The sequence below is a fragment of the Macrobrachium nipponense genome, chromosome 27 (genome assembly GCF_015104395.2).
Source record: "Macrobrachium nipponense isolate FS-2020 chromosome 27, ASM1510439v2, whole genome shotgun sequence".
In the NCBI taxonomy this organism is placed as follows: Eukaryota; Metazoa; Arthropoda; class Malacostraca; order Decapoda; family Palaemonidae; genus Macrobrachium; species Macrobrachium nipponense.
Window position 1 is genome coordinate 23,164,857 of NC_087216.1, and position 72,089 is coordinate 23,236,945.

Here is a 72,089-nt window from a genome sequence, read left to right on the forward strand (position 1 = left end):
TTATATATATATATATTTATATATATATATATATATATATATATATATATATATATATATATATATATAGATATATATATATATATATATTATTGTTACAGGACGTTGATCACGATAGATGCACCGATGCCCAAAAGAGTGTAGGACTTGTTCCAAAGGAGAGTGGACAATACCAAATACTGAGGTGCCCTCCACACATGGCTGCAGTTAGTATTCAGAGATTATACAATGGAAGTGCAAGAGTGTTATGTTGTCTAATTTACTAATTCTGTCACATGCACGCACATACACAAACACACATATATATACTTATACCTTGGTCTCACCCACTTTCACACCAAACAGTGACTTTCCTGCCTTATATATTCTAAGGCACTTTTCACTTCTAATTATAGTATAATATTTATTAATAATTAGTATATCTAATATATACTAATTTATATATATATAAATTTCTATATAAATGAATGTATATATAAAATATCTGTCAGTATGGAATACATTATCTAGCTTGAAAATTTTGGACTACAATGTATGATAATATGTAATATTTCACAATTACTACACTAAACCGGAATCCCCAAAATTATAGAGAAATTAAAGAGAAATACATACTTGCAATGGCATATGAATTTCATTTTCCTTCCCCTGTTCATTGGAAAATTTGATCGGGAATCGGTTTCAGAATATAGGGTGACTGATGTTTTCATAAGATTTTAATACTCTCAACTTAATTTTTCAACTGTTTGTCTGTTTTGTTTATCATTAATGTTAGTAACTAATTAAAGACCCATAATATATATATATATATTATATATATATATATATATATATATATATATATATATATATATATATATACATACGCATTAAGATACAAATGTCGCACGCCAAATGTCTGTAAATTGATCAATCAATCAATCATGAACATTGAAAAGAATTACAAGGTCTAAATAATAATTGAATAGATATGTAAAAAAATCAGATGAATTGATAGATAAACAGGAACTCTTGATCTTATAAAGACGTTTTCCTGTTTTCTTGTTCAAGAAGTTATGACATTTTCAAGAGAAATCAAATAAAATCTAGGGTTAAAAAAAAACTAGTCGATCATTAAAGAAATGAATTGTCAAAAAGGGCATGAGACATTCGCAAACACGGGAAACAGGTCGTGACTGTCAGTGAAAATAAACGAATTTTTAAAGAACCACTCTATTTTCCCACTAATGGTACTGCTGTTTCTTCATCTTTTATTTGGTTTTGTCTTAGTCTCAGGAAACTAAACTCTGTAGTAATGTAAACCCCGTTTTAGGAAGAATAATTCTCTTGCTACAATACAATGCAATACTGGATAATGAAACGCTAATTATATATATTATACATATACATATAATCTATCCTTGTTTCTTTCACGTATTCATATACTAATTACTTGAATGTCAAGTTCCACTGTATTGTTTCTTTAATCCTTAAGGCATTTCAATGAATTGTACGGCTGTTGTCGTTAATCTCAGCCTAATCACTAAAGATACCTTTTAGATTACTAGGGATTTAAAAGAAAATATCTTAAAAAAATGAAAGAAAAAATAGTATTGGATAATAGGAACTTAAACTGATAGCAGTCTAGACAAGTTCCTCGAAGACACTCTTCTCTGATATATATACAGGAACTTAAACTGATTGCATTTTAGACAAGTTCGTCTCTTATATATATATTCTCTCTTATTCTTACGGTTAAAAGCCTGATGGACACAACGGCGAGGACAAAATTCATATATTTAAGGCAATCGTTTCGCTCTGCGCATGACAACTCTCGTTTGTTCAGGTGTTCAGATTGCCAAGACAACAGGATCAAGGGGAGGTTCTGTCTCTCAGTCTCTGGGCCCGGCGTCAGTTGGTCTTCAGACACCGGAAAGGCCAGGATGTTGCTGCAGGTCTTAATTGTTGTTTCCCTTTTCCACATGGTCTTTGCGCAAACTGTAAGTGGTTTCTTTCGTTGTGTAGTTGTGGCTGAAGGATTAATTGATTTTTTATCTGTAGATTTTTTTGGGTGGGTATTATGACTTTAGTTAGGATGTGTTTACATTACACAGTCTTTGTGGAGGAAATATTATGATTTTTCGCATGAATGAATGCACTGTAATATATATATATATATATATATATTTATATATATATATATATATATATATATATATCCTTAAAATTTCTAATACGGACTGCTAATGAATCTAGATTTTTGTCTTTTTTCCAGTTTATCATCACTATGTCTCTCTTATATGCCAAATTTCCACTCCTTACTCTTATCTTTCCACCCGGTCAATGTCACTCGCTCATTTCTTTTCTACTTTTCCACTTTAGTTCTTATTTTTTGTGGGTCTGATTAGCTCATTACTTAACTCAACTCATCTCTTATTTTATTAAAGCCACTCTTCCGCCCCTTTTCTTTCTATTTCTTGTTCGAATTATGTCCAGTCTTCTTTAACTTACCTTTGTCATTTTGTTCTAACTGTATTCCCTCGTCCCCTCTTCTAATGATTTCACTCTTCTGTTATCATCTTATTCATCTTCCTCTTTTTATTGTGTTATTCAATTGCTCAACTTCCAATGCTTTCTTTATTCTATTCATTTCCTCGTCTTTTTACCTGTACAGTATTCATAAATTCTTCCAGCTGTTCAAGGCTTCATTTCTTTCTGTCTTCTGTTCCATAAATGTTCTCGCTTCCTTCCACTTTTCACTCATCTACTTCTCCTGTTACAAAACGTTATCAGTGGTTTCACGAAAGATGTGAATAATTACTTATAAAAATGAACTTTATATTAACAAAAAAAAAAAAAAAACCAACAATTTCAAATTGTAACAAATCAAGCAGAAACAGATTGGGCCAAGTGCATTACCCTTGGGTGCGTCCTTCTACAAATATCCGTAATTGTTCGTTGTCCTAGTTAGGACCCACAGGAATATATATATATATATATATATATATATATATATATATATATATATATATATATATATAAATTCAAAACTTCTTTCTTTGCAAGCAAATTAGTCAACAAATCTCACAGCGTTTTCTAAACCCTGTTGATTCAAAGAAAACGAACTTTCTTTACCCGAAACTGATGACGGCGAGGATGAGGAATTTCAGCCAATTAATGCAAGAATTGACGCGCTAATAACGTCAACATTATCTCCGGCATCTGCAAAACAGAGGTTTCTATTTGCAGGGAAATATCGCGTGAAGTCACGATTATTAAGCTTCCATCTTTTGCAACAGTGATATTATGTGAAGAAGTCACGGAAAGATTTTTTTTTATTTGTTTACATAAGGTTTACATAAGAGGGCGACGCGTTGGTTATTCTTGTGGCATGATAGGTTAAATATTCTCTGGTGTGAGTCTTATTTATATTGTTTTATTTGGTGTGCATGTTTGTTGTTTAGTTGTTTCTCTTTATTGCTTCTTGCTATTTTGTTTCTCTCATGTTGCTGGACAAGTCTTGCACGGATTAGTCCATGTGTATATTTATGCATTTTATTATTATTTATTATTATTATTATTCTATTATTATTATTATTATTATTATTATTATTATTATTATTATTATTAAAAATTCCTCATAGTAGCACGAGTCTTCAAATGGAGAAGCAAATCCAAAGTTATGTAAATGTACATAATTTAAGTTTAAAACAGAAAAGATAGCTTTCGGGATCTGTACGGTTTCCCCTTATCAGATTGATAAGGGGAACCGTACAGATTCCCGAAAGCTATCTTTTCTGTTTTAAACTTAAATATATGTACATTTACATAACTGTGGATTTGTTTCTCCATTATTATTATTATTATTATTATTATTATTATTTATTATTATTATTATTATTATATTATTATTATTATAATTATAATAATTAATAATAACTAATAATAATAATAATAATAATAATAATAATAATAATAATAATAATAATAATAATAATAATAATAATAATAATAATAATAATGGCCAGAAGACTGCTGGGCCTTGACACAGGCTGACAACCTACACATCTCTTGAAAAAGGGCCATAGGTAGGGCCTGAAAGTACTTGAGTGTTGAGGAAAATAAAATGTAACTACTTATAAGTTTACACGTTATACACAGTAATTTTGTGGGTTTCTTTTCCAACAATAATAATAATAATTGTAATAATTTCCAGTCTTTTGGAGACCCAATTCAATGAAGATAAGTTCTTTTAAGGAAGGTCATATCATTTACGAATTTATACTCATCTGGGGATTATCATTTGATTAATGAGGGTTCATTGTGATTTCTCTTCTGAAGATTTCCCCGACAACGAACAGAGGAAGATTCACCGTTGAAGATCCTGACAAGATTCTTGATACTATGCAGCCTCCGGTTTTGAGTGTACGTACGATTATAAATACCGTTTTTCTTTTCTCTCTCTCTCCATTTATTCTCTCTACCGACGCTACTTTTTTTCAATTCCGACAAAAACATAAACAAAATACACTTTTTACAATCCCGACAAAAAAATATAAACAAAAAATTTTTTTTAATCAATTCCGAGAAAATCATGAACAAAATATATATATTTCTTAATTCCGACAAAACCCCAAAAATAAGCTTCCAGTCCCATTGACCCTACCCAGAACAACGACCCTTCAAACAAGAACGACATCGACTATTACGCCGACCTGCCCAGTGCCCAAGATGCCCAAGAGGACGATGACGGCGACTCCGTCAACTTCGGGGGCATGTTGCTGGACCCCAACACTTTCAGGGCACTGTTCGTGACCAGGACACCTCTGAGCAGTGACCTGCTCTGGGTCAAGGACAAAAGCTACTTCACGCCTGAGGTGCCTTACGGCTTCACTAGCACTGGTACGTTGGTTTAGGGGCTTCCAGTTCAGTCTTCTTCTTCTTCTTCCCATTTTTTATTTGGGGTCGCCGTTTCCATCTATTTCTATCCTGCGCTTCTGCCCCATCAATTCCCTGCTCATGTAAGTCTCCTTTCACACAGTCCTTCCATCTCTTTCTTGGTCTTCCTCTTCTTCTTCCTTGAACCTCTATCCCCATAGTATGTCTCCCAGCGTGGTCCTCAACTCTCCTCAACAGGTGTCCATACCTAGGGGGCTTCCAGTTCAGTAAAAAAGGAATTCTGATGTTCAATGTTCATTTTTTTATACTAAGTGGTGTCCCTTCTTTCTGCATTTACCCTTACCTCCTCTTCCTTCTTCCTAATGAAACCATCATATTCTTTGGAAGTTTGAATTTCAAGTCAATGGCCCCCTTTAGTGGGCGTGTCCCGTATGAATAAGTTTCATCTTCTGAACAATGCTTAATTCAGCAACGGGTACAAGAATTGAACAAGATACAGATACCAGAAAACTAAAAATGAATCCTATCAATATGCTGATTAGGAAAAGGAACTAAACACTGATATAAGTAAATACTTGTAGTAATTTCATGTCTTCCTGATACATGACCTCTGCCACAGGTAAACCGCTCAAAGAACTCTTCAAGGAAGTCATGAAAGAGTGGTCAAGGGGCACCTGCCTTAAATTTCGTTCTTATGTTGAAGGTATGTGGAGAAAAAATAAATTGAAGTCAGTTTTGAACAGTTATTGACCTGTAGGTAACACGTGATGTTCAAAGTTGTTTATCTTATTATATTATGTTCGAAGTTGTTCACCCGTTTTTTATGTGATACAAAACCTTTACTCATTAGTACCATTCTTAAAAAGCTTTTAACGTTTTGATAAAGTAGTGTTCACAGCTGCAGACATAATTATATATATCTTTTGCCCATGTAAGATGTTCCAAAATATCTATCTACCTATGATGTACAATGCTGAAAGCTGTGTTTTAATCTCAATGTACGATAAAGCTGTTTACTTGTTGCCAATGTACAGCCCTAAAGCAGAATACTTTTTGTTATTGCACTCTTTGTCCATAAAAGTACTATGTTAAGTAGATTCAATCAAGCAAGTTAATGTAATAAAGCTAAAGAATTCAATTTTTACCTACCGAGAGAAGGAAGCGGGAACGAAGCTAATTTGAAAGGTGACTGGTTACGTACATATAATAATAATAATAATAATAATAATAATAATAATAATCAATAAATTATAATAATAATAATAATAATAATATAATAATAATAATAATAATAATAATAATATCTTGGAAGAGGCAAATTTGGTTAACAAGAATGGCACTGAATAATAATAATAATAATAATAATAATAATAATAATAATAATAATAATAATAATAATAATAATAAGAAAAGAGGCAACAGAATCAACCATCTGATGTTCATGGACGACATCAAGCTGTATGGTAGGAGCATCAAGGAAATAGATACCCTAATCCAGACTGTAAGGATGTATCTGGGGTGGGGACATCAGGATGGAGTTTGGAATAGAAAAATTGCGCCTTAGTCATCATACAAAAAGGCAAAGTAACGAGAACTGAAGGATAAACGCTACCAGATGGGAGCAACATCAAACACTTAGATGAGACAGGATACAAATACCTGGGAATAATGGAAGGAGGGGATATAAAAACACCAAAGATATGAGGGGACACGATCAGGAAAGAATATATGCAGACTCAAGGCGATACTCAAGTAAAACTCAACGCCGGAAATATGATAAAAGCCATAAACACATGGGCAGTGCCAGTAATCAGATACAGCGCAGGAATAGTCGAATGGACGAAGGCAGAACTCCGCAGCATAGATCAGAAAAACTAGGAAACATATGACAATACACAAAGCACTACACCCAAGAGCAAATACGGACAGACTATACATAACACGAAAGGAAGGAGGAGAGGGACTACTAAGTTATAGAGGACTGCGTCAACATCGAGAACAGAGCACTGGGGCAATATCTGAAAACCAGTGAAGACGAGTGGCTAACGAGTGCATGGGGAAGAAGGACTAATAAAAGTAGACGAAGACCAGAAATATACAGAGACAGAGAAAGACAGACAGAACAGAGGACTGGCACAACAAACCAATGCGCGGACAATACATGAGACAGACTAAAGAACTAGCCAGCGATGACAATTGGCCAATGGCTACAGAGGGGAGAGCTAAAGAAGGAAACTGAAGGAATGATAACAGCGGTCACAAGATCAGGCCCTAAGAACCAGATATGTTCAAAGAACGATAGACGGAAATAACATCTCTCCCATTATGTAGGAAGTGCAATACGAAAAATGAAAATCATAAACCACATAGCAAGCGAATGCCCGGCACTTGCACAGAACCAGTACAAAAAGAGGCATGGCATGATTCAGAGCAAAAGCCCTCCACTGGAGCCTGTGCAAGAAACAATCAGCTACCTTGCAGTAATAAGTGGTACGAGCACCAACCTGAAGGAGTGATAGAAAACGATCAGGCAAAGATCCTCTGGGACTATGGTATCAGAACGGATAGGGTGATACATGCAAACAGACCCAGACGTGACGTTGATTGACAAAGTCAAGAAGAAAGTATCACTCATTGATGTCGCATACCATGGACACCAGAGTTGAAGAGAAAGAGAGGGAAAAAATGGATAAGTATCAAGATCTGACAATAGAAATAAGAAGGATATGGGATATGCCAGTGGAAATCGTACCCATAATCATAGGAGCACTAGGCACGATCCCAAGATCCCTGAAAAGGAATCTAGAAAAACTAGAGGCTGAAGTAGCTCCAGGACTCATGCAGTGTGATCCTAGAAACGGCACACATAGTAAGAAAAGTTATGGCCTCCTAAGGAGGCAGGATGCAACCGGAACCCCACACTATAAATACCACCCCAGTCGAATTGGAGGACTGTGATAGAGCAAAAAAAAAAAAAATAAATAAAAATAATAATAATAATAATAATATACCTTGGAAGAGGCATATTTGGTTAACGAGAATGGCATTCTGATAATAATAATAATAATAATAATAATAATAATAATAATAATAATAATAATAAAGTATAAAAAAATCGAGAGAGAGAGAGAGAGAGAGAGAGATTAAATTTATATTTCCCCATGCCTCCCTCCCTCCCTCAAACTCAAGAACCCAACCCTAAATAAGTCTAAGTCAAACCACTCCCGCCCCCAACCCTTACCATTTGTAGTTACTGTTTTTTCTTTTTTAATGACGTGTAAGGAAATGAAAATAATATTTCTCGCCATTCCTTTACCGCAGGAGAAGACAGCCACATTCTGGCCTTTTCGAAAGAGAACACCTGCAGCGTTCACCTGGGTAAACAGAAAAAGCGCGTCCAGTACCTCACTGTCTCCGACGAGTGTTCGACCGTAAGCTGACTCCGACTTCGACATGAAATTTTAAGTCTTTTTGATCATACATAATGCTGGGAATGTTTAGATATAATTCCAATTTTATTATTACGAAATCACGTAAAAGCGAGACACCAAATTGAAATTGGAAGGTATTATTTAGCGATAAAAAATTGAATAAAGACGTATAGGCCAATCGCGTCTTCCTATCATTCGAACACTTTTATTTTAGTTATTAATTTATCTTTCTTTTTTTTTGTAGAAACAGGACATCTCCACGAGCTTGGGTGTCGCTCTCGGCTTCCTCTACCAGAGGCTGAGGAGCGACAGAGACGATTACATCACCATCAACTACCCGTCAGTCGACCCTCTGGGGAGATATTTCTTCGACAAAGTTAGCAACGAAAGTTATTACACTCACGGTATTCCGTTCGACTACACGTCAGTTATGCAGGAGCCTCCACTGGTATGGATATATATATATATATATATATATATATATATATATATATATATATATATACATATATATATATATATATATATATATATATATATATATATATATATATATATATATATATATATATATATATAATGTAAATAGCCACAACGTAACCTCGTCGTGATTATGTTATCGTGGGTTCGTTTCCCGCTACCGGGGTCATGATTTCTTCATATTTCTTTGAAGCTGGATCTCGAGGCTTTGTAAGTGACAAGCGTATCCAAAAAAAAAAAGAGCAAAGAATATGAGAAGTTAAGAGAGCATTGTGGCTATTACTTTACATATCTTTTTGGTGAAAATAACCAGCAGATTCCACATTTTTTTTATACATATATATTTATATATATATATATATTATATATATATATATATATTATAGTAAATATATATATATATATATGTATATATATATATATATATATATATATATATATATACTATATATATATATATTATATACATATATATATATACACAAGTCTCGCACGAACCCCAACAGATCTTCTCCAGGGACGGAACCCAACCGTGATAGCAAATGACATCCAGTACCAGGGGCTGCTCGGCCGATCCAAAGGGCACCTGTCCTTCTATGACAAGAAGTTGTCAATGTTCATACCGTTGTATTTGTGAGTATGGCCCCATTATTATTATTAATATCATTATCATTATTATTGTTATATTAGTATTATTATTGCAAGTTCTAGGAAGCTCTCGTCTATATATATATATATATATATATATATATATATATTATATATATATATATATATAGATATATATATATAGAGAGAGAGAGAGAGAGAGAGAGAGAGAGAGAGAGAGAGAGAGAGATTGAGAGAGAGAGAGAGAGAAAGGCGACGGCCAGTACGACACATCAGCGTGGAGGTGGACCATTGGAAACGTTGTAATTCATTATAATTCTTTATTCCTACATTCGCAGTAACTTTATTACATCCTCAGGAAATCTTATGCGCAGAAGGCAGAAGACGAAACGTAGGAAATAAAGATTTACAATGAATTACAACGTTTCCAATGGTTCACCTTCACGCTGATATGTAGTGTGGTATATATATATATATACTATATATATATATATATATATATATATATATATATATATATAGCAAAGTTAAAACACTGTATCGTGTTCAAATATGTTGTAGGAAGCCCACTAAAATCGGAAAAATTTTTATCCGAATTTTTTTTCCGAATTTCAGTGGGCTTCCTACAATATATATACTATATATATATATATATATATTATGTATATATATATATATATATATTATATATATACATATATTAAATTTACACCATTGAGGATTTCTGTAAATTTCAGCACGTTTCAATTTACGTTAAAAGCTGGAGATCGGATCACGCCTTGCTTAAATTAGACATACGGAATTTTGAGTGTGCTAGGTCCCCCCAGAATATTTGTTGACCTGATAAGTCCTAGAAAAAATAATAATCGCAAAAAATTTGCATATACAAAAACAGACAGTTTACAAGGACCCAGATCACCTCATTTAAACCCACCCCGGTCATACCTGTACCGCCTAATTCGGCCCACTTGCCCAATTAAAACTTCGCAAAGTTCAAGCGATGATGTAACGCATTGCTAACCCACAGCAATTCAAATCTCTCTTGTGTTTTAATTACTTACTTACATTTTTATTGTATTTATTTATTATTCTTTTCATTTACTTTATTTTATAATAACTGATCTGTTCTTTTTGTGTTTCCTTGTCCTGTACTTCATCATTGTTAGCATATTTTTTTTTTTGTTCTATCACAGTCCTCCAATTTGACTGGGTGGTATTTATAGTGTGGGGTTCCGGGTTGCATCCTGCCTCCTTAGGAGTCCATCACTTTCCTTACTATGTGCACCGTTTCTAGGATCACACTCTTCTGCATGAGTCCTGGAGCTACTTCTTCGTCTAGTTTTTCCAGATTCCTTTTCAGGGATCTTGGAGTCGTGCCTAGTGTTCCTATGATTATGGGTACGATTTCCACTGGCATATCCCATATCCTTCTTATTTCTATTTTCAGGTCTTGATACTTAGCCAATTATTATCATTATTATTATTATTATTCGGAAGGAGACCCTCTCGTAGACATGTTTTGTTAAAAATGACTGCTACTTCAGCACTATTAATCTTGTAGAGTCTTCTCTATCTTTCTAATGACGGCTTTCTCGTTGTTGCTTAGACTGGCGAGCAACGCACCAAAGGGCATGGTAAAATTCGGTTGAGTCATGATTTATTATTACTTATACAATTTTCTCTCTCTCTCTCTCTCTCTCTCTCTCTCTCTCTAACGCGACGTTTCCTCCTGATCGACAGGACATTATCAAGCGATAACTGCTGAGGGACTGAATTCCAGTGTTGTTGTTGTTGTTTAATATTAAGCTGGCTTTATGCCAGCACGGGCTTCTTGCTCTCAGAGCAGCCCGTAGGTCATTTGAATTTTTTGGATGTGGAAAGGTGAGTGATTTTTAAGGATAAGAGGTGAGCCTTTATTTATGATTCTATGGGTTATGCATGTGAGATGGTATGATTTGAAAAAAGAAAGGAAAGGTGAACGGGCAAGGTTACAAACCCCTTTAAACCCTAAGGTACCCATTAATAGAAGATAAAGATCGATAGTAGCGAGTCCTGGCGAGTCAGAGATAGCCAGTAAGGAAATCGAAAAATTTATAGTCGTAGAAAAACGGAAAAAAAGCACATAGATCTATGGAGTTCAAGTACCATATTTCACTTTACGATAATAGAAAAAAAAGCGCCGATCGTTAGTAATAGAGATTCGACGAGAGAAAAACGAAAATATATAAGTTTTAGAGAAGCAAAACAAAAATAAACAACAGATTAAGCGGTAGTTAGAGTGATAGTTGAAATATTCGGTCGTTAAACGTGAAGCGGCCGAAAACCGGAGGGGGAAAGGAAGGATAATGAGTAGTAGAAAAATATAATTACCCACTAAGCAGTAGAGCAATTAATGTGCGTGTCTTCTTCGATCAACACGGTACTCTGGTTCGAGGAGGAAATCTGGTAGTAGTACACTCTTGGATTGGTATATTCAGTATGTACTTTCTTTGCCAGGGAAGTTGAATTACTTTGTCTTGCATCTATGAAAATATCCTGTAGTAATTCAAAAAATTCTTGGCTGGTGAGAAGAACCTTGTTGGTGTATATTTCATGCATCGCTAGCTTGAAAAACGCTGTGGGTAAATCCTTTTTGACAGGCGCATCGTCGTGACGACGATGCGTCTGTCAAAAAGGATTTCCTGTCACGCCCAGGAGGGCGCCATTAGGCAGCACGCCCTTATAGTACACCACAGAAACATCACGAGAGACGACATCGTCAGGAATATTAAGATCATCGGGAGAGCACCTGACCCACGACGTCTGCGTCTCCTAGAAGCACTGCTCATCCTCAAAGAAAAGCCTCCCTTTAATACCACCCAAGAAGCGTTCCTGATACCGACGTGTGTGAGGAGGACAACCCCTCCCCCCAACGAAAGTACCAGCGCGCATGAAACGAACACCGGACATGAGAATAATACCAGGGGTGACGTCACTCAGGTAGAAGCCAATCAAGAGGCTCCCGGTGATACCCCCCACCTGAGAAGGTCTGCAAGACTCGTCAAACGCCCGCCGTATGAGTCACCTTCCCGGAACCAATGAAAACCCGACCTGCCGGAGAGGTGCTCTGACCGTACTCAAGAGCTCGCAACACCACGATAAAAGGAGATGGACTCGCCACTAGGGTTTTTTTATGGGCTGTTCTGTGAGCAAGAGCCCGTGCTGACACAAGGTCAGCTTAATCATAAACAACAACAACAACACTGGAATTCAGTCCCTCCGCAGTTATCGCTTGATAATGTCCTGTCGATCTGGAGGAAACGTCGCGTTAGAGAGAGAGAGAGAGAGAGAGAGAGAATTGTATAAGTAATAATAAATCAAATGACTCAACCGAATTTTTACCATGCCCTTTGGTGCGTTGCTTGCCAGTCTAAGCAACAACGAGAAAGCCGTCATCAGAAAGATAGAGAAGACTCTTTACAAGATTAATAGTGTTGAAGCAGCAGTAATTTTTAACAAAACATATTATTATTATTATTATTATTATTATTATTATTATTATTATTTATTATTATTATTATTATTATTATTATTCAGAAATAAACCCTACTCATATTGAACAAGCCCACCACAGGTGACCATTGACTCGAAATTCAAGCTTAGATCGCTTATTACAAATGATAAAATAACTCAACAAATAGACAAATAAATAGATTAAAATGTAAGTCAAGTATTCCTTCAGCGGTTTCTTTCAAAATAAACACCATAATCTTTGGAAGATAGAATTTCAAGTCAGTGGTTCCTGTGGTGGTGGGAATGTTCCATACGAAATAGGGTTTATCTTCTGAATAATAATAATAATAATAATAATAATAATAATAATAATAATAACTTATCCTTAGCTAGCCTGTGGTGGGCGCGTTCCACATGAATAGGGTTTATCTTCTGAATAATAATAATAATAATAATAATAATAATAATAATCCGTAATAATAATAGCCTTAGCTAGCCTGTGGTGGGCGTATTTCCATAGGAATAGGGTTCATCTTCTGAATAATAATAATAATAAATAATAATAATCAATAATAATGTAATTTTATTCAGAAAGGCTGCAGAAGGAAGTGTAGGGGCACAAAAGACCAGCTCCTGATAGACAAAATGGTAATGAGGAACAGTAGGAGAAGGAAAACCAACCTAAGCATGGCATGGATAGACTATAAGAAAGCCTTCGACATGATACCACACACATGGCTAATAGAATGCCTGAAAATATATGGGGCGGAGGGAGGAAAACACCATCAGCTTCCTCAAAAATACAATGCGCAACTGGAAATACAATACTTACAAGCTCTGGAATAAGACTAGCAGAGGTTAATATCAGGAAGAGGGATCTTCCAGGGCGACTCACTGTCCCCACTACTCTTCGTAGTAGCCATGATTCCCATGACAAAAGTACTACAGAAGATGGATGCCGGGGTACCAACTCAAGAAAAGAGGCAACAGAATCAACCATCTGATGTTCATGGACGACATCAAGCTGTATGGTAAGAGCATCAAGGAAATAGATACCCAATCCAGACTGTAAGGATTGTATCTGGGGACATCAGGATGGAGTTTGAATAGAAAAATGCGCCTAGTCAACATACAAAAGGCAAAGTAACGAGAACTGAAGGGATAAAGCTACCAGATGGGAGCAACATCAAACACATAGATGAGACAGGATACAAAATACCTGGGAATAATGGAAGGAGGAGATATCAAAACACCAAGAGATGAAGGACACGATCAGGAAAGAATATATGCAGAGACTCAAGGCTATACTCAAGTCAAAACTCAACGCCGGAAATCTGATAAAAGCCCATAAACACATGGGCAGTGCCAGTAATCAGATACAGCGCAGGAATAGTGGAATGGACGAAGGCATTAACTCCGCAGCATAGATCAGAAAACTAGGAAACATATGACAATTACACAAAGCACTACACCCAAGAGCAAATACGGACAGACTACATAACACAAAGGAAGGAGGGAGGGAGGACTACTAAGTATAGAGGACTGCGTCAACATCGAGAACAGAGCACTGGGCAATATCTGAAAATCAGTGAAGACGAGTGCTTAAAGAGTGCATGGGAAGAAAAGGACTAATAAAAGTAGACGAAGACCCAGAAATATACAGAGACAGGAGAAAGACAGACAGAACAGAGGACTGGCACAACAAACCAATGCACGGACAATACATGAGACAGACTAAGAACTAGCCAGCGATGACAATTGGCAATGGCTACCCCAGAGGGGAGAGCTAAAGAAGGAACTGAAGGAATGATAAACAGCGGGACAAGATCAGCCCTAAAGAACCAGATATGTTTAAAGAACGATAGACGGAAATAACATCTCTCCCATATGTAGGAAGTGCAATACGAAAAAATGAAACCATAAACCACATAGCAAGTGAATGTCCGGCACTTGCACAGAACCAGTACAAAAAGAGGCATGATTCAGTGGCAAAGCCCTCCACTGGAGCCTGTGCAAGAAACATCAGCTACCTTGCAGTATAAGTGGTACGAGCACCAACCTGAAGGAGTGATAGAAAAAGATCAGGCAAAGATCCTCTGGGACTATGGTATCAGAACGGATAGGGTGATACGTGCAAACAGACCAGACGTGACGTTGATTGACAAAGTCAAGAAGAAAGTATCACTCATTGATGTCGCAATACCATGGGGACACCAGAGTTGAAGAGAAAGAAAGGGAAAAACTGGATAAGTATCAAGATCTGAAATAGAAATAAGAAGTATATGGGATATGCCAGTGGAAATCGTACCCATAATCATAGGAGCACTAGGCACGATCCCAAGATCCCTGAAAAGGAATCTAGAAAAACTAGAGGCTGAAGTAGCTCCAGGACTCATGCAGAAGAGTGTGATCCTAGAAACGGCACACATAGTAAGAAAAGTGATGGACTCCTAAGGAGGCAGGATGCAACCCAGAACCCCACACTATAAATACCACCCAGTCGAATTGGAGGACTGTGATAGAGCAAAAAAAAAAAAAAAAAATAATAATAATAATAATTTATCCTTAGCTGGCCTGTGGTGGGCGCGTTCCACAGGAATAGGGTATATCTTATGAATGATTAATAATAATAATAATTTATCCTTAGCTAAGTGGCTAAACAGCTGCGGAATAACGAAGGATCCCTGCGCAAACGGCGGTTACACTGGCAGCGCCTGCGCATGCGTGTGCCCTCCCGGGACAACCGGTAAAAGTTGCCAGACAGTTCAAGGCGATTACTATCGTAAGTGACAGATTGCTTCAGTAAATGAGAAAATGCGTTTGTAAGTAAAATTTAGAGCAAGGCTAGTCTTACGAATATTTCCCTGCATGAAAAGTTCCCTACAAGTTAATAAATTTCTTTTTAGTAAGAGATGATTTATGGAACAATTAGCCCTACACATCTTTTCTTGTATGGTTTATCTATAAAATCATTTGTGGTACAATCACCCTTACACCTTACAGTTTTTTTATTTTATATTTTATCGCTAAAATGATTTATAGTACAATTAACCTCACAATTCTTTAATTTTATAATTAAAATTTATTTATAAACACGATTTTAAACTGCACAGATATTAAAAACTCATTATTTTTTAATTTTATATTTATAAAGACGATTTCATGCTGCACAGATATTAAAAATTCATTATTTTTTAAAATTTCATATTTAAATTATAATATATAAAAACGATTTCATAATTAAAAATTAATCTTAATTAAAGGTGACTTCATACTGCACAGATATTAAAAATTCTTTATTTTTTCAATTTTATATTTAATTTACAGTTTATACAGACGATTTCATACTGCACAGATATTAAAAATTCACTATTTCTAAAATTTTATATTTAGTTCATTGTTTATAAAGGCGACTTCATACTGCACAGATATTAAAAATTCATTATTTTTCTTCTCGAAGAAAAAAAGTTACCATCCTGTAACCAGATAATAACAGAGGATACACTACTGCTGTCGCCTGACCATCCCTCCAATATAAAAGCAGGTAAGCTTTAAAATTGTTTTATGATTCGTCATACATCTTTCCCGTGCGTTCGATTGGTTTGTGCCCTGACCGGCAAACACCCCCCCCCCCCCCCCACCCCCGTCACAAAAAAAAGTGTTTGTGCTGTTTTGGGTGAATTCGAAATAAGTGCTATATTGAACTAGGTCCAGGAACTATGAGGATGTGAACTCAAAGCCGAAATGACTGAAATGTGGAGTTATATAAGAATGAAAAATTGGCAGGTGATGAGAAAAGCCTTCAGAAGCAACCAAAACAAAGAATGAAATGAATTAATCATTTAACAGATAAATAAATAAACCAATAAACAAATATATAAATAAATAGATAGAAAGATAACTAATTATTGATGATTTTATATCGCCAAAAAAAGACCTCTGTTATTCTAAAGTACAGTCATTTTTTTTTTAAATTAAATACTTCCTAACCCCCTCCCCCAGCTACTGGTTTCAGTACCAATGTTCCTTCTCAAGTGCAAAGTCAACCCCTTCCTTTCTATATAGTTTTTTTTTTTTTTACTTTCATTTCATTCCAGGCACAGTTTGCGTTTACCAAATCAAGGCCGCCTCGAGGCAAATGGTTCGTCTGAATTTCACCCGGTTTCACCTCGAACAGTCTGCACCCAATTGCCTCGACGCTAGTCTGACAGTCTTCACTGCCAACGATGTTTTCTCGTGAGTGACGGAGCGAACAGTATAGTGTAAAGGGCGGGGACGGGGACGGGAGCGGGGAACGGGGGCGGGCGGGGGGCGTCTGCTGTGGGAGGTTGAACCCAACATTCTTTGGAAGCTTGAATTTCACGTCATTGGGTCCCCTATGGTGTGCAGCTTGTTCCATGTGAATAGGTTTCGTCTACTGAAATAATAATAATAATAATAATAATAATAATAATAATAATAATAATAATAATAATAATAATAATCTTCCTGATGGGGTAGGGTCCAGCTATGGGTTAAATAGCAAAAACTCAGAAATGATGGAAAGAAATGAAGAATTAAACGACAACGACGTAAATGGAACCTCTGGCAACAGAGGAGCTTCGTCCGGCAGCCAGGTATTCAGCCCAATTGAAGGGGAAGACGGTCAGGTACTTGGAGGTCGTCAACCAGCAACTGATCACCACAACGACAGTAACCAACAGCCTGAGATTGGAGCTACAGAAGCAAACCAAAGGAAGAAATGGACAAGAGAAGAAAATAAGGAAATATGGAGATGCTACATCAGAAGCAACCCGACGGAGAGAGGATATAGAAGAAGGTTGGTCAACATCTGGAATGAGAGGAATAACACCCCCCAAACAGAACAGAGGCTGGCAGACCAAGTAAGAAACATAAAGAAAAAGAACTGGCTCTCCCTAACAGAAAGAGAAGAACTGGAAAGGGAAATGTCACATGACAACGAATTACACGAAGACGAACTGAGAGACGATGCCACAGAAGACGACAGGGATGATGAGGTATCAAACAACGACACACGAAGAAACACCGACGAAGTAACAGACAGGACGGAATGGGTAGGAAAGATCAGACAATGGATGAAGCCAGATACAGAGAGAACAAAGATCCCTTCCATGAAAGCCTACAACACCAAGAAATTAAGGGAGAAAACAAGTGAGGTCAATGAAATAATGAGACTAATACACACCACCAATATCACAGACACAAATAACTTGACATATGCAGGAGCAAGATTAGTAGCAGAACTGATGGGGACATGAACACCAACAGCACCAGCACAACCAACCCAACAGAAACCAAAACAGCAACCGCCTTGGAAAAGGTGCCTGGAAAAGCAAATCATGGTGATGAGATCTGACTTGAGTAAACTGAAAGAGATGGCAGAAAAAAGGCTAAGAAGCAAGAAAACAAGGGAGGAACTGAACGATAAATACAAACTACACGAGAGGGGACTAAACAACACAATAGAAGATGTATAACAGAGGCTTAAGGCCAAAGCACATAAGATCCAACGATACATGAACAGGAATAAGGGATACCAACAGAACAAACTATTCGGAACCAACCAGAAAAGACTATACAGCCAACTAAGAGGGGAATACAACCACCAAGAAATTCCTGAAGCCGAACCAAGTAAGAGACTCTGGGAAAACATATGGAGCAATCCGGTATCATACAACAAACATGCAACATGGCTCCAGGAAGTCAAGGAAGAAGAAACAGGGAGAATAAAACAAAGATTCACTGACATCACGACAGACACAGTCAGACACCAACTAAAGAAAATGCCCAACTGGAAAGCCCCAGGTCCCGATGAAGTCCATGGATACTGGCTCAAAAACTTCAAGGCCCTACACCCAAGAATAGTAGATAAACTCCAGCATTGTATCACAAATCACCATGCGCCCAAATGGATGACCACAGGAAGAACATCCTTAGTCCAGAAAGACAAGAGTAAGGGAAATATAGCCAGTAACTACAGACCTATCACCTGCCTACCAATAATGTGGAAGTTACTAACAGGCATCATCAGCAAAAGGCTATACAACTACCTAGAGGATACAAACACCATCCCCCACCAACAGAAAGGTTGCAGAAGGAAGTGTAGGGACACAAAATACCAGCTTCTGATAGACAAAATGGTAATGAAGAACAGTAAGAGAAGGATAACCAACCTAAGCATGGCATGGATAGACTATAAGAAAGTTTTCGACATGACACCACACACATGGCTAATAGAATGCCTGAAAATATATGGGGCAGAGGAAAACACCATCAGCTTCCTCAAAAATACAATGCGCAACTGGAATATAATACTTACAAGCTCTGGAATAAGACTAGCAGAGGTTAATATCAGGAGAGGGATCTTCCAGGGCAACTCACTATCCCCACTACTCTTCGTAGTAGCCATGATTCCCATGACAAAAGTACTGCAGAGGATGGATGCTGGGTACCAACTCAAGAAAAGAGGCAACAGAATTAACCATCTGATGTTCATGGACGACATCAAGCTGTATGGTAAGAGCATCAAGGAAATAGATACCCTAAACCAGACTGTAAGGATTGTATCTGGGGACATCAGGATGGAATTTGGAATAGAAAAATGCGCCTTAGTAAACATACAAAAGGGCAAAGTAACAAGGACTGAAGGGATAAAGCTACCAGATGGGAGCAACATCAAACACATAGATGAGACGGGATACAAATACTTGCGAATAATGGAAGGAGGGGATACAAAACACCAAGAGATGAAGGACACGATCAGGAAAGAATATATGCAGAGACTCAAGGCGATACTCAAGTCAAAACTCAACGCCGGAAATATGATAAAAGCCATATACACATGGGCAGTACCAGTAATCAGATACGGTGCAGGAATAGTGGAATGGACGAAGGCAGAACTCCTCAACATAGACCAGAAAACTAGGAAACATATGACAATACACAAAGCACTACACCCAAGAGCAAATACGGACAGACTATACATAACAGGAAAGGAAGGAGGGAGAGGACTACTAAGCATAGAGGACTGCGTCAGCATCGAGAACAGAGCACTGGGGCAATATCTGAAAATCAGTGAAGACGAGTGGCTAAAGAGTGCATGGGAAGAAGGACTGATAAAAGTAGACGAAGACCCAGAAATATACAGACAGGAGAATGACAAACACAACAGAGGAATGGCACAACAAACCAATGCACAGACAATACATGAGACAGACTAAAGAACTGGCCAGCGATGACACATGGCAATGGTTACAGAGGGGAGAGTTCAAGAAGGAAACTGAAGGAATGATAACAGCGGGACAAGATCAGGCCCTAAGAACCAGATATATCCAAAGAACGATAGATGGAAATAACATCTCTCCCATATAAAGGAAGTGCAATACGAAAAATGAGACCATAAGCCACATAGCAAGCGAATGTCCGGCACTTGCACAGAACCAGTACAAAAAGAGGCATGATTCAGTGGCAAAAGCCCTCCACTGGAGCCTGTGCTAGAAACACCAGCTACCTTGCAGTAATAAGTGGTACGAGCACCAACCTGAAGCAGTGATAGAAAACGATCAGGCAAAGATCCTCTGGGACTATGGTATCAGAACAGATGGGTGATACGTGCAAACAGACCAGACAAAATTAAGAAGAAAGTATCACTCATTGATGTCGCAATACCTTGGGACACCAGAGTTGAAGAGAAAGAGAGGGAAAAAATGGATAAGTATCAAGACCTGAAAACAGAAATAAGAAGGATATGGGATATGCCAGTGGAAATTGTACCCATAATCATAAGAACACTAGGCACGATCCCAAGATCCCTGAAAAAGAATCTGGAAAAACTAGAGGCTGAAGTAGCTCCAGGACTCATGCAGAAGAGTGTGATCCTAGAAACGGCGCACATAGTAAGAAGAGTGATGGACTCCTAGGGAGGCAGGATGCAACCCGGAACCCCACACTATAAATACCACCCAGTCGAATTGGAGGACTGTGATAAAGCATAATAATAATAATAATAATAATAATAATAATAATAATAATAATAATATTTGGAAGCTTGAATTTTAAGTCAAGGGCCCCTTTGTGCTCACTCCATGTGAATAGGTTTCGTCTACTGAAATATAATAATAATAATAATAATAATAATCTTTGGAAGCTTGAATATCAAGTTAATAGCCCCTCTGGTGTGCTTGTTCCATGCGAATAACTTTCGTCTACTGAAATAATAATATTACAATAATAATAATAAACAACATCGCGTTATTTTCCAGCGTCTGCGAGTTCGCCCAAGTGACCAACACCATCGGCGATTTCGTCGGTCCCGTATCCTTCCTGCTGGACGTCAGGAACGGCGGCAGCCAAGGATTCCAAGTCGACATCAAATTCCTAACCAGCGGAACGCCGACGAAAACGAAGCTGTCTTTGGCTGGCGGGACGCGTCTCTCCTGGTCAGTGCTGACGCTCCTGCTGTGCCCTCTGGTGGCCGCCTTCCTGAAGTGAATTACCTCCCCTCTCTCTCCGTCTCTTTCTCTCTTTGATTACCTTGGTATTATCACTTCGTCGTTGGACGAGTGGTTTTCGTGCTCGGCTACCATCCGGTGGCCCGAAGTTCGATTCTCGGTTCGGCCAACGCGGAGTCAGAGGAATTTATTTCTGGTGATAGAAATTCATAGTTCGATAGAATGTGGTTCGGGTCTCACAGTGAACTTGTAGGTCCCGTTGCTAGGTGACCATTTGGTTCCTAGCCACGTGAAAATATCTAATCCTTCGGGCCAGCCCTAGGAGAGCTGTCAATCAGCTCAGTGGTCTGGTAAAACTAAGGTATACTTAACTTTAGTATTAGTATTATGTGCAGGGCGGGGATTTACGAATATGTGCCTGAGCGTTTTGACGGCTCGATTGAGTTGTATTTTTAGTTGCGCTGTCGACAGACAGATATTGAATTTTTTTTTTATCTTTTATTAGAGAAAATCATACATTATTTTACAATTTTAACAGAATTTCATTCAGAATTTTATCCGATGAGAGTATTATCATGTTTCTTGTAACAATATATAGCCAGCTTAGATTCTATACATTTTGAATTCGGAATAAAATGAGTGAAACGATTTTTTTTTTTTTTCCTGTGGAATTTGTAGTCTCGTTAGTCTAAATACTGAGGCCATTCAATATACATATGCGTATATCTATATACATGGATAAAGATGCCATTCAGTATAGTATATACATACATCTATATGCATGAATAAACATACAAATATATATAAATAAAGGCAAATGCCTCCCAGGAAAAGGGAAACACTGGCAAATACATACACACACACGGACGCATATTATATATATATATATATATATATATATATATATATATATATATATATATATATATATATATATATATATATATATATATATAATAATATATATATATATATATATATATATATATATGTGTGTGTGTGTGTGTGTGTGTGTGTTAGTGTGTGTGTGTGTGAACAAAATTAAAGCCACGAAGGAAAATTGAAATGCTGGAGATGCTAAGTACTTTCGGCTTTCGTCTTATTACCAAGAATTGTCACAGCAACTCATTCAATATCAAACATATTTATATACGTATATATATATATATATATATATATATATATATATATATATATATATATATATATAAAATGACAGATGCCCAGATTTCAGAGGTTCCTCGTGAATATTCTACGCATACGCCTTGAAGCTCCCAGCGGATCAGAAGTATAAGTATTATTGATAGTATATAACCTTACGAGAACGACAGACCAAGAGTATCACCGGTATTTCAACCAATATTTCGGGGGGCTCCAAATCCAAGGATCATAGGGAATGTCACCTCCAAGATATGGAGAAATAAATATTCTCTTTCTCTCTCTCTCTCCCTAGCTACTAAGAAAATATACACATTAGCTAAGGCATAGACTTAGTACAATTTGCCAAACCTTAAAATAGGGCGAATTAATAAAATGGGGCGTCTGTGTAACTAACTGCACTTTCTCTCTCTCTCTCTCTCTCTCTCTCTCTCTCTCTCTCTCTCTCTCTCTCTCTCTCTCTGCGAATTCACGAGTTTTGAATATGACATATTCTTCAGTCTTTCTATAAGCGTCACCCAGGAGACCCGCTTTGTATTATCAGCAAAAAAAAAAAAAAAAAAAAAATGACAATAGCGATCATTTGAAATGCCATACATCTTACAAGTGCGGCTTAATCGTCAAGGTTGGCTAGTGGGGGGGGGGGGGCGTGGTCATAGGTATCTGTCCTCCTTGGGTAGGGGTAGGGTTAGATGGAGGGGTAGGGGAAGGATGGGATGGAAGTCCCAGCCACCTGTACTGTTCTGTGAGTGCAGATAGATAGATATACAGTGCATTTTGCTTTTTCTTGATTATTGTTACTATTATTAGAAACAATCCAATTCTTTAAAGATGATATAATTTATAAGACCCCTTTCTTGTGAGTAAATCTTGACACATTGTTTAAAAAAAAACACTTGAACCTTACGGAATTCAAGTGTGCTTTAAAATATCTATCAAGATTTAGACTCAAGGAAAGGGGTTATTTCGTCTTCATTTTTACAGTCGCTTACAAATCTGCTTTATAAAATGATGAAGGTATATGAATGACTGTGAATATACATAGGATAATATTATATTTGATACATATGTTAAACTCTTCAATCAATATTATTATTATTATCATTTAGAAGATGAAACCTATTCGTCAGGAACAAGGCCTCAAAATGGGACACTGACTTGAAATTCGAGCTTCCAAAGAATATGGCGTTCATTGGAAAGAAATAACATTAATAAAACAACTTACAAAAGCAGAAACAAAGCATTAAATCCTTCAGACGTCGAAGGAAAGTAATTACGTGTGATTCCCGAGGGGTCAGGGATTAAACATTTGCGGGAGTGTTTAGATAATGTATTTTCTGCCCCTAACATTGCCTTGTGTTGTTCTGGCCGACAGTGCACTGTTGTTTGTGTGTGTGTGCTGTGTTTGTGTGTTTATTTGTCTTTACTTTATCTTTATTAATTGCTGGTCTTTTCCAAAGAATATGGTGTTCATTATAAAAATTAAGAGGGGGAAAGGGAAATACAGAAAGAAGAGATCCCATTTACTATAAAAGAAATAAAAGTTAAATTAATGCAAAGAATATGGTGTTCATTAGGAAAAATTAAGAGAAGGTAAAGGAAAATACAGAAAGAAGAGATCCCATTTATTATAAAAGAAAAAAAAATAAGTTAACAAATTGAAAAAGAGCGAAAAATGTATTAAAATGCAAGGAGAATATCATTAAGGTAGGAATGCACTGTATCTTCGCTTGAACCTCTAAAGTTGCAATTGCAAGACATCCTCTGGGAGGCTGTTCTTCACCGTCCTTATTCTTCTTCCTGTATTCATCATCAAACACCACTATTCTCATTCTTCCCTGTCTCTTCCTACCATTCTCATTCTTCTCCCTGCACCCAGCTAATGGAATTCACGACGTACAGCATCCAACCGCAACCTCATCAGCCAAGGACCGTCTACTCCTCAGCTACGGCACAACTTTAAACGGGCAAATTCGACTCACATTCGACTGCCATCTGATTGCTAGAGATATCGAGGTCGACCGTCTGTTATCGTCCCTTGATCTGACAGGAAAAGAGGTGCCGTTCCCTTCGTGTAGAACGCCTGTCTGTTTTGACAGCAAAGATCTATAGTTTTTCGTTCGTTTGGAGGAAGAGAGGGGCCATTCTCTTCATATGTCTATTTTGACGACAAAGATCTCGTTTTTCGTTAGGTTAGAATTCCGAAAAAAGGCAGAGATTTGATATACCTACAGATTGATCTAGTTACTCGTTTATTTTCACGTTTTAATTGACATATGTATGCACGTACGTATGTTACACTGAACTACTGACATTCACTGAAATCTCCGCACGATTTTTCACTGACTGGCCTTCGCCAAGCGAACTTAATCCCGACGTATTCAAGAATACCTGAATTTTGCAAGAGTGACCTTACGACGTCCACGTCTGCACAGCTCGCAATGAGAGATGCAGGAAGGAATAAAGAAAGAGAGAAAGAAAGGACCTGAGGTCTCATGCGACCGCCTGCCTCAGAACAGTGATGATTTGAGCGTCACTCTGGAAGGGTCATTCTGGAAAGAGCAATCCTGGAAAGTCACTCTGGAAGGGCCATTCTGGAAAGAGTGATTCTGGAAAGTCACTCTGGAAGGGCCATTCTGGAAAGAGCAATTCTGGAAAGTCACTCTGGAGGGGCCATTCTGGAAAGAGTAATTCTGAAAAGTCACTCTGGAAGGGTCATTCTGGAAAGAGTGATTCTGGAAAGTCACTCTGGAAGGGCCATTCTGGAAAGTCCCTCTGAGAGGGCCAGTCTGGAAAGAGTAATTCTGGAAAGCCACTCTCGAAGGGCCATTCTGGAAAGAGTAATTCTGGACAGTTTCTCTGGAAGGGGTCACGCTGGAAAGATGTTTGGAATCCAGCTGTTCGTGACACTTCTTCGCTCCGGTCTGGTCGTTTCGTTTTCAAGTATGTTTCGAACACTTTGGAGAGAGAGAGAGAGAGAGAGAGAGAGAGAGAGAGAGAGAGAGAGCCACAAGTTGAATGGCACTGGATGGCACTCTCAGTTGCTTGTTGGTTGGTTCTAATTTCAGGTTGCATGATATCACTCTGATAATTCATTTCGTTTCTTGATCTTCTTCGATGCGACGTCTGTGGGAATTTCTGCGAATTTCAATTTAACGAAGCTTTCTTGAAATTAGCCGTTTCATTCATGAAATTTTTACAAAATCGAATATTAATTAAAAAATAACTCATCAATATCGAATTCACTTTACCTGAGGAACAACTTGAACCTTAAGGTTATGATTCTTCCAATGTTAACTTAATCCGATAAAAATGGGGATATGTGTAAGTGTGTGTGTGTGTGTGTACGAACCCGAAACATTTCACCCCCAGTCTCCCAACTCCCGCAGACGACCAGTCCAAAGTCTACGGAATGCAGCTGAGCATCTACCAGCCAAGGACCATCAATTCCTACGTCAGGTACTACTTCAAGAACGAGGACAACTCGACGGAAGGTCGAGTGAGGGAACTGACGGAGTCGACCATCTGCTACCGCTTCTGGATCCTGCAGCACAGGGACATTCTCCCTTTTTTCTCCTACGCCTATTCCGATAGCAAGGACAACGCATTCCTCTTCTGTGAGTATGGGCGTTCGCGTATTGTTTCTCAGAAATAATTGCAGAAGTCCGGAAGATGAGTGGATTCTGTGGAAGTTGTGGTGTTTCTCAAATTTGTCGTTGCTGTGTGGAAATTATTCAATGAAAATGGACTTTTTTTTTTCCTCTAAGGATAAGCGAGGTCTCTCTTTTTTTCTGCATTTTCCTTTGCCGCCTCTACCTTCCTCCTAATGAACACCATATTCTTTGGAAGCTTGAGTTTCAAGTCAGTGGCTCCTGTGGGATTGTTCCATAATAATAATAATAATAATAATAATAATAATAATAATAATAATAATAATAATAATAATAATAATAATAATAATAATAATGAAAGAAATCAGTTAAAATTCCTGGAGTTTAACATATCGACCACTGAATGAAGAATTAATTTAAGTTCACTTACGATTAAAGTTTCTCTTGTGGATGGAAGTATAACTGTCCTGAAAAGCTAACAGACTACCTCAGAACCGAAGCTAAACCATTTCCTTTATTATTATTATCAGCGCAGCTGATACAGGGCTAAAGGGACAAATGGTTTTAGAACTCAAGCTAAATCATTTCTTTTATTTCTTCCCAAAACAGTTGATATGCCTGTCCATATTGACAAACGTTTTTTTATTTCTGTCCTCAAGTCCAGTCAGTCCAAGTACTGGACTTCTATTATAACGACGAGAAGGAGTATTCTGGACTGGTCCTGGACGACACTCTGGAAGTCTGGCACCACCACTGCGCTGTCTTCACTTACCCAACTTTCAAGTAAGTTGCTTCACTCACCCAACTATCGAGTAAGTTGCTTCACTCACCCAACTTTCGAGTAAGTTGCTTCATAAGTTGCTTCACTCACCCAAGTTTTGAGTAAGTTGCTTCACTCACCCAACTTTCGAGTAAGTTGCTTCACTCACCCAGCTTTCGAGTAAGCTGCTTCACTCACCCAACTTTCGAGTAAGTTGCTTCACTCACCCAACTTTCGAGTAAGTTGCTTCACTCACCCAGCTTTCGAGTAAGTTGCTTCACTCACCCAACTTTCGAGTAAGTTGCTTCACTCACCCAAGTTTTAAGTAAGTTGCTTCACTCGTCCAGCTTTCGAGTAAGTTGCTTCACTCACCCAAATTTCGAGTAAGTTGCTTCACTCACCCAACTTTCGAGTAAGTTGCTTCACTCACCCAACTTTCGAGTAAGTTGCTTCACTCACCCAACTTTTGGGTAAGTTGCTTCACTCACCCAACTTTCGAGTAAGTTGCTTCGCTCACCCAACTTTTAAGCATTAATATTGAATAGAATATCTCTTGTCACTTCTTACAAGAATATACGTGGACGGGGAATTTGGCACCGAGGGCCATCTGGGTGCCAAGTCAGCTGTTATCCCCCTAAACGGCTCCCTCTACCTGGGACACGATCAAGACGCGTACGATGGAGGGAGAGACCCTCAGCAAACCCTCACTGGATACATCTCTCAGGTAAGGGTTCTCTCTCACTCTCATAGGAATACCCTGCTTCTATCTTCATGTGATTTTTATTTATAGTACAGAGAATTTGAATGAAGATATATTACATTTGAGTTCGAAATGTCAATGGCAAATTATTAATGGTTATAAAATTCTTAAAAAATTCTCTCTTTATAAATATGCTTACATATACACAGTCACCCCTCTCTCTCTCTCTCTCTCTCTCTCTCTCTCTCTCTCTCTCTCTCTCATAGGAATACCCTGCTTCTATCTTCATGTGATGTTTGTTATACTACAGAGAATTTGAATGAAGACATATTACATTTGAGTTCGAAATGTCAATGAGAAATTATTAATTGTTATGTGATTTTTAACATTCTCTCTTTCTATGAATATGCTAACATATACACAGTCATCAATCTCTCTTTCTCTCTCCAGGTCAACATCTGGGACCACCCACTAGACGCAGAGACCATCGCCCAAATAGCGAATTGCACCTCGAACCAGAGGGGCAACGTCCTCTCCTCAGACACGACGGAGATGGAGACGTCTCAGGTCGACATCAGCATCGTCAACATCAGCCATTTCTGCAAGTCAAGCGACAAGGCCGTCATCATCCCGAAACAAACGTTCCCCGAAGACGCCGACAGGTTCTGCAAATTAGCCGACGCGCAGATGTTCGTGCCCAAGGGCCCCGAAGAAAACGACATCCTCGCGAGGGCAAGCCAGCCGTTCTCCGCCCAGTGCGAAGGGAACAGCTACCGCCTCCTGTTTCTGGGGGCTACTGACGCGGGCCACGAGGGCGTCTGGACCTCTATATCCGACGGCCAGCCCCTGCCCTACACCAACTGGTTTCCCGGGGAGCCCAACGGAGCCAATAAGGACAACTGCGCGGTGCTCCGGCGATCTGACCCCTTTTGGGCGGACACCCTCTGCAGCATGGAATTGTGTTTCTCGTGCATCAGGACTCATAAGGATTACCTGCAGCTTCGGGGACTCTGTCAGTCAGTTGAGCATCACACGCGATTCCTACTGGACGGCTACATGAATTCGAGACCTTATTTCAGAGGGTATTATGATATGATTATCTACCACAACGGCAAAAAGGAGTGGGTGCTCATGAACACCCACACCAACACCACGCTAGCCTCACTCTACTTCCTCAAGGATTCCGAGTACCCGATCGGCCGCCACGCTTGGACAATCCATTCTCCCACCTGCGACTACGTGTCCGGCAACACAGTTGTGCTGGGGTTTTCCAAATGCACCACTCACGAATACATGTGTTCCGACGGTTCGTGCGTGGACAGGTCGGTGAGGTGCAACCTACGTGACGACTGTCTGGACAGAAGCGACGAGGAGAACTGCTCCATCGTCTCCTTCAGCGACAGGTACCACAACTACAGGCCCCCACCGGGGGAGGCCTTCGGCGTCCAGCTCAAGATCGCGCCGGTGGTCGACCTCATCAGGTTTTCCAAAATCGACGACATCAACCTGGCTTTCCACATGGAAATCGAGGTGGCTCTCGCCTGGATCGACAGGAACCTGCAGTTCAAGAACATCAAGTCCGAGGAGGGTAAGAATAAGTTGAGTGCGGAGGAAGTGAAGGCCATCTGGACGCCTGAGATCGAGTTTCTCAATGTCAATGACGGACAGTTCCAGCTACTGAAGAGTGGGGTCTACGTGAGACAAGCCGGTGCCCCTGATCCTCCTGTCTTTACGGATGTCCAGATGGGTGAGAATTGTTATTAGTGTCTTTAATTCATTCTCATTCCTTCCTATTGTTAAGAGAAGGAATCGCTCTCACCCACTCCTTTTTCGTGTGTCCGTCTATATATCTACCAGTATCACGAACCTTAGAAATCGTCTATAATTTTGATTGTGCATGAATTGTATCTCGTGCTCTACTTTCAAAGTGTCTTTAAATAATTGCCCAAAGGCCACCTTGCAACGAAACGAAATTCCTTCCTAGTTTGTCCGTTGCCTTGACACCACAGCAACCTGGCCGCCAAATCTCCATTGAGAGATGCTAATTATTCAACATTCTTTTGCACAGGCACCTGTTAGAAACCACAGAACAACCAGTTACTTAATTTTCCAGTATCCTTGACACCAATTATCAACAGCGGAGCGGTTAATTACTTATTTTTCAATTACCCAGACACCATCTATCAACCCGAGAGCAGTCGCTTAGTGCAGAGGCAACAATACTACGCAAGTTTCAACTGCTTCTTCTTCCTGCTATATTACCCGTTCGACATCCAGACCTGTCAGATCATAATCAAGTTGGCCTCCGCTGATATGAATGTTATACATCTTGAGGTAAATTTCGATTTATATTCGTTTTTTGTGCCATGTTCCATTGCATTTTAGATCCACGATGTCAAAGTTTTTTATTTAAGCAATTTTTAGGGTGTCAGGTGTAATAGACTTATAAATGATGGCAAATAGTATTTTATTATCTATTTTAAAGTGGGAACATGTCTTCTATTCAGGGTCATTGAAAAGTATCCAGAAAAAAATTGACTATTACTAGCGTGATCTGATCATCTGCATAAAACTGAGCATGCGCGGTGGATATACCATTTCCAATATTTCTTTTAAGTTGAAACCTCACGATGATTATCCGAATCAACAGAAAAAATATTCCTACTTTGTTGAAACATACTTTTTGTTTATTGCCCTTGAGACTACATTTAATCTGCTTTGTTGAACTATACCTACTAATTGTCCTGTAAATCTTTGTTGAACTATACTTCCCATTAATTGTACTCAGTCGAATCACCAATGTCTTTGTTGTTATTATTATTATTTCGACAGAACGCCAGCGTTGTTTACAACGGGTTAAAGGAGCTTCCGAAATACGAAGTCCAGGGCATCGAAATAGAAGTGAAACCTAGAGCTGGCTACGGCATAATGGAGGTAAATAGTCTATAAGTTTACTCACCGTTTCCACTGGCTCTCGGGTCTTATCACGCCCACTGCCCCCTCTTACCAGACACCTCCATGGCCTGCTCCTTGGCCCTGACTGCAAATTTTCGTAGGCCTACATAGTCCCCTGCAAAGGTCTCTCTAACCGATGGTCTTCCTTCCAAAAAGATGCGTCTTCGATATTTATACCTGGGGAAGGAAGTTATACTTTAGAACTTTATTCAAACTAATGTTTATATTTTTTATTCCTACACGGCCTCATTTTCACAGCTACACACGTTTTGTTTTATAGAACCATTTAGTTGTATATCGTAAAAGCATGATTTATTTCTGATTTGAAATACAACTATTCTACTGATTACTGAAAAGGTCATATACTACTCTTCTCTTTTAATAACAACAGGATTCCTTCAATAATAATGTTTATTTCTCGGAAATAAAACATTTGATATGGTAATGCACCCAAAAATTAATTATAAGTAAATTACTTATATTTACTTTAAACTGTCTGGCTTGGATGACTTAAGATATATTCCAAATATATATTTTTTTTTGTAGGTGTTTTAGTAAGCTTTCCTTACAATAGCCTACCTACACCAGTGGCTTTCATCCTAGCTTTTTGTGCTCATGGCTCATTTTTGTCATCCCTCAATACTCATGGCCCACTACCCATCAAAATAGTGTGACGATGATAATAGAATTATTATAAACCAGTTTCACAGCACTTTATTAGTTATACCTTTCTATTGATGAAAAAATAAAAACACTGGTCTGCATCTACTGTTTATTTTGCTTTTCATTATTTCTAGATATTTAATTTTTTAAAATACCATTTTGATGTCCGTGGCATGACCCTCATCAGAGCTGCCCATGGCCCAGCAGGGGAAACAATTTACACATGCAATATCACAGTTATGGTGTAAGGTGTAGGCCATTAGTTTTCAACCTGTGGGTCATGTTGAAAACCACTGGCCTATACCTTGCACTATAACTGTGATATTTCATGAACAAATTATTCTTTATTAGTTTTCCTTAAGCTACAGCGATCTTATTTTCTATTCCATTTCACTCCGAGATAAACAGGTTGAGTTTCGTACATACAAAATTTTGCAGCAATGTTTTACATACTTATTCTGCATATAAAACTGATGACAAAAATATTTTTTTGTCTTTAATTAGAGAAAATATACAATATTTTAGTTTTAATATCTATTACATGCCGAATTTCATTAATGAAATAAGGAGAGATCACTTGCCCAGGTGAGAGAGAGGGACAATACCAAGCTAAAAGAAAATAATCTTGTGTTTCCGTTTATTTCCTCAGGTCACGTTTGCCTTGGAGAGGAGATACAGTCTGCTCGTGCTCACCGTATTTCTGCCGACGTTCCTGCTCGTGGGAATTGGATACACGACGTTCTTCATCAAATGCAAAGACTTTGACGTAAGTGATTCCAAGATTTTTCCCAATCTCAGTGTATATATATTATGCATATACATATATATTATGCATATACATATATTGTATATACATTTCTATATATATTATATATATATATATATATATATATATATGTGTGTGTGTGTGTGTGTGTGTGTGTGTGTGTGTGTGTGTGTAATTAACATACGCCAGTACACGTTTAGTCTTGGCACACTCATTTCTCATGTGACGATATACTGTCTTACATTTCCACCGTCATTTGTTTAGACAGATTGCTGACATTATTCTATAATATAAAAATCTGATACTAAGCACACTATCAAAATGGTAGGCCTATGTTATAAGGATTATACGCATATTATGCACACTAAAAAAAACACTATTAGTTCATATTTTCAAGATTAGCTACACATTATGCATAATGAAGAATGGTAGGCATATGTTATAAGGATTACGCTTATCATGAACGCTAAAAATGGTAGGCCTATGTTATAAGGAATACGCATATTATGCACACTAACAAACTGATAGGCCTATGTTATAAGGATTATGCATAATGCACACTAAACAAATGATAGACCTACGTTATAAAGTTAAGCATAATACACTAAAAAACGGTAGGCCTATGTTATAGGATTATGCACATCATGCATACTAAAAAATGGTAGGCGTATGTTACAAGGATCAACGAAAATTATGCCTAAAAAAATGGTAGACCTATGTTGTAAAACGGTAGGCCTATGTCATTAGGATCACGCATACTATGCGTACTAAAAATGGTAGGCATGCCTGATAAAGGATAATGAATATTCTGCACACTAAAAAACCGGCAGGTCTATGTCATAAGGAGCAAGCATATTAGGTATATACACACACAAAATGGTATGCCTATGTTATAAAGATGACGCATATTATGCATACTGAAAAATAGTAGGCCTATGCTATAAAGATCACGCATAATTATGCATCGTGAAAAACGGTAGGCCTATGTGACAAAGATCACGCATATTATGCATACTGAAAAACGGTAGGCCAATGTAATAAAGACCATGCATACTAAGGAATGGTAGGCCTATGTTATAAAGATCATGCATATTATGCAGTAAAACGGTATGCCGTTGTTATAAAGATGATGCATACTATGCATACTAATAAACGGTAGGCCTATGTTTAACGATCACGCATATTATGCAAACTAAAAAAAAAAACCGGTGGGCCTCTGTTATAAGAATCACGCATATCATGCGTTGAAAAAACGGTAGGCCTTTCTTTCCTGTGGCACAAATCGTTAGACAATATGATAAAGGTGATGACCTACCAGGAGTGACCAGATTGCTGGGCTTCAAGTGACAGTAGGGAACTCTAAAATCCTAATATTTAATGTTTATATGCCATGGGAAAATAACAATAATTTTGATCATTACTGTATGATCCTAGGGGAGTTACACAGTATTATTCAAGATTCTCCTGCTGATCATATTTGTATAATAGGGGACCTTAATTCTCACCCCACAAAACAATTTTTATAATGAACTTACTCGCTTCTGTCAAATCATGCTCTCCAAATTAGGGATGTAATGCTCCTCCCGCCCCTCCTCCTACTCATATGTACATAATAGAGCGGACGCAATTACAACCTCCTGGCTGGGAACCACTGCATCACATCTCCACAACTTCATGATTCTATTATGACCTGCAATATTCGCTACGATCTTGCAACGGGCTACGATCACATCCCATTACAGGTGTCATTCAGTACCCCATCCCTCCCTACCGTGAACCCACTAACTGACCGCCCTCCAGCGGTTAACTGGGAGTTTAAAAACCAACAGAAAACAGATATTTTAGGGCGACAACGGAAACCCAGGTTGCGGTCAATAATTCAAACCGGCTGACGCCTACTGTGTCCAACACAAAATGTAGAAATGACCACCACAAGAGGGATCTGAATGAATTCTATTCGAACATAATCTCCGCTATGCTTGCTTCGGGCAGGACTGCCTTTAGATTTCGTCAAGGTAATTCTCGTAATATACCTGGTTGGAATGACTTGGTTAAGGATCTGTATACATACTCACGAGAAATGTTTTTACTGTGGAGGCAAAATGGCAGCCCGAGGGAAGGACACACTGCATTACTAATGAGGCAGGCGAGAGCGCAATTCAAACTTGCTCTTAAGCACGCAGGTTAAATGAAAAACAACTAAGAGCCGATGCAATGTCTAGAAACGTAGAATCTGGTGATTACCCTCGTCTTTGGAAGATATCCAGTCCTTAAATCCCAAAACTAAAAAGCTATCACAGAGAGTAGGGGAAGCAGTCGGAGACGAGGCTATCGCAAGGATGTGGGTGATCACTTCAACAATATCCTGAATTGCATAAATGATCAGGATTCCCGAAGCGAGGTAGATAACCTCCTTAATGACAACATTCAATTTCATTTTGCAGACCGTATTACGCCAGGTAACATCAGCGATGCCATAAACAGCATACCATAATAATAAATCGCCCGGCTGTGATGGTCTTCCCGCAGAGGCTTTCAAATTCTGCCATCCGATAATTTACATTTTGCTAGCTGCCTTATTCAATCCGTGCATAATCACCAGTTTCTTCCAGATCTCCTTACTCTTAGTTCACTTGATACCATTAATCAAAAACAAGCTAAAGGATGCAGCTGACCCTGGCAACTACCGGCCAATTGCAATCACAACGATCGCATCGAAGATACTTGAGTCGGTTCTCTTGTAAGACTTCTCCCCTTTCTACACACCACTGACAATCAGTTCGGGTTTAAAGCAAACCACTTAACCGACACCTGCATCTACATACTGAAAGAATTGCTGAACTACTACCTATCATCAGCATCTCCGGTTTTCCTGTGTTTCGTAGATGTGAGAAAAGCATTTGACAGAGTAAAACTACCTGAAGCTATTCCTGAAGCTGCATAAAAGGGGCACACCCCTATATCTAATTGGCCTTTTACATTGCTGGTTCTCCACACAGCAATTCTGTGTCAAATGGGTGGGGGCAACGTATTATCGTACACTTCGGCTCCCTAAACGGGCTTCGCCAAGGGGGCATTCTCTCTCCATACCTGTTTAATACGTACACAGATGCCTTGAATGTCAAACTGAACTCACTCCCAATCGGATGCACTGTCAATGAAAACAACTATAAACAACCTCTGTTACGCCGACGATATGGTTCTGATTTCCCCATCAGTGCATGGCCTCCAACGACTCATCGACACTTGCGCCATATGCAGAGGAATTTGATATAATCTACAACGAAACCAAGACCCAGTGCATGTCGCTGCTCCCGAGATCGCTTAAGCATATTGCAGAAACACAAATTTTCCTCGGAAACCATCGGCTGGAATTTGTGCGCGAATTTCGTATTTGGGTCACATATTACCGACGACCTAAAAGATACGGCAGACATTGAACAGAGGCGTCGTAAAACTATGTGCAACTGGCAACATGATTGCAAGGAGGTTTGCCTTCTGTCACCGAGACTTGAAACTGCTGCTCTTCGTCGTACTGTTACAGTATCTATGGGTGTTCCCTCTGGACGAACTATACCCGAGAGACCATGAGACGTATCACTGTTGTGCACAATGACATTTCTGAGACGCCTCACAAACACTCCACGCTACCACTCCGCCACACGATGTTCTTAGAAAACCACCTGGACATTTAAAAATCATTGTAAGGCGAACAATGTCCAGCCTGGTAACCCGAGTGAGAAAACAGCGGCAACTCGCTCATACAAAAGCATCCTAAGGAGTGAAGCAAGAAGAAGATCTAAATTGTGGGAAAGATGGGAAAATGAGGCCTTTGTCCCCTAAAGGACTTAATCTCTGTATTAGTAAGATGTCATCTGCAGATTTTTGGCTTATTATATTATTACTGATATTTTATTTTTCATTATTTCTGTGATTACTATCAAGTTAAAGTTTTATATATATGTATATTATATGTGTATATATATATATATATATATATATATATATATATATATGTATATACATTTCAATTTATGTATTTAGCCCTCTGGACCAGACTACTGTAACCACCTAAGGTCTCTAGTGAAATTTAAGCTATATAATTTGTGCACTAACTGTTATAAACTCTCAATGTATTTTTTTTTTTCTCACCAATATTATTACTATTACCAGTATTATGTTTACTATCTTTTATGCTACCCTCAGCTATTTTGTGGATAAGTGCCGATTACTAATTTTTCCTATCATGTTGACTCATATATCTAGATTGTGTATGTTACTGTGTATTTGTATGTTCATTGTATATGGTCTTGAACCGAAATAAAGGACATTATTCTTATTAGTATTATTATTATTATTATAAAGATCAAGCATATTATGCACTAAAACAGTAGGCCTGTTATAAAGACCACGCATATTATGCTTACTACAAAAATTATGCCTATGTTATACTGACGCCAACAACGAGCTTTTCCGTCTCACTTCCTTTATGATATATCGACAGACGCGCGCGATGACGACCCTAACCACGATGCTCGTGCTGTACACGATGTTCGACCAGGTGTCCAACGACCTGCCCGACACGGCCTACATCAAGATGGTGGACCTGTGGTTCTTCTTCTGTACCTTCGTCATCTTCAGCATCTTCCTGGTGCACGTGGCAGTCGAAAGGTTACCCGACGGAGAGGAGGAGGGGGAGGGGGAGGAAGGGGGTGAGGACGCCTTCCCCATCAAGAGAGGAGATCGAGTCTCTCCGGTCGCTGCCTTCGTGAAGGTTGGGGGAAACGTCAAAATGGACAAGCAACGGTCTAAGTGAGTTGCTTTAAGTGATTGTTGGTTTGTAAAGGCTCAACAAACTTCGTTGTACATTACAGCAAAGCATGTCATATACACGTCTACTACTTGTTGCATACACGTCACAAACAGAATGTATGCAAGTCGAGCACAATGCAGGAAATGTCTCATAAACATGTCAGCAAATTATCACACATACAACACAAAGAGGTTCTTAATCACACACGCATCACAAACCGGTTCCTTATCACACATTCATCATAAACCGGTTCTTATCACACATACAACGCACCACAAACAGGGTCTTATCACATACAACACAAACAGATGCTTATCAAACACACAATCACAAACCGGGTCTTATCACACACAGCACAAACTGGTTCTTAATTACACATACATCATAAACCGGTTCTTAATCACACATACATCATAAACCGGTTCTTATCACACACATCACAAACCGGTTCTTAATCACACATACATCACAAACCGGTTCCTATCACATACAACAGAAACAGGTTTTTATCACACATACAACACAAACAGATGCTTATCACACAATCACAAACCGGTTCTTATCACACAATCAAAACAGGCTAAGTACATGTCAACAACTTATTGGTAAACCCATCCTAATTTTGATTTATGCAAATCAGCCCTTCAGTGATGCAGAACAGTGAAAAAAGGGGGGAGTTAGAGGGGTTGGACAGCAAGACCGATGAAGAAAGGAAGTGGAAACAGAGGTAAAATAAAAGGTTGGAAAGTGATTAGTAAGGCCTAACCTGTGCTTCCTAGGACTATCCAGCAGTTGCCGAAGATTCGCTTTTCATCTATTAAGGCCTCCAGCAAATTTCAAACACGTCGGCCTGTGCAGGCAAAACTGAACTTCATGTGAAGTTGTGAACAACCTGCGCAGTTTTCCTCGCCTGCGCCTGCGCGGCCAAACGGCGTTATCGTGAGCAGGCAAATTTTTATTTATTATCTTTTTTGGGGGGGGGGGGGGGGGGGGGTGGCCTCGGTTAAAAAACAGACTTGATTTTTATTTCATTGAAAGGTGTTTATACCTAAATCGATGATTATAATGGATTCACTAGTTTTGTATATTTAACATTGTCCTTTAATTTTTATTTTATTTTATTCTTCTGTATTTATGATAAGATAGGTACTGTGTAAATAATGTAGAGAATTTTTGTTATATTTTCATAATAAAAGAAAAAAAAATTTGTAGTAAACTGATACGGATGTCAGAATATTATATATTATATATATATATATATTATACTATATATATATATATATATTTCTATATATATATATGTGTGTGTGTGTGTGTGTGTGTGTATGTATGTAGTAGTATATATATATTATATATATATATATATATATATATATATATATGTATGTATGTATGTATGTATGTATGTATGTATGCATGTATGTATATATATATATATATATACATATGTATATATATATATATATATATATATATATATATATAAAACTTTGCCATTTTCCACAGAGAAAATAATTATTTTTCATAATGAAGGCTGAGAGCCACAAATTCTAACGGACAATGTCTTGTTAAGCTGAAATAAGCCTACAAAGAGGACGCCAACTTTGCTAATCGTTTCGTGTTGTGAGTTTGAAATGCATATATGAATAAAATAAATAAGTAAATAATTAAAATAACGACTACCCTCTCTTCCTTAAACAGATGGAATGGCGTCAGGGTCTTTTCTATCTGCAGGAAGTTCGTCTATCCGACCATCATTCTTCTATTCGGTATCCCATTCTGGGTGATCATCTTGACTGCTGGGAAACTGTAATTTGCCGTCTGCCTTGGAGCGAGAGAGCGTGCTGGCATAAGGCGAGCTTATAATCTTCACGCGTGTGTATTTACACAATGCAAGCATATTGCTTTTCCAATATTCTTGGTTTTGATGATATCTCCACTTATTTAAAGGCATTAAAAGCGAAGAGCGTCTTTACTTACATAAATGCAGTGAAGCCTTGGTATGAATTAGGAGCCCACAGAGTAACTGACGTGGGTTGTACAATGCATGAATAATTCATTTCATATTGGCCAAGATACGTAAGCATGAAATTGCACTTAGATACATATTCTGTGAGGTCAGTTAATGTATCCAACGCCTAATTGATAAGACACCTATTCAAGGTATATGAAATGGTTTTCTAGATACCATAAAATCGTTAGTCTACAGCATTTTAAACCGAGAGAAATGAAAAAGACTAGACCTATATATACCTATATTATTTATTTTTAATTCGTGTAACTGAAACTGCTGAATAAAAGTTACATTAAGTCAAAAGCTTTCGCGTTTCCTTTGTCCTTCGTGACTAGAAAACATTAATGTCAAAGGTTAATGATGATTGATGACCTCTTTTGATCAATTGCGTGTGAACCAAAGCCATTTTGAATAAAAGTGCTATACTTTACAACTAAATATACATATATATATTATATATATATATATATATATATATATATTATATATATATATATATATATATCAACAACTTAGGACGTGTAGCTTTAGTCAGATTGATTGCTTTGGGAAACACACAGGGAATTTAACAGTTTTAAATGTCAGTTCTTCCATTCAAACTATATCTGTTTTAACCTGCCACGAAAGAGAGAGAGAGAGTGTTGTAGTCCTCACCATTCAAACTGATCTTACTTGCACGAAAGAGAGAGAGAGAGAGAGAGAGTGTGTTGTAGCCTCACCATTCAAACTGATCTTTAGTACTAAAACATCCTTTAATAGAATATATTCCATTTATACCAGTTTGTCCCTTTTTTTGTATTAAACGAGATGCTCTGAAGAATTCAGTAAAACAGTAAAGAGGAACGGTTTAGGAAAATCTGGTAGCCAAAATTCAGACTCACATGGTGTTGAAGTAAGGGTAGGCTCCACTTTGGAGGGGTGCCGATCGTAAAAATATTTGCCAAAAATACACTAATCAAGACAGGCTAATGAATTTATCAGGCATTATTAGCACTATAATAACGCATATTCTCTGTGAGTTTTATTCATCCTACAGGGAAAATAAATGATTTTAAGAAAAAAAATGATTTTAAGAAAAAAATGTACTGAAGGTTCATTTGGTGATCGGTGAAAAACTACAGTCTTGAATAGAAAATTCGGTCTGACAGAATGTTGGTATATCCCATTGGAACATGCACATAAATTATTATCAAAATATGACAGTAAATAAGCACGTAACAAAAAAAAAAAAGAGAGCAACAACTGAAGCGAAAGCGCAGCCGATAAAATATGGAAATCGCAAATATAAAAAAAATAGTATAGTATCCCTCTAAATTGGTCGATGTCTTTCTACGTTTTCTACGAGTAGTTTCATCTCAGAAAACCATTTTAGGGGTATCTAAACAAATTTTTCAAGTTTCTTGTCCTCAGAAAAAATCGCTTTTTCGCTTTTTTCTCTGGTTTGGTTTTTTCGGGGAAGGGGGGATTGGGGTTTTTGGGTTTTCTTTGATTGTCCTACAATAATATAATTTTTAGATGTTTTAGGCTATCAAGTGACATAATAACTACAATCTCTCAGAAGGTTTTGTCCCTAAATCGAGGTTTGAATTTTTTATGAATATTTCTTCCTAACTATAGCCTTATTTTTCGGCGGGGCTTTCGCTGAACTTGCCTGTTCTATTTTGATATACTTTATGTGCATGTTCTAGGGGGATATACAAACATTCTGTCAGACCGAATTTCTATTCAAGACTGTAGTTTCTCACCGATCATCAAATAACCTTCAATACTTGGGGCCCTGAATTTCACATTTTTTTTCATAAAATCATTTATTTTCCCTGTAGGATGATAAACTCACAGAGAATATGCGTTATTATAGTGCAAATAATGCCTGATAAATTCATTAGCCTGTCTTGATTAGTGTATTTTTGGCAAATATTTTTACGATCTCTTACGATCGGCACCCCTCCAAAGTGGAGCCTACCCTAATTACTTTAGATTTCAATACTTAGGAAATACCAATTTTCACCCAAAATATCTTAATCTCTACCGAAACTATAATGCAGTTTGCTGCGATCCATTGTAAAGCACCAACTTACTAGTATCATGCATTACAATTCAATTCCTTTCCATGTAGAAGCTCCTCAAAAACACTCCTGGAAAAGTCAAGGGCGCTGTAGGCTCAAACACGCCGTTGTCTATAGCAGTTACGCTGCTGAAAAATTAAGTCGAATAAGCCTAGTGAATTTTAGTTTTGGATTAGAGTTTGAAATTTACGCCTAAGAGCAGCAAAGTACTGTAAGAAATGAACTTCCTGATATTATAAATCTTATCATTGCATTAAGTTTTCGTTCAGCAAATATAATCATATGCTTAAATCTATGCAAAACACAGTGCACTAGTAAAATAACAGTGAATAATAAGTGCAAGCCGCCCTTTTGCCATACGGCACACAAAAGTCTGCCGTAAGACAAAAGGACATCCTCCCCACTTCAGGGGCGCCGCCCCTGAAGGGGAAGGTTAAGCTTGCAAGTACTATATGGTTTGAGTATAGTAAAAAGAGGATAGCTCCTCACCTCTGAATTCTGAGTGAAAAATGTTATCAACGAAGTCCTGAGAAGTCGACAGGTCTTCTAGGCTTGATGTGAAGTTATGGACCCCATAATTCCAGTAATCTGAAAAAAATAATTTTGTAAGAATCTCAAGTGTCCTAGACCATTATATGATTATAATAATCGCAAAAGAACGTACTCAAGACATGACCATCAATATCAAACAATTTATACGGAAACAATTCAGTAATTTTTGTCAAGATCCATATTGCAAGCTGAAACAATGCTCTTTTGGCAGAGATTATTACGATTCAAATCTCGAATGAACAGTGTCTTCATATAAAGGGATTACATTTCCTTACCAACAAATAACGAAAAACTACGACAGCAGCAGCACACAGAATACCAAGACCTCCAACTTTCCACGTCTCGTTTAAACGTCCGAATGAACGGTTCCACAATCAACTGTCCACACTGCTATCCAGCTGCTATCCAGTGTTGAAGTTGTATCCGCATAAAGTTTCCGCAAGTGCTTGCTTAGTTACGTTTTTCAAGCGATGCTTGTTTACTTTTGGCCTTGTATACGAAAACATAGAAAATGAAATTCTCACCTTACCCGGTAAACTAAATTATTTAATTTTTTAATTGTGAACAATGTTTCATCCGAGTCTGTCACTGATATGTGTAATATCTGAATCGATTTGTTCGTCACTATTTGACCATATAATTGTGCACTGTTCCTCGGCATCATTATTAACATTTTGAGGCAGTGAGTCACAAATTATAACACTATTGTCTGCATTGATGTGTTCATCACTATCTGAAGATATAATCATGCACTGTTCCTCGTCATCATTATTAACATTTTGAGGCTGCGTGTCACATAATATAACACTATTGTCTTGCTCATTTTCACTGTTTTTTTTATCATCAGCTTCGTCTGAAGATGAGTAATCTTCAGGAAAAAAGACTTTTAATATGTAATCAAATGAATCCACTAATTCATTGTCGTCCTGAGTTTCACAAATTTCAACTTCAGTTTCTTCTTTGGAAAATAGCAGTTTTCTGGGAAAAAAAATTGATCTTTAGGAGTTTTGCAGAGATGCAGGTATATATAATATTAAAAGTTTCATTGTCTATGAAACGTGAGCTCCAAAGATATATTTTTGAAACTCTGGACATTACCTTTGTACATAGCAAATTAATTAAAAGCGAGAATTCTGGCACTGAAAATCCTTCGTTGCAAACACTGAGTATCGCACTTGTTTAGCGTGCTACCTACTAGCGATAAAAACTGTATGCCCATTGGAGATTGTGGAGGTAATTGATCACTTGTTTACTGCACCTATTCGTGGGATATGATGATCATGAACTTCGCACATAGGGATTTGAACGATTTATATCAATTTCGTTATACTTAAGGTACATTACTATTATATATATATATATATATATATATATATATATATATATATATATATATATATATATAATTATATATATATATATATATATATATATATAGATATATATATATATATATATATATATATATATATATATATATGTATATATACATATAAACATATATACATATACATATATATACATGTATATATACATACATATACGTATATGTATATACATACATATACATTTTTATGTATGTATACATATTATACAAATACATATACACACATATATATATAACATATATATATATATATATATATATATATATATATATATTTATATATATATATATATATATTATATATATATATATATATATATATATATATATATATATATATATATACTATTTATACTATATATATATATATATATATATATATGATATATATATGTATATATATATATATATATATATATACATATGTATATTGCTACTTTCAAAACGCATATATCCCCTCTTTGACTGTATAAAATGTTATGTATAAAATTTTGAAACATTTTTCAGATTCTTTAGCTAGCCTTAGAGTTGTAGGATGTTTAAAATGTGTGTTCAAATTTCGCATAACAATTTAAGAGTATATAATGTAGTTTGAAAAGAGAGAGAGATTATCTTTGTCCGTTCGAAGCTAACATTGTTTCAGTAACTTTTCATCGCCTTTAGATTAGAGGAACCCGAGTCTCCGTATTGTTTTTAAAAAACATGTCAATCTTAATTATCGCTCGATTTCTGTCTCGATTGGGTACGTGTCTTTGTGTAACTGGTACGTACATGAATGTATACTCGTTTCATACGCGTTCATCTTTGCCGAATGCCATGTGTAGATTTCACAGTTTGTCTGTAAAGTTGCGTCACACTCGAAGCTTCTGGAAAGAATTGCATCATCTTGGCGTGTCCCAAAACGTTTTGTGTCATCTTCACTGTCCAGCTTTCGTAATGAAGAATTATTCATTGCTTCTTAAAACCGCGTTGCATTCAGACATCTCTCTCTCTCTCTCTCTCTCTCTCCCCATCGCACGGCACTTTTGATTTTAAAGTAACGTAACGATTTCATACTTACTGAATGGTCACTTATAACTTGCAGATTTCAGATTTGATATTTCTTAAGAGTTTATTTAGTATTATTTAGTGTTTTGTGGAATCTGAACAAACATTATAACGGCGCCTATTTTTGTGAATTGTGGTGAATTTTTGAACAAGCTGCAGCAAAGAAAGAAAATTGGTATACCAAGGAGGTGAAGTGTGTTATATTTTTATTAGTTGCAACTAATAACTAATAGACAGTGGTTTGGTAAGAAACTAATAACTATTGGTTACAATGGTTTAGAGAACTAATAACCGATGGTTACGATGGTTTGTTAAAAACTACTAACTAATGGTTACAATGGTTTGAGTGGAAAGATTTACATTTTTACACATTGCAAATTTTTGTGTTTTGTGTTTGTTTCATTTGAAGTGATTTTTATGTTTTGTGCATTTATTAATTTTCTTACTGAAGTGTGTGTTTTTATTTTATATTCTGTGTGATTAATACTTTTTGCAATTTTGGTATTTTCCACATTTTTCCGTGTTTTCATTTACATTCACAATTTAATTAACTTAGTTATTTTCATTAATTAATCGATGCCATTTAATTGAATTTAACACTTGTGAATTAATTTGCATTTACTTAGAATTCTTTTCAAGTTTTATTGTTGTTTAGCGCTTGTGAATTAATTTCCAAATTTCAATTATTGCCTATCACTTTTGAATTTTGATTGAATTAATTTTCTTGAATTTTGTGGTAGATTAATTTTTATTTAATTTTACTTAATTGATTCAAGAATTAATTAAACTTTACTTTGTTTTCATGCAACAGTAATTTTCCCTGATATTGTGAATTTCACTTATAATTTTGAGATTAATAATGAATTTTTGTATTTAAAATTTTTATAAGTGTTTTCTTTATTTTACACCAGTATTTAATTATGATTATATTTAGCTTAGGTAGCTTCAATTTATTTGAAGTGACTTAGAACCAGGGAAGTACCTAGACTTCTGAAATCTGGGAAATACTTAGACTTTTAAAGTTGTTGATGGAGTGATGCCCTTTGATTAATTTAATTACTTACAAGATTACCTCACACCTGTTTCGATGACCTTGGTCTGATTTTCTGCAATACTGGTAAGTTGTTAAGGGATCACTGTTGCCTTTAGAGTATTCAGTCGTTTAGTACCTGTGATGAGGGTTCAGGTGTCTGGCTGTTGTGAGGTAACAATTAATGAATGGTAAGTGTAGTAACCAGATACTTGGCACTTTGGCACAATATATATATATATATATATATATATATATATATATATATATATATATATATTCATACATACATATATATACATTCATACATACATATCTATATACACATTTATATACATCATATTTACATATATTTAAATACATGCACTGTATATATATACATACATTATACGTCCATTTATATACATATAGTATATACATATGAGAAGTATCATTTTTTCTTTTCTTATTTGTCCCAGATATATTTACAGATAAGTTTGTAATTAGCATAACAGCATTTATGTATCAGTAAATAACTCATTAAATCATATAGGAAATAATTTCATAATATATTAACAGATTGATGTACATTAATCATATCACCGTCATATTCTGATAAGAGTCTTATCTTTTATAATATTGTATTTGAATGAGAAATTGTTTAAAAGTAAAAAAATATTGCAATTTGTATATGATAAGTTTACATGAATGCGCCATGAAGAAATTGCTGGTGAAAATGCAGATGTGGAATCCGCATCGGTATACAAACTTGGATAGCTGACGAAAATTCCGCACTTCAGCAACATTGCCTATCCCTACTAAAGGTTTCGCTTCGAGCCAAGGATGATGGCAAACGTCGGGGGGGGATTCCTTCTTCCAACGATCTTTGATCCATGAATCGCTGTTTTCAAATATTCTTTACTTGACTCACTGTAATACCCTTGAGTCACCGTAACAAAGACAGAAAGGCCTGTGGTGATGGCGAAGACGATAGTAACTTAGGAGCATAGTGTTCTGAGCAATGCTCAGTCGAGTCATAGCGGTGGTGAGGATACAAAATTCTCTCTGTTTTATATATATATATATATATATATATATATATATATATATATATATATATATATATATATACATATATATATATGCATGCCTGTGTAGTATAGAGAACATACTTAAAAACGGCCTGAAACTTTACGTACCAACTTGCTTCTCTTAGTCAAGAAAATGGCAAAACCTTTGTTATTCCTTGAGTTGAGTTTCGTGCAAGTTCTAATTATATTCGCTTTCATAATTACGGGCGTTCAATCAGCGGTCTGTAATTATCGTATATACTTTGTCGTTACTTCAGTGATCACATACCTCGCCATTTCAACGTACATATTCCTATACGATGAAGTAAGTTGGTTTATCTATGTGACGATGTTTTCATTTGAAAAATTAATGAGTAAAATTATTTTAATCATTCGGTATGGTTTAATTCGCATTTAGACCTTCCACGATACACGTTCCACGGTGCTGCCATCTACCGGTGGCTCGGAAGGGGAGACATAGATCTCGGGTAGAATGAAAATACATTTCGTAGCACTCGTCATCCTTTACGATCCATAGTTACTCACTAAAAGTAAACGTTCAGTTGAACGAATTGGGAAGGAACGTTCTAGTTTTCGCGCGTAATACTGGTGCTGTAATTCCTGGTTGTTGAACGTCTGCCGTAATTTCAGCCATATCGTGTAAGTATTCGATGAAAAGTTTTGGTACTGTGATTACATTCATATTTGTTAACGTATAGTTTTAGATTGTACATTTTAAATTATTGCTAATTGAAATTACTCTTTTTCTGTTCTTCAATGTCTCTACTTTGTTACTTATTGTCTTAATCTTTGAATAAGGATTTCCAGATTTAGATGGCGTCACTGTTTCTTTCCAGATAGGTGGATTAGAGGCGATTAAATCGTACCTGCTCGGCGCAAGAATTAGACGTAAGGAGTTGGTTGGCATAAGAATTAGACCTAAGGAGTTGGTTGGCACAAGAATTAGACCTAAGGAATTGGCTAGCAAAAGAATTAGACCTAAGGAGTTGGTTAGTACAAGAATTAGACCTAAGAAGTTGGTTTGCACAAGAATTAGACCTACAGAGATTTTCTAGGACGACAATGGTAACTTTATTTTCCACAAAATTAAAAGGTGAGGACCTTTCCTCTTTTAGTAAACTCGAACTAACTCTTGCAAGCTAATCCTCCCCCTTCAGGGGCGGCGCCCCTGAATGGGGGAGGAGCTTCTCTTGACTTACGGTTGACTTTGTCTCCCGTATGTCAAGAGTGGGACTTGCAGAAAAAAAAAAAAATACTAGCCCTTAACTACTATAATTGGTAAGAGTGAGCTTTAAGTAATCTTAACTTAAAAGTCATTTTAGGTTTTGTAGCTATGGAATGCTAAGAATTTTAAAGTTTCTGAAGCATAATAGAATTCATCTATTCGGTTCAATTAAGCTCCATAAGTATGAAGTAATCATTCTTTGAGGCTTATATTAAAACTGATTTTTTTTCGTCCGTTGAAAGCTTTCGATTTTAAAGAAAAAAATTGTACCAGATTTTTCAAGGCTAGGAGGCTTAAACGTTAATCTAAATTTTTTTCAATAATTAATAACAATTTTTTCTCATTTTACAAATTACCCCCTCACGAGCTCCACTTTTTTTTTTTTTTAACTAAACTGCTAGAAATGCCAGTCTTACGATAATCACATCTCGAGTCCTCTCGAAGGTCTTTATTTTTGAAGAGTCGAGTAGATCCAGGAAAAGTATTTGGTATGTAGGGTACTGTAGGTGTTCTTTGAATATTAAACACTGCTCGAGATTTTCGGTAACAACTGTTCTTTTCGCAGGTCTGCTGGTGTGGCCTGGAAGTCTGGAAAGTTTCCAGTTATCCTCTTTTGGGGGTACAATGGCAAATTCTAACTCATAATGTGGACTGGAAGTCTGGAAGGTTTCCAGTTATCCTCTTCAGGGAATGAAATGGCAAATTCTAACATATAATGTGGACTGGAAGTCTGGAAGGTTTCCAGTTATCCTCTTTTGGGAATGCAATGGCTGGCCCTGAATTGAAAACTGTTCTGGCTCTCGGTAAGCTGTTCTCCTAGAAATGGCCAAAGAATAGACCAGAATCTAGAATTTAGGCAAAAGGCCACTCGCTGGGACCTATGACGGAAATTAACAGCAAAAAGGTTTGGTGAAAGGTGTAATGGGAGGAACATCTCGCAGTTGCAATGAGTAGAGTGTTAGGAGAAGGTGGAAAGTAAGTTGGAAGGAAGAGAATGAGAATGGAGGTACAATAAAAGGAAGGACAGAGGTTGGATCTAGGGACCGAAGGGAAGCTTATAAAATCCTTAATCCTTAATGCCTAATGCCTTAATGGCTGAGTATAAATCTCTGAAGGATTTGATGTTAACTTGTCCAATAATTATACATGAGAAACATCTTGGTAAGAGAAGTAATAAATGAATGTGTATATAATAAATTAGAATAAAGCAGCTGCTTGGTGGTCAGAATGAGGTCAAATAGTTAAAAAGGTAGTTGCAATTTCGAGTTTTCAGATAACTATGGTGTGACAAGCTTTCCTATCCATTTTACAGGAACACAAAAATGATTTCTGTATCATTTTTTTTTTTGTATTGTGTTTTTACGTTGCATGAAACCAGTGGTTATTCAGCAACGGGACCAACGGCTTTACGTGACTTCCGAACCACGTCGAGAGTGAATTTCTATCACCAGAAATGCACATCTCTCACTCCTCAATGGAGTAGCCGAGAATCGAAGCCGCGACCACCGAGGTGAGAAGCAAACACCAAACCAACCACGCCACTGAGGCGCTTCTGTAACATTTGAATCTAGTTTCTGGTGATAGAAGTTCACTCTCGACGTGGTTCGGAAGTCACGTAAAGCCGTTGGTCCCGTTGCTGAATAACCACTGGTTCTATGCAACGTAAAAACACCATACATACAAACAATTTTAATCTGGGCCCGGTTGGCTAGTATAAGCGGCCATTACACCTTATAATGCATCAGTCTCTTTAGGGGTCTTTTAGGTATTTTAAGTGAAGAGGCTACCTACTTACTTAGGTCTATTGACTGCTGACAATCTCTTTGCAAAGATTTATATTAATTATTTATATTTAGAGAACTTTCAAAATTGCACTTGCCAGTCAAGAGACAATTAATAAGCCTGAAAATACGATTAAGGCAATGATTAGATTCTACAGTAATTTAGTAACAAGTTTTGTCGAGGTACGAAAGTTAGTGTAAGAAAATATTGTATAATCTAGTCTGACCAGAAAATTAATGCCTTAATTTAGTAGTCTGCCTATAGTTTAATGCAAGTCTAATTCTTAATGCTAATGCAAGAGGTCTATTGAAAAATAAAATATTTACGAGATGTTTATTTGCCCAAAAACTTTTGCATTTTACATTTTCATTGATACAAACCGAGAAATAAGTTGACAAAGTGACAGCGGGAGATGAAAGTTTCCTTGGAAATCACTGATACATCCTGTAGGCTGAAGTGAATGTATCTTTGTTTTCCCTGACTAGACTGATTTCCCATGAAGACCCTTATCGAATCTTCGGCCACGCCTACAAAGCTCAAATCCATTCTCATGATGTTGGTGTTGAACAGCCTACAAAAGCCCTTAACTTTACCTAACCTGAGATCATCATTGTTCAACTGCCATCCCTCTAACTGAGGTCATCTTGGTGACACATTTCTGCTGCTTCTTGGTTGGCTGTCCGTGCTTTCAAAATAATCCTGTTCTTTCTCTTTTTCTGAAGGAAATTCCCTTCGTCTGTCACTTTTCCTTGAGATATCGAAACAAAAATCGAACCCTCATCGGCTTGACTGGCAAAAGAAACTTTGACCCTAGAACTGTATAACCCTAGACGCATGGTGTGTATCAGCCAACCACTCTTTCCCTGAAATGGGAAGAAGAACGACGACTGCCTGATGGAAACAGTCAACAGTACATAGACCGATTCCCAGCCTTCATCTCTCTCACTAAACCGAACCAGACTCAAACCCAGCTTGTAACATCAAGGTTCTCTTGTCAGTCAGCCAAACTAGTCATCTCGTTGTCTTTACTGTCGTGGTGGGTAGACGTAGTAGTTGAACATGTTCTCGTAATGTTCGTGGCGGCTCGACTGGGCCTGGGGTTCGCCAGTCTTCCTGACGTAGTCCTCGCATTCTTCGAAGGTGACGGCGTTCTTCTCCACCTTCTCGCCGAAGCCTGACTTGTAAGAGGCGTAACGCTGTGGGTAGAAGGATAAGGTTATTTGGTGGTTGTGTCCATGGTAAGGATAGGTTCTCGGCCTACAATGCAACTATTAAAATTGTAAATATACTACAGGGATTTCATTGTCTGTTTTTATGTTCATCCCTGAGGGGCTGGTATACCTAATATGAATAGGACAACAGTGGTCGAATGTACTGCATTCTAAGCCCTAAACCTGCGTCTCTGGACATAAAGGATACGTAAGTGGGGCAACTTGTGGTTATGCAACAGGGAAAAGTGACGGTTGCAGAGGGTGTTGGATCAAGTATTTCGAAACTGAACCACGGATAAGTAATTGGGGCATTTTTACTTCTTTTTATTTTTTCTCTCACCTGCTGAATGCTGCGTGTGAAGCATCCATCGGCCAGTATGCGTGCTGCGTTCCTGAGAGCTCGGGCGAACGTGTCCATGGTCAAGATGGCGCCATGGAACAGGTCCCTGGGCTCGACAGATTCACGGCGAACTCGGAAACCTAAGGTGAAACCACCCAGTTGCATGCCTCCCTAGATAAGAAAGAAAAAAAGATCAGCGGGGTATGAACACACAAGTCAAGCTTAAATTGGGGCGAGGTATATAAATAGTTTCCAATGAGGATATGTATACATATGCTTAAATTAGGCAAAGGAAACTGGTTTCACTCAACTTGTAGGATAGAAATCGCTATATAGACCCACCCAAAATATCACCACACTTATACCTTTGTATTTGAAGCAGATTATCAATACCAATTATAGATATATAATATCAGGAAAGTCGAAGATTTCTATTTAAAAATGCCAACAATTTTGAGCTACGAATGAAACTTACAAGAAAAGGAAATATTGTTTCTTTGATTTCCCTTTCTCTAAACTCCTTTGTCTTACTTTTGTTTATGAAAGAGTATTTAGTTGCCAAAAAAGAATAAATATAGTTTCAAATCGAATAGATGAAGAACGTGACTAATATTCTGAGATTAGTATCCCGTTAAGAAAGAAATCTTGCAACTCCACAGCGCACTAAACAGATTATTGGCACGAAATTTATTTAACAAGGAAATTAAGTACTTTCTTAATAATGACGCATATAGATGGTGTCTGCTAGGCTTAGGAATTCTTCGAGTATCTCAATTTTGAGCTAAGATGTTAAAATGTCTGTATTAGAATGCCTCTTGACGAAGCTATATTAAAAGGATTGCAAGATCACTTAAGTAAGTGCCCTTGGTATTATTATAATTATTATAATGTTATTCTACAGAACTCTGGGAAGAGAGGCGTATGCCCTTATCACGCCCAGGCCCGTCAAAGAAAGAAAAAAAAAATGTACGAGTTTGGGGCTTAACTATGAAAGCAACTTGCACATGCATCTTAAAGGACAAATATTGTCAGGGAAATCTATATAAGAATTCCAAAGTAAAAGGGAAGAAACAGCAGTTGAACTTTGCAACCGAAGTATTACAGATTGTAATTAGTATGACTAGGAGGGGCAGCCAGTAGGGTATGACTAAGAGACCGTTAGCCTCGTTACCTGCTCGAGGACACACTTCATGACGTGAGTGGCGTCCCTCATGTTCTCTGCGCAGATGTCTGAGGTTCCGTTGACTTCGGGGAAGCTGTCGGAGGCGTCGACAGAGCCCAGCATGTTGTAAGCGGCGGCCATGTAGACGTCGTGCTCGTAGGGGCGTCCCATCATCCTGGAGAAGGCGGGTTTCACGTACAGCTTGAAGTGCTTGTCTAGACCGAAGTGGCGGAGCATGTGCATGGTGGCCATGGCGTCGGACTCGTACTGGTGGCGTCGGGGGTCGTGTGGCTTGGGTTGGATCAGGAACTGTCCCTTGTAGCCGATCTTCTCCTTGTACTGGATGGCCATCTTGTAGAGCTGAGCCATGTGGGACATGTCGCGGAAGAACTGGCGCTGGAGGACGCTCTGGTAGCCGTCGCGGGGGTTGAAGAAGACGAAGTTCTCGGCCCCCATGCGCTTGGCGGCCTCCATGCTGCGCTTGACTTGTGCGCAGGCGTAGGCGAAGACGTGAGCGTCAGGGTTGGATCCGGCGCCGTTCATGTATCGTGGGTGGGTGAAGAGGTCGGCGCTGTAGTACAGGGGCTTGATTCCGGTCTGCTTCTGCAGGTCGCAGGCCAGGGTCACCATCTCTTCCAGGTAGGCGTTGGTCTCGTCGAAGCTCTCACCTTCTGGGGCCATGTCGCGGTCGCTGATCTGCGCGAGGGGATAACACAGATAAGCTCGATCTAGGAAAATGACATTGATTTTGAATAATTCAGACATTTTCTCTTATGACATTCAGTTACAAAGGATGCCATAGATTTTGAATAGGTTGGCGTACCGAATAGTACTTGATGTTGAGCTTATGGAAGAACTCGAAGGCTGCAATCATGCGCCTCTTGAAGTTGTCAAGAGAGCGAGATCCATCTTCCCATGACCTCTGGTGAGTGGCGTCGCCGTAGTAGTCGTCTGAGCCTAGATACCTGCGGACGGAAGACGCGGCCCAGGGTAATGAGAATGCGCGCGAAGCATATGTGGATGAAATGCACCCGAGAATAGTTATAAATGACCTCTAGGATAATACCTATGAACAAAAGGGAGCCAGGGTAGACAGAATGCACACAAGGCACATATGAATGAATCGAGTACAGCAAATTCATTAAATTTACAGCTTCTTTCGTTTCCTCGATGCTTGGTAGAACTCACAATAATTGCACAAAACGATAAAGTAAATAACTAAACTGATGCTGCGTCAGTAACCTATATGTTGTGACGCCAGTTTTAGTGATCGTAAATCAATCAAATAGTGATTTGCGAAGCGACATGATATTATTGTGGTTTCACGGGCTTATTCCTTTATTATTTGTTTGACACCGGAAAGACAAACCACAGGGCGCGGAAGGAACAGCAATTCTTCTTAGTACCACTGATTTACCTTTTTTAAAATTGCAACTACCTTCCCTATTTGATCTTCATTTATAAAATCAAGGATGATAAAGAATATATATATACTGATAAAATCTTATATGGGTAACTTCAGAAAAATATTAACATTAAAATACAGATTATTTGTAAAATGTACGAGATAAAGATTTTTTTAAATTATAGTAAATTTAAGTCAACTTTGATAAAATTTTGTATGTAATACTGTTAAAATGGTAAAACATTGTATATTTGCTCTAATGAAAGTTTTAAAAAAATCTGCACTTATCTATGGATAATTGGTCTAGTTTATGCTGGCCTTAAGCCAGTGAGGGACCTTGCCCCGAGACTAGCCTGTCAGTAGCTTGTAAGAGGAAATAAGAGACTTGTAAGAGGAAATAAGAAATCCGAGCCCGTGCCTCGGATTTCTATTTGATGAAAACTTTAAAAAAAAAATCTTAGAAAATGAAATTACGGAGAAAAGAGTGAAATGCTAAGCAATACCACAATAATTTGAATGTCCTTGAGATACTTTTCTATTAGATTAATCTGTTAAATGTTATCATTATTATCGTTAGAGATTAAACCCCTTTCTCGTAATAATCAAATTTACCGGTGAATTAAGAATTAAGCTTGTGAATTAGTGTTATTATTATGCCTTTCATCTTTGTTGAATTCCTATTTTTTGTCATCTGTCATCTTTACAAATGTTGTTGACAGTTCAACTTCTTTCCCCATGTCTAGCGCGTTCCTCAGGACTCGTTTCTCTTACTTCGTCTTTCCATTTGTTTGTTAGTGACTTTTCAAGTTTTCTTCTTCTACATATATTTCTGCCATTGGTTTACCTTCTAAGTTTCTGCCGTTCTTCATCTACCAACTAATTATCGTAACTTCTTGTTTCTTGAATATCTGATATTTAAAATGATTGCAATTGCAGAGTCAAATTTGGTGTTCCTAATTAATTGTGTCTATAGATTTCTTTGTATTTATACAGATGTGGTTCACATTTAATTCTTGAAAGAATCCCCTCTTTAGTGACTCTTCTGTAGCTGAAGGTAATTATTTAATAGAGTAATATATAAGTAGCTTAAAACACACTTTATGTATGAATCTATATGCGAATCTGTTTATCTATCTAACTAGATACAGCTAGTAACCAGCAATATATTTTTATCCGTTATTAGTATTTTGCACGACGTTTTTAACAAAAATTTTACAACACGTCATCACCATAACATACCTATAACTTCGCCGATCCAAAAACACTTCCTTTTGAAATACGAGAGGGTCATTTTTTTTTTGACAAGAAACCAAAAGATCTCTCTTCGAAAACCCTACAAAAAACTCTTCATTTCAAAGGCCGAACTGGGCCATCTGCTACGAGAGAACAGTATACTGCCCTACGACACCCGAAAACGAACTCCCCAGGGGCCTTCCTTCGAAAACCCTACAAAAAAGCACTTCATTTCAAAAGCCGAACTGAGCCATTTGCTACGAGAGAACAGAATACTGCCCTGCGACACCCGAGAACTTCCCCCCTTCCCCCTCCCCGCCCAGGGGTCTCGCTCACCTGAAGGTGTTGAAGTAGCAGGCGGAGAATTTGAACCACTCCTCCATGGTCCTCCCATGGACGGTCTCCCCGGCGTTGTAGTGCCTGTAGACGAGGGTGTCTTCGGGACCGGCATCTGGCCGGTACTCGATGCGTCCTACTCCGGGGAAGTACTTGTTCATGGCTGCGTCGGTGATATATCACTCACACACACTCGAGGATGGGGGCGCTTTCTTTCTGCACACACCTGAAGGAGTGGCTGACGAAGAGGAGCTCTGGGCTGCTGCTAGGGCACCGAGGACGAAAGGCTGGCGATGCGGCTCTTTATACTCGTGGTCACGCTTTGGTGGCCCGGGCCATAGGGGTTTCGGGTGTCACCCTAAAACTTGCCGTGGCATTCCCTCCTCCCCTTTTCCCGTGTTCACTGGCCATAGACGGCGGCCATATACGCTTACATCCACGAAAAGGGCTATCTCGGTTTATACGTGATTATGCAAGACATTTACATACATATATATACATATGTGTACTATATAATAAATATATATATATATATATATATATATATATATATATAATATATATATATATATATGATATATGTGTGTGTGTGTGTGTGTATACACACAATTGATTGAATTTGACGTGGCATCAAAACGTGCATACTTTAAAAGATATTAGTATGTTTTCTGAGAATCCTTTTTTTGTTTATTTATGAAAAGTGGTTAATGATGTAATACTAACTTTATATATATATATATAATATATATTTATATATATATATATATATATATATATATATACATATATATACATAGATATAATAGTATATATATATATATATATATATATATATATGTAAAGTTAATATCACATTGTTAACCATTTTTCATAAATAACAAGAAAGGACTCTCAGAAAACATACTAATACCTTGTATAAGTATGCACGTTCTGGTGCCATTCCAAATTCAATAAATTTCCACAGAAATGAACTGAAATGGAAATTGATACTTCACTTGTTACGTATTTAAATGTCTCAGAGATGCTGTTGGTTCAGATATCTGACTCTGAGTAGAAAATTTAAGTATATCTTAGTTTAACCAAACCACTGAGCTGCTTGACCGAAGGATTAGATAATTTTGAGTCACCAGGAACCAAATGGTTACTTAGCAACGGGACCTACAGCTTATTGTGGGATCCGAACCACATCGAGAAGTGATTTTCTATTCCCAGAAATAAATTCCTCTGATTCCTTGTAGGCAGAATCGAATCCGGAGCCTGAGGTCGGTAGTCGAGCACGTAGCCGACTCGTCCAACGAGGAATTACAGACACTAGGGGTAAGTCAGAGTGTGATACCTGTCACGTACGTTTGTAACATAATTTTACAATCAATATCGTCCCTTATGGAGGCAGTGCCAACAGTGCACCTCATACGGTGCACTGTAGGTTAAGGTTCTTTGCAGCGTGACTTCAGCCCCTTTTATTCGTTTTAATGTACCTCCGTTCATATTCTCTTTCTTCCATCTTCTACTGATAATTGTTTCATAGTGCAACTGAGAGTTTTCCCACATTTTACACCTTTCAAACCATTTTGTCTCAATTTCGCTTCCTGCGCTGAAAGACCTCATAGGTCCCAGCGATTGGCCAACCTAAATTTTAAATTCCATTCCATGTCACTATATTTGCTACTGCATTAATAGTTACTAGTAGTGTTCAGGATCTCGGAAGTACTACCTTTTGCAATGGATCCAATACCGAGACTTTTACATCCTTTTGCGTTTTGTTTTTCTGCAGGAGAAGCAATGCCAAGTTCCTTCTTTGCAATCCCAGTCTTGCAGAGGCTGCAATGATATTAGTGAGAAAGCTTACTGACCATTCATATAGCTTAGAAGAAAGCTGTGTAGATTCCCTTCTGTCTTCGGGAATATAATAATGTATCATCAAAGTAAGCATAGTTTTCTTTCACTCATTCCACTGTTTATGAAAGCTACTAAGGATACAAACCCAAAAATCAAAAAATCTGTCAATACTCTGATGGGTATGGGTCTCGCAACCCCATCCCATAAATCAATACTTGGAACGGATAAAAGAAGCGGGTTAAAGGTAGAACTAGTTCTTCACCTTTAAGGGGAACAAGGCGTTATCCGACCTCCAGCTTACTCTGGGTGCGCGTTAAAATCGATGGTCATATAGAGCGTTGTTTCACCAACGAAAATGAAAATAAGTACGCCATAATTTGTTAGAAATACTTGTCAACATGCACATTAGTGGTTTTTTACATTTTCATTCTAACAAATAAATCATAAATATCTATACTTTGGATCCTAGTTTTGCATAATTTATCCAGTATCCGCTGGATAAAATAACTTTTGCATGCTGGAAATTTGTTGCATTATATGGTAATTCAGATCAGGTTTTGTTGTAAAGGACCCTTTCCTTTTTCTTTTTTTCAGTGAATTTATATTTCACTGAGCCACAACGGTTTGGTCTACTGAGTGCTAGTACTGTACTCTGTCACTAAATTAGGTACAATCCAGCACTTGATCAAGATCTTAGTGCTTGTCAAATGGTGCAGCAATTTCAAGCCTTTATATGCGTGAATAATCCTGTTTGCTCACAATTCTGCTGCATCACGCTAATACGCGTAAGTGTAAAACCCTACTTGAGTTCTTATGTGATTCTGAGAAGATACCAACTAACAGACAGATAGAGTGTAGTCGAGTCTGTAACAGTAGCTAATACGTTTCGCTCTCAAACCGTTACATCACGAAAGATAAGCCGAAAAACCAGATAAGGAGTTAACGTTAACGTCTGCTGAGTAATCAGCTGTTCAGTACATGTGTACGCTTTGGTGATGGTCTAGCCTTATACACTTGAACGAGGCTGCACGAACACAGTGTACAGCCATTGGAGAGAGTTTTCCCCAGTTTTTTAAACTTCATGTTTACGCCCCTTGCTTTGGCAGGAAGGCGTAACAAGCCAGTGTGAGACTGTAGAGAGGCGGTGTAGGCTACTGTACAGTACAGTAAGCCAAGTAACAGCGTTGACATGGCGGCTTTTCGGGGTAATGTTCCCTAAGGAACCTGCTTCTGTTGCTGCTATTTCTACAGCCTTGTCTTTTCTTTGGATGAGATCCCCCTGAACAGAAGCTTGAGCTTCAAGCTGCTCTGTCCTGGGATCAAGGGGGGCGGGTTGCCTAGGCCTAGGGTAGGACTATGGTGGGAAGGGTTGGCTGAGATTCTACAGCCTTGTCTTTTCTTTGGATGAGATCCCCCCGAACAGAAGAAGAGCTCGAGCTTCGCTGTTCTGGGATTAGGGGGAGCGGGTTGCCTATGCCTAGGGTGGGACTATCATGGACGGGTTGGCTGAGCTTCAAGCTCCCTGTCTCTCGGATTAGGGGTACCTAGGAGGAGGTAAGGGCTAGATGAGGGAAGAATGGAGGGGTAAAGGTGGCGGGGGGGGGGGGGTTGGGACTAAGCAACATTGAAAGCAGGGGGAATAACAAAAGTTAAGAGTTGGGGGAGGGGGAACTACCGGGGTGGTATTGTGGAGCGGTGGTAGGCGGGTAGAATTCCCTATAATATGACGGGAGAGTAACTCACTAACGTGTTCCGTCATAGTTTACCGCACAGAGCAGGATATCCGATAGAAGCCGGTTTGTGCTAAATGCAGACCCGAAAAAACCTGGCCTCCGAAATAGGTACTGAATAAACTAAAATAGTATTATTATTATCATCATTATTATTCGGAAGATGAACCCTTTCCATGTAGAACAAGCCCATAGATCTATGGCCATGGACTGGAAATTCAAGCTTCCGAAGAATGTACTTATAATTATTATTATCATTATTATTCAAGAGGATGAACCCTATTCATATGGAACAAGCACACCACAAGGACCATTGACTAGAAATTCAAGCTTCTAAAGAGTTTTATTATTATTATATTAATCATATTATTATTCAGAAGATAAACATTCATATGGAACAAGCCCACCACAGAGGCCACTGACTGAAAATTCAAACTTACAAAGATTATCAAGATGTTCATTTCAAAGAAATTGCTGATGGAATAATTTACTTTCATCTTTGTCTATTTATTTATTATTTTGTAGATGTTATTATTCAAATACAAGAATGTTATTTCAGTGTCCTAATAGAGAATCCTAGGCAGACATACTTACATCCAGTGCACGAATTTTAAACCAGTAGCATTATGCTTACTGAAGAGAACTGTGCAGAAAGTATATGAAAACAGCGGAATGAATGTTGAACTACGCTGTGGCTTTTCTGAAATTGCTGTTGTGAAGTGCTTCGGATTTTCAAGGGAAAACGGGAGTTATTAATTTTTTGTGAGACTGAAATACTTGTCAAATAAATAATGGTTAAAACAATATTCACGTTTAAAGGCAATAATAATAATAATAATAATAATAATAATATAATAATAATAATAATAATAATAATAATAAAAATAATGAACTAAGGAACTCCGTAATAGCAAACGAGGCTATAATATGACATTAAAAGCCACAGTATATATATATATATATATATATATATATATATATATATATGTATATATATATATATATATATATATATATATAGAGGAAACACTACTATGTCTTTTAATTGTCAATAATAATAATAATAATAATAATATAATAATATAATAATAATAATGATAAGTAAATAAATAAATAAATGAATAAACATGAAAAAAAAATAATGCCACACTTTGTGAGCACAAGTATACATATAGTATACATATATCCGTGCGAATCCAGGTAAAAAAAGTTACAAGGAAAAAAGTCACAGGTGAAAAAAGGTCACAGGTAAAAAAGTCAACAAGGCAAAAGAACATTGGTTAAAAAAACGTGTTTACAAAGGAAAAAGGTCTAGGTATAAAGGTTGCAAAAACAAGAAAAAGTCACAGGGAAAAAAGTCATAGGTAAAAGTCACCAGGAAAAAAAGTCACCATTTACTAAAAAAAGGCACTGGCCAAAAAAAAAAAGGTCACAGGGGAAAAAAGTCACCAGCAAAAAAGTCACAAGTAAAAAAAGTCACAGGTAAAACAGTCACAGGTAAACAAAAGTCTCAGGTAAAAAAAGTCACAAGGAAAAAAGTCAAAGGTAAAATAAGGTCATAGGTAAAAAAAAGTCACAAGGAAAAGAATCATAGGTAAAAAAAAATCTCAGGGAAAAAAGTCACAGGTAGAAAATGGGCCACCGTCAATAAAAAGGTCACATATAAAAAAAAGTAAGGGGTGGGTAAAAAGTCAGTAAAAAAGTAACAGTAAAAAAAAGTCACAGGTATAAAAGTAAACAGTAAAAAGTAACAGGTAAAAAAAGTAAACAGTTTAAAACAGGTAAAAAAGTAACAGGTAAAAAAAGTAACAGGTAAAAAAGTCAGGTAAAAAAAGTAACAGGTAAAAAAGTCAGGTAAAAAGTAACAGGTAAAAAAAGTCACAGGTAAAAAAAGTAACAGGTAAAAAAGTCAGGTAAAAAAAGTAACAGGTAAAAAAGTAAGGGGAAAAAAAGTCAGGTAAAAAAAGTAACAGGTAAAAAAAGTAACAGGTAAAACAGTCAGGTAAAAAAAAAGTCACAGGTAAAAAAATTCACAGGTAAAAAAAGTCACAGGTAAAAAAGTCAGGTAAAAAAAAGTCACAGGTAAAAAAGTCAGTAAAAAAAGTCACAGGTAAAAAGTCAGTAAAAAAAGTAACAGGTAAAAAAGTCAGGTAAAAAAAGTCACAGGTAAAAAAGTCACAGGTAAAAAAAGTAACAGGTAAAAAAGTCAGGTAAAAAAGTCACAGGTAAAAAAAAAAGTCAGGTAAAAAAAAGTCACAGGTAAAAAAGTCAGGTAAAAAAAGGTCACAGGTAAAAAAAGTCACAAGGAAAAAAGTCACAAGGAAAAAAAATCCTCAATAATCTTTCCTAGATAATGACTCCAAACTTCCGGCGTGATAAGTACAAGCTCGTTGGGGATTTCCGTTTAAACATAAACAAAGAAAGTGTAAATCTCAGGATCAGAGGAAAAGGTTAAGGATATGCCTTCACCCTGTAGGGAGTTCCATCAGCGCATCTCCCCTGGTGCACTGTAGGCTTCTCTAAAGGCTCTTTGCAGCGTCCCTTCTGCAACCCCTTTCATTCCTCTTACTGTGCCTCCATTCATACCATCATCTTCCATCTAGCTATCCACCCTCTCCAAACAAGTGTTACAGAGTGCAACTGCGAGATCGTCCCTTTCCTTTCCAGTGCTGAATGACCACATAGGTCCCAGCGTTTGGCATCAGGCCTAAATCTCATATTCCATTCCGATATCCCTTCAAGGCAGGTGCTGTATCATATTGATTGTACAAACTATTTATATCAGCTCATTTATTTGAATCTACTTACTTCATTTTAGAGGCTATTCTTTCATGTCTCATGCTGGTAGAACAGGCTACAAGCTTGATAGGCACGCCCATCCAAAACATAGATTCTTAGGAGTTCTGTAACAATAAGCATAATGTTCACTTGACTGAAGATGAACCTAGTACAAGGTTCGAAAGCTTTTAATATCCATTAAAAACCATATACTCACATATTATATTATTGTGGACCTGCAACCAATAAGAAGAATGCTGTTACTTGATGTAGGTTACATTCAAATTCTTCTTCTTATTTTAGTGACTAATTCTGACTTGAGGGAAGACAGATTAAGCAGGTTACCTGTGTAGTTATTTAGGATGAGCAAAATTTCTTTCTCATGTCCCAAGAACTATGAAACTTGAGAACCCATTTCTGGTCGAGTACTCAAAACACATAACAAGATGTCTAATTATCGGCGTTGTGTTCTTGGTGGCAAAGTCCTGATTCTTAACTTTCTCTAAAACCTGTCTTAACTTTTCAACTTTCATCATCCAAGTTTTTTTGATTCTACAATAGTTAAAGCAGTTGAATCTATAACACATTCCCTTTTTATAACCTCGAAGTTATACCTTTTGTGCAGAAAAATAACTTTTGTACATTGAAAATACCTTTTGCGGATGAAAAAAAATACCTTGTGTGCATCAGAAACTAATGAAACTTACCATCTTTTTTGACAGAAATTAGTTGCTTTCTTTCAATTAAAGAAAAAAAAAACTTGATTTCAACCTGACAACATAAGGTCAGTCTAATGCTTCCAGGAAATATTTTGTTGTCAGTCACCTTTTACAAGTACAAAAAGAATTACCTGTCAGTCAGTCAATCAGAAGCTGATGTTGCAGTGTTACTGGCTGCAACAGTTAAATTTAAGACATCGAAACTATAGTACAATTATAAATCAGTGTTACTGGCTGCAATAGTTCAACTCAAGACATCGAGACTATAGTACCATTATATATCAGTGTTATTGGCTGAAATAGTTCAGCTCAAGACATCGAAACTTTAGTACCATTATATCTGTGTTATTGACTGGGATAGTTCAGTGTAAGACACTGAAGCTACAGTATTTCTAAGTAATCTATACTATTTTCCATGTAATCTACAGTAATTTCTACATAATCCATAGTAACTTTACCCAAATACTGCAATTTATCGATCGGAAATAACTTATTCCGCTTACAAGTTCAAACAACCTATGGTTGATATCAGTTACATGTGTAACCTGTTTCCATGTGAACACGGCCATGAGGACTCAAAACGGTCTTGTGAGACCAGTTTCTAGTATAACTATACCATTACTCCTTTCGTGTTCAAACAAGGAATAACTCCAGCGCAGTATTTTTATCGAAAGTTATAAACAGCCTCTCCATTTTCGCGGTGGAAAGACGAGTATTTTAAAATTAAAGACATTTTAGTAAAATTGAATTCTTACCCCCTTTGAGTCATGGTTAGCTACGTGGGCTTTGTAAGCCCAGCGTACTCTGTGAGTATGCGCGCGTCGCCGCGCGCATGTAAGTTTTTTTTGTTTTATAGTGGCGTACATGTGAGCGTTTCCGTGAGGTTGCTCGAGAATCGGAGACGGACAAACTAATGTGTAAGTTTCATTCACATGAAGTGATTTTGTCCAGCTGTTTGGACATATTGGAAGAATGCTCCAGTACATAATTGGACTTTTCCGTTACACCAAATCAAGCATGTAAGCCCTTTTGTTATATTTTGCGTGCACTCTCTTGTACGTGCAAGAAGAGTGTACGTGAGCGCATCAGTATAAGGTGGTAGCCGGTTGGTGTGGCGTCCTCAGGTGTGTCGGCGGGGAGATCCTGTTTCGTAACCGGCTGGTGTGTTTCGGTCAGCGGAGCATGGCGCCATGTATATATCCATGAGACTCACCTCATGACTCCAGGGTGAGGCTTCGTCCCAGGAAGAAACTCTCTTCTTCAGGAACTCCCTCAGCAGCAGCAGCAGCAGCAGCAAGACATTTGCGCGACCTCTCTGTCTCATAACTGACGTATAGTACTAAGTCCACCATGAACAAGTACTTCCCCGGAATCGGCCGCATCGAGTACCGGCCAGATGCTGGTCCCGAAGACACCCTCGTCTACAGGCACTACAATGCCGGGGAGATCGTCCACGGGCGTACCATGGAGGAGTGGCTCAAGTTCTCCGTCTGCTACTTCAATGCCTTCAGGTTAGTCCTAAGTAACGCTTCCCCTTCCTCAGCCTACCTACCAACCGAAGCGTCGTCCCAGGTCGGTCCAGGTAGGAAGTCATCAGCCCATGTCATTCTCCCCTCGACTTAGTTTTCCCTTGTATAAAACCGGCTTGGTTGAATTTTACCGTGAAAAAAGGCCTGTCTCGTTAATCACATTAGGTCCGGTTTCTTACATCCTCTTCCTATTCTGGTATTGCTGTCGTCAGGCCGTCTAATCTAACTAAAGCGTCGTGTAAAATCATTTCTGACGGTTACCCGAAAGCCAGTGATTAATTGTTACCAAATTTCTTCACATTTCTTGTTATAATTGGAAGTGTTTCCGTTTCATAGAAATTTTTTAAAACACGTTTTAAAACTTTTATTAAAAAATGACAAAAATACAATATTTACATTATTTCAACAGTTAAAATGTTGAACACAAGAATATTAGGTCATTTTTATAGGCAAGAGTAAAACATGAAATGGAGGAAAAATTTTATCTTGTAAAGTTTTCTAATGAATATGATCTCTTTAGTAAACACCATTCATCAAGTCGACTTTTTTCCCTTTCTTTAAATAATATGGACGGCGATAATAATAAAGATATTTTCCTTGAGCACCCTGTCAATCAGTTTCTGTTGCCGATGTGACGCAATATTGGTACCTAAACAGGTGAAATCTCAAATTAGCTCATAAGGATCAAACAGACTTTCTAAATTTACCAAGAAACGAAGGGAACTTCAAAATATCTAATCGTTCAAAATCCCTTCATTATTCTGACATCTGCTTATGTTTCAATGTCTTGAATAAGACAGCAGATAGGAAATTGTGTGAAAACAGTCCAAATAAATAGTGAATATTTCACGCCAATACCTTCAAATGAAAAGTAATTACTGACCTGATTAAGGCATCGCACAGTGGGCCAGAACAGTAATTTTTTGGACAAAATTATTTTTTGCATTCACATCTAAGTATTATTTATAATTTTCTATTATAAACGTTTAGAGTATTGTATTTACAAGCATATGTAATAATATGAGTGATACGTTTACCCATTTTTTGTGCATTTGGTAAAATATAGTTAGAACTATATAACATTTATATTTGATACCTTTATTCAATTCAGAAAAACGTAAAGAATAACATTTTGGTTATACTATTATACTATAGTAATATGAATATAGAAATAAAAGCATTTAATCCATTAAAATAATCTAAAATTACAAGAAACTTTATCTCGTATTAAGACTACATGATGCAAATCAAAAGGTATTTCGGACGATTAAATTTTTACTTTCTTCAGGTAATTCAGTTTTTACAGGTCTGTACTTTTCTTAGAGAACTTACCAAGGGATCAGATGGACAAAGTAATCTTATCATTAAATCTTCATTTCTTTATTCGTGATGTTTTAATTGTGAAAGATTCCCCAAACTTCTTGAATTCTTTATCCTTTGCTTCTTGTGCCTCCTCAGATAATATGGCAATTGGTAGATTGAAGTTGCATATCACTGAAGCATATTGAATTAACAACCGATGCAAGCTTTGGGCCATGTAGTACCAGTTATATTTTTGTACATAACATTTGGCAGTACCCAAGCATAACCTTTCAAATTTATCTGCATCGATATCAAGACCAGATGACATTGTTGGTAAAATCAAATAAAGTTTATAAACAAAGGATTGATCAAGGCCAGTGATTTTGAATGCAATTTCTGCATTCTTGAAAAACCTACGAGCAGTATTCCCATCATTAGATGTATCATTCTTATAGTCTCATTTTTAGTTTCTTTTGAGAATTTCATTTATGGATGAGTAACGAGAAGTGAATTTCCAGCACCAGAAAAACACTTCTCTAACTCTTCAGTGGAACCAGCTGGGATCGATCTCAGAATCACAGGGTTGGCTTTTAAGTGCTTTGCTATTGACCCACCGATGATCTCTATCGCAAATTAGTAATTGTAGTATAAGCAGTAAAGATTTCCTTATACAATGGCTCCATGACTTTCCTAATTTACAGGTTCTAGATATTTTCCTGCCCTAAACCAAGCTAATACTTTGAACAACCTTAAAATCCAAAACTACTAGCAGCCCAACCCCTTCAACTTTTTAGGCTGGGATTTGCCACAAACCCCTTGAAAACACCCTGTAGTATTAAGCTGATGAAGAACCTACTCTTTGGCAGCCCTTGTCATCTTATGTCGTTTGGTTACTTAGACTCCCCGGTTGAATGGCACCATGATAGGGGAGGTAGCGCTTCAGTTATTATTGCCCAGAAAAGCTCGAAGTGCTGATTGGTGCAAAGAAAACAAATATTTTCCCTTTCTACACAAGTTCTAGCATAATAAAATCCATAAGAGATACGAAGCAAATGCAAGCGAACAAATTGCCGCATACCTGTTTTTGTTAAATAAAAAATATTTGAAGTACTTTTGTATATATCTGTATAACATGGATTAATTGCATGTTATGCACAATATTTGAAATGCTAAGTCCCAGAAATAACAAGTAGTAAACTTGTTGAAACTCTCTTATAAACTAATGAAACACAGACCTAATATCACAGATGGTACAAGCACACTACTCTTATGTAGACTAATCACTAGCATACTGGGAGAAGAAAATGTACTTAGCCGATTGCGTCTAAAAACCATAGCGCCAGTCTAACCCATACTCCTTAATTAATAATATAATATACGGTTCCCTTTCTAAAAACTATTCTAATTTACGTTTTTAATATATTTTTGATAAAACTAAACAATCATTTTTTTGGGTTGTTGTCCACCTCCTGGCCCACTGTGCATCGCCCAGAAAAATGAAAACAGATTACAGTAAAAAGTATGCCCTAGGAGGCAGCCATAATGCAATGCTATTTGGCTTTCCATTAGTGTTGTACATGAACAGTGAATTAATAAATATGAGAAAAGAGCACAAGTTTGACAGTCCTCCTCTGTTCCTCTCCTTTCCTTAATCTCTGATTAACCGAGGCACTTTGAACAAGTTTTTTTTGACAGGGTACCAGTGAAATGTAACTTTACCAGCAAGTTCTACTCAGATTCTCTAGCTAAAAGGTTATCTACTAATTAGTGGAGGTAGAAGTTTAAATAAATTATTACTGGATCGAGAGAATTTCTTTCACGCAGCTTTTGGAAAGTAATCCTCGCTTCTTTTTATAAAGACAGCACTGCCCTGAGAAATAAGAGCACTTTGTTTATAATTCCGTTTTCTGTGGACCGTTTTCTTTATGTCAAATTCACCTGTTGCTTCCACTTTCTTATTTTATTTTGGTATTCAGATACTCTTCTAACAACCAAGTCTTGACAGGAACAGAACTACGTAAATTCATTTACTCTTAATTTCTCGTTATACATGTTACTCTTGTATATATATATATATATATATATATATTATATATATATATATATATATATATATATATATATATTCCATGTCTACAAGATACAGTGTTCACTGCTCAAGTTGAGAAATTAACAATCAATATTTCAGAAAATTTCGATCTTTATGAGTAATTATTACATGAGTAAAAAATCAAGCATAATATTAAGGTTTATCGATCGATAAATTAGGTGATGTTTGTCCTATTGATGGGTTACATTTTCAAAGAGCAATATATTGGTAAAACGTTTACAGGTATTAGTTGATTTTACGATGATATAAATTCGGAATCTAGTCTAAGATTAATGCTTTCAGTTATAAGAACTGCTGTCCATATTTCAGTGTGTTTTAAGACTACTAGAAATAACAGAAAGTGCAATTATTCTCTGATAGCTGTTTATTCTTGTTTCCCTTAAAGCCAAAACTTAGATCTGAACCTTTCAAGTAATCTAAATGAGTATTTCAAAAATGTTGTAAATTATTTTTTCTTCAAATTATCACCAGATTCTGGGCGCCCAAAAATAAAAATGATTAGAATGGGAAGTATAATAATAATGAAAAAATTTATTAGAATCTGAGTCACCTAGAAATCGGCTGATTTTGGGTAATAGATGTAATATATATTTTTTCTAGTTAACAGAATCCAGATCTGCTAAGGATTCTTACACAAGAATTTAGGAACATTAGATAAGATCATTCTTATGAAATCACTAGAATCATAGTGACTAGATACTATTGTACTGGAATCTTTTTAAGCTAAAATCCAATTGCCCCAAAGCGTATTGCACTGGAATCTCTATACACGAGAATCCATGTACCACATCTCTGCTCATGGCCTTGGGCTAAAATAAAGAATATTATTATTATTATTTTGTCTATTACAGTCCTCCAATTCGACTGGGCGGTATTTATAGTGTGGGATTCTGGGTTGCATCCTGCCTCCTTAGGAGTCCATCACTTTTCTTACTATGTGCGCCGTTCCTAGGATCACACTCTTCTGCATGAGTCCTGGAGCTACTTCAGCCTCTAGTTTTTCCAGATTCCTTTTCAGGGATCTTGGGATCGTGCCTAGTGTTCCTACGATTATGGGTGCAATTTCCACTGACATATCCCATATCCTTCTTATTTCTATTTTCAGGTCTTGGTACTAATCCATTATTATTATTATTATTATTATTATTATTATTATTATTGTTATTATTTTATCCAAGGTATTATGGCTCTGACGATTACTATGGAGACCGAACTCACCAACACCAGTGGGAAGATGGCTCACGCTCTCTTGACAACTACAAGAGGCGGATGATGGCCGCTTTTGAGTTCTTCCACAAACTGAACATCAAGTACTATTCTGTAAGTATTCATAGATAAAATACCTGCATGGGATTATGATAGGAACTTATAAATGAGAATCAACACGAAATGGTCTTTTCTAAGCCTAGATGTCTAAGAAAGATATATCGTTGAGTTTTGTCTTGTTTTGTTAACTTTGGTGTAGTAATTCTCGTGGAAGTGTTTAGACGCATGTTGCTGTTTGTCTTCGGGGTTTATAATAGGAATTTATAAATGAGAATCAAGACGAAATTTCCTGTCTGTCTTCGTTTAGATGAGAAATAAAATATCTGCGGGGTTTATAATTGGATTTTTTAAATGAGAATATACACGAAATTGTCTTTATTAAGCTTACTACATGTCTAAGAAATATATATGGTTGGATTTTGTCTTGTTTTGTTTACGTCGGTCGTATAAATCTCGTAGATGTGATTTTAGACTCATGTCGGTTTCCGCCTTCGTTCAGGTGAGCGACCGTGACATGGCTCCCGAGGGCGACACCTTCGACGAGACCAACCGTTACTTGGACGAAATGGTGACCCTGGCCTGCGACCTGCAGAAGCAAGTGGGCATCCACCCACTCTATTACAGCGCCGACCTCTTCTCCCACCCCCGCTACATGAACGGCGCCGGCTCCAACCCCGACGCCCACGTCTTCGCCTACGCCTGCGCACAGATCAAGCGCAGCATGGAGGCCGCCAAACGCATGGGAGCCGAGAACTTCGTCTTCTTCCACCCCCGCGACGGCTACCAGAGCGTCCTGCAGAGGCAGTTCTTCAGGGACATGTCCCACATGGCCCAGCTCTACCGCATGGCCGCCCAGTACAAGGACAAGATCGGCTTCAGGGGGCAGCTCCTGATCCAGCCAAAGCCACACGACCCCCGCCGCCACCAGTACGAGTCCGACGTCATGTCGACGATGCACATGCTCCGCCACTTCGGCCTAGAGAAGCAGTACAAGCTGTACGTCAAGCCCGGGTTCTCCAGGATGATTGGACGACCCTACGAGCATGACGTCTACATGGCCTCCGCCTTCAACATGCTGGGTTGCATCGACGCCTCCGACAATTACCCAGAGTTCAACGGAACGTCAGACATCTGCGCCAGAGACATCCGCGACGCCACTTTCATCATGAAGTGCGTCCTCGAACAGGTGAGGCAAACTACTGATGTTTTATCCTAAAAAAAATACCTAAAACTGCTGTTTTAGCCTCAAAAAAGTACCTAGAACTGCAATTTTATCCTAAAATAATACATAGAACTGCTATTTTATCTTAGAAAATATCTAGAACTGTTTTTTTTATCCTAAAAATACCTAAAACTACCATTTTATCCTAAAAAATTACCTAGAACTGCTATTTTATCTTAAAAAATATCTAGAACTGTTTTTATCCTAAAAATACCTAAAACTACTATTTTATCCTAAAAAATTACCTAGAACTGCTATTTTATCCCCCCAAAACCTAGAACTGCTGTTTTATCCTAATAAAGTACCTAGAACTGGTATTTTATCCTAAAAAATACCTATAACTGCTGTTTTACCCTAAAAAGGTACCTAGAACTGCTGTGTTATCCTACAAAAATACCTAGAACTACTATTTTATAGTAAAAAAAATACCTAGAACTGCTATTTTATCCTAAAAACGTACCTAAAACTGCTGTTTTAGCCTAAAAAATACCTCAACCTCTTTTAAAAAAATAGGCTGTTAAGATGCATAAATCCAGTCCAGTTATCTATTTAATTTGAAAATATTCAGACACTGAGAAAAGCATTGATTTTTTTTTCATTTAAAGGAGAATTACCTCTCCATCGCCATAGGAAAGTGTGCATACACGCATCTATATAACGTTCACATGTTCCTTTAAACATTATGAATATAAAATTAATAAAAACGTGATTTTACTCATATAAATAAACCATTTTTGTTGGGAGAAAAATTTTATTTCTTATCCACTTAAAGTTTTTTTTTCATCTTTTATTAGAAAAATATCACATTCATTACATAATAGGTAGGATGTTACAAAATATTACAAAATTGAATGTACATACAATATTTACAGATCGCTATGGGTTAGAAAGATTTAGAAGTCAAAATCAGTGTACTTTTTGCTAAATAGATTTGCAATTTTTTTTTACATAAATTTCTTAACAATCACCTGTCATAAGACAGTTTACTTTTTACAAAGGCGCACGCTTCTTCTTTTGCTTAAGATTGAGTATGTGTGAATGCCTACACCGCTTACTTTCTATTTATTTATTTATTCATTTGCGTTCGTAGAGTGGCCTTCAGCAGGGCGGTCTCACCCTCGGAGGCCGAGTCCGCAGGGAATCAGTGGAGCCCCGCGACATGTTCCACGGGTTCATCATGGCTATCGACACCTTCTCTCGCGCCCTGAGGAACGCCGCTCGCATGATCTCCGACGGCTGCTTCGCCCGCAGCGTCCAACAGGTAATACTAGACTCATTTCGTTTGAGGGGAAGCTCTCGTTACCTCTTAAGGGCCCCATACACTGATCGATTGTCGTTATCGACCCACACACACACTATTCAGACAGTATGAACGATCTCCGCGCCGATTTCAGTCTGAACAAAGATTTCGTCCCAAGAAGACATGGCATCATTATATCGGCAGACAAACCCACACATTGAACGATCTGTGTATGACAGACTTAAGTCGCAAGCCAGCAGCAACCTGCGGGAAACTGTCACGACTCGTGACAGATTCCCGCTGAGATCGTTCAGACACGAAGCTCCGCCCACTTTTGCATTCAGACAAGCCCATACAGTGTTTTTGCGAACGATACACAGTCGTTCAGACAATCGTTCAGTGTATGGAGGCCTATAGGCTAATAATAAGATGGTCGTTGGTAGGGAAGGGTTTTACGTATCAAGTAATACTGGTTTATATACTTATAGACGCATATTATGTTTACATTTTTCTATCTTTTTATTGATTAATCCTATATGCTTTTTTTTTATGTCAGTTAACGATTTCTTGATTAACCGTTCCTTTCAATTGATTTTTTAAAGATAATTATATGTTTCATTTCATCTTCTATATCTTTACATTTTAAAATGAAAGGTCCTTTTAATCCTCAGACCAATTTGACTTACAAATAGTAGATGAAAGCACAAACAAAGATCAAATACTTAGCAAAAGTGGATAAACCACAAGCAAAGATTATAATTAGTTCAGTGAATTATTGTTGATGTATAGCGGGTTAGACTTCACTCATCCATAAAGTCATATGCAAACGGGTATAATTTTAATTTAAAGGAGGGTCCGAAGATATAAAAGTTTCTGATTTAAAGACACACTTCTCCCAACCCACAGCGTTACAACTCCTACAAATCCGGCCTGGGCGAGCGCATCGAGAAGGGCGCCGCCTCCTTCGAGGAGTGCGAGGACTACGTCCGCAAGTGTGGAGAACCCCAGCCCCAGTCCAGCAGGTTCGAACACTACGAAAACATGTTCAACTATTACGTCTACCCCCCACGCCAGTAGAATTCGGGATCGATTCGCTCCTCTGTTGCTGTCGAACCTCCTGAAGAGCGGAAAACAACAACAACGCTATGCTGCTTTTTCTTCCGTCGTTTTTACTCAGAGTGCAATGATGCCGATTCTTCAACCGTCGAGGAAACCTAGACTCATATGCCTAAGGATTTGATCTAGACTCATATCCCTAAGAATTTGACCTAGACTCATATCCTTAAGGATTTGACCTAGACTCAAATCCCTAAGGATCTGACCTAGACTCATATCCCTAAGGATGTGATCTTGATTCATACCCCGAAGGATTTGACCTAGACTCAAGCCAAAGGAATTGAAAGGCTCTATGAGACTATACATTCGACTTGGGCCATGTTTGACGTTGGTGCAACTTCTCCATCCTTTGCCACGTTCCTGTTTTGAGTATTTTCGCGACATGACCTCACCCTCACCTCATCCAGAGCTCCTGGCTGTTCAAGGCTGCTGCGTCCCAGCCAGGGGCCCTCGGGAGTCTATTGTACAACGTGAACCAGAGCCAACTGGAGATTCTCAGTATACTCACTCAGAAGGAGAATTGTGTATACATGTCAACCTCATCAGTATGAATTGTAAGATCGCGTAAGTCAGAAGTATTCGATGTGTTTA

General features: G+C 37.6%; 6 protein-coding genes and 1 long non-coding RNA gene across 8 annotated transcripts in view; 5 read left to right on the forward strand and 2 right to left on the reverse strand.

Annotated features, from left to right (window-relative positions):
- Nucleotides 1-353, forward strand: part of LOC135200628 (uncharacterized) — a 6,852-nt gene extending 6,499 nt beyond the window's left edge. The window contains exon 5 of the mRNA XM_064229238.1: nucleotides 102-353. Coding sequence (XP_064085308.1) covers nucleotides 102-266 — 165 coding nt within the window. The 3' untranslated portion in view covers nucleotides 267-353. The remainder of the gene's footprint in view (nucleotides 1-101) is intronic.
- A 1,467-nt stretch (nucleotides 354-1,820) lies between these two features.
- On the forward strand, nucleotides 1,821-9,422 carry LOC135200914 (zinc metalloproteinase nas-34-like). The gene is made up of 7 exons (XM_064229679.1): nucleotides 1,821-1,979; nucleotides 4,321-4,404; nucleotides 4,650-4,881; nucleotides 5,498-5,581; nucleotides 8,200-8,309; nucleotides 8,554-8,757; nucleotides 9,296-9,422. Exons 1-7 carry the CDS (start codon nucleotides 1,923-1,925, stop codon nucleotides 9,323-9,325), a joined length of 801 nt encoding a protein of 266 aa, XP_064085749.1. The 5' UTR covers nucleotides 1,821-1,922; the 3' UTR covers nucleotides 9,326-9,422.
- Nucleotides 9,423-15,536: 6,114 nt separating this feature from the next.
- On the forward strand, nucleotides 15,537-21,442 carry LOC135200915 (uncharacterized). The gene is made up of 4 exons (XR_010311395.1): nucleotides 15,537-15,672; nucleotides 16,351-16,434; nucleotides 16,988-17,126; nucleotides 21,173-21,442. It is a non-coding gene; the product is annotated as an uncharacterized LOC135200915 (long non-coding RNA).
- Nucleotides 21,443-23,229: 1,787 nt separating this feature from the next.
- Nucleotides 23,230-39,072, forward strand: LOC135200916 (uncharacterized). Of its 2 annotated transcripts, XM_064229681.1 has the most exons (9): nucleotides 23,230-26,136; nucleotides 26,790-26,913; nucleotides 27,461-27,614; nucleotides 28,041-29,337; nucleotides 29,764-29,924; nucleotides 30,423-30,524; nucleotides 31,858-31,974; nucleotides 36,479-36,786; nucleotides 38,489-39,070. In XM_064229681.1, exons 1-9 carry the CDS (start codon nucleotides 25,932-25,934, stop codon nucleotides 38,598-38,600), a joined length of 2,580 nt encoding a protein of 859 aa, XP_064085751.1. In that variant the 5' UTR covers nucleotides 23,230-25,931; the 3' UTR covers nucleotides 38,601-39,070. The 2 variants fall into 2 exon arrangements, with proteins under 2 accessions (XP_064085751.1, XP_064085752.1); XM_064229682.1 differs by lacking the exon at nucleotides 36,479-36,786 and having other exon boundaries at nucleotides 38,489-39,072.
- Nucleotides 39,073-49,279: 10,207 nt separating this feature from the next.
- On the reverse strand, nucleotides 49,280-54,934 carry LOC135200917 (xylose isomerase-like). Its single transcript, XM_064229683.1, has 5 exons — nucleotides 54,648-54,934; nucleotides 52,497-52,638; nucleotides 51,683-52,369; nucleotides 50,512-50,682; nucleotides 49,280-50,156 (listed from the first exon to the last, which is right to left on the reverse strand). The coding sequence occupies exons 1-5, from the start codon at nucleotides 54,806-54,808 to the stop codon at nucleotides 49,986-49,988; spliced, it is 1,332 nt and encodes a 443-aa protein (XP_064085753.1). The 5' UTR covers nucleotides 54,809-54,934; the 3' UTR covers nucleotides 49,280-49,985.
- A 7,984-nt stretch (nucleotides 54,935-62,918) lies between these two features.
- LOC135200918 (uncharacterized) overlaps nucleotides 62,919-72,089 on the forward strand; it is a 9,381-nt gene continuing 210 nt past the window's right edge. The window contains exons 1-5 of the mRNA XM_064229684.1: nucleotides 62,919-63,224; nucleotides 67,833-67,974; nucleotides 68,420-69,106; nucleotides 70,233-70,403; nucleotides 71,289-72,089. The exon at nucleotides 71,289-72,089 is cut by the window's right edge and continues 210 nt beyond it. Of these exons, the coding sequence (XP_064085754.1) occupies nucleotides 63,064-63,224; nucleotides 67,833-67,974; nucleotides 68,420-69,106; nucleotides 70,233-70,403; nucleotides 71,289-71,459 (1,332 nt within the window). The 5' untranslated portion in view covers nucleotides 62,919-63,063 and the 3' untranslated portion in view covers nucleotides 71,460-72,089. The remainder of the gene's footprint in view (nucleotides 63,225-67,832; nucleotides 67,975-68,419; nucleotides 69,107-70,232; nucleotides 70,404-71,288) is intronic.
- The window catches only part of LOC135200919 (uncharacterized), a 10,879-nt gene continuing 10,866 nt past the window's right edge, over nucleotides 72,077-72,089 (reverse strand). The window contains exon 7 of the mRNA XM_064229685.1: nucleotides 72,077-72,089. This exon is cut by the window's right edge and continues 738 nt beyond it. The gene's annotated coding sequence lies outside the window, so the exon portion shown is untranslated.

Bases quoted from the DNA above. Each gene is read 5' to 3' on its own strand.
- LOC135200916 (XM_064229681.1), top strand. From the start codon at position 25,932: ATGCAGCTGAGCATCTACCAGCCAAGGACCATCAATTCCTACGTCAGG. The intron at 26,914-27,460 runs GTAAGTTGCTTC...ACTTCTTACAAG, and splicing joins TTCACTTACCCAACTTTCAA to AATATACGTGGACGGGGAAT. The intron at 29,338-29,763 runs GTGAGAATTGTT...TCAATTACCCAG, and splicing joins CTTTACGGATGTCCAGATGG to ACACCATCTATCAACCCGAG.
- LOC135200917 (XM_064229683.1), bottom strand. From the start codon at position 54,808: ATGAACAAGTACTTCCCCGGAGTAGGACGCATCGAGTACCGGCCAGAT. The intron at 52,639-54,647 runs GTGAGCGAGACC...TTCCGTCCGCAG, and splicing joins TGCTACTTCAACACCTTCAG to GTATCTAGGCTCAGACGACT. The intron at 50,683-51,682 runs GTAACGAGGCTA...TTTCTTATCTAG, and splicing joins TGAAGTGTGTCCTCGAGCAG to GGAGGCATGCAACTGGGTGG.
- LOC135200914 (XM_064229679.1), top strand. From the start codon at position 1,923: ATGTTGCTGCAGGTCTTAATTGTTGTTTCCCTTTTCCACATGGTCTTT. The intron at 8,310-8,553 runs GTAAGCTGACTC...TTTTTTTTGTAG, and splicing joins TCTCCGACGAGTGTTCGACC to AAACAGGACATCTCCACGAG. The intron at 8,758-9,295 runs GTATGGATATAT...GAACCCCAACAG, and splicing joins TTATGCAGGAGCCTCCACTG to ATCTTCTCCAGGGACGGAAC.